General features: G+C 53.0%; 1 protein-coding gene across 1 annotated transcript; it reads left to right on the forward strand.

Annotated features, from left to right (window-relative positions):
- Positions 1 to 16,732: 16,732 nt before the first annotated feature.
- Positions 16,733 to 59,497, forward strand: DMBT1 (deleted in malignant brain tumors 1). Its single transcript, XM_060125775.1, has 36 exons — positions 16,733 to 16,790; positions 17,083 to 17,112; positions 19,683 to 20,006; positions 20,786 to 20,815; positions 21,419 to 21,448; positions 22,508 to 22,867; positions 23,612 to 23,641; positions 24,245 to 24,274; positions 25,334 to 25,657; positions 28,160 to 28,483; positions 29,264 to 29,293; positions 29,860 to 29,881; positions 30,963 to 31,309; positions 32,090 to 32,119; positions 32,723 to 32,752; positions 33,812 to 34,135; positions 34,916 to 34,945; positions 35,549 to 35,578; positions 36,637 to 36,960; positions 37,742 to 37,771; positions 38,372 to 38,401; positions 39,458 to 39,781; positions 40,560 to 40,589; positions 41,193 to 41,222; positions 42,281 to 42,604; positions 43,385 to 43,414; positions 44,016 to 44,045; positions 45,324 to 45,647; positions 46,782 to 46,861; positions 47,643 to 47,784; positions 48,808 to 48,958; positions 50,844 to 51,052; positions 51,921 to 52,105; positions 56,616 to 57,004; positions 57,591 to 57,862; positions 59,331 to 59,497. The coding sequence occupies exons 1-36, from the start codon at positions 16,733 to 16,735 to the stop codon at positions 59,495 to 59,497; spliced, it is 5,454 nt and encodes a 1,817-aa protein (XP_059981758.1).
- The last annotated feature ends 1,451 nt before the right edge of the window (positions 59,498 to 60,948 follow it).

Genomic DNA, 60,948 nt, shown 5'->3' on the forward strand with positions numbered 1-60,948 from the left:
TGAATTGCTGAGATTGAACTTTTACACATCTTGCACAATGGCTTCCACATCCATGCCACCTCACGTGGCCAGAAGAGGTCCTACCAGGGATCCTTCTAAACAGGAGAAGTCCCTGCAGGGACTCAGGGTCCAGAGGAAAGATAGACATTAATCTCTGAGCACACAGTTACAACTACAGCTGTGACGGGTGCTGCAGCAAGAGGTCCAGAGCGAGAGAGACATGCTCAAGCCATCAGAGAGAGCAGCCCCGAGGAAGCCACAGGTGACCTGAGGTCCGGGGCTGATGGTGGCGTTAGCCAGACAGAGGAGGAAGGGTGTTTTCCTGTTACTCATTGGCACTGTTGCCAGGAACTTGAGGGAACAGATACAGACTTAGGTTGACAGTAGCTACCCTCCCCCTGCAGTCAGATACTCCCCCCTCCCCATGCTTAGCCATCCGTCTATCGTGTAGCTAACCAGCATAGTGTGCTGATGGGAGGTTATCTCTAGGTCCCATTCCCCAAACTGTGCCTTTGATACATTTTCTGAAGCTCTAGAAAAAAAAAGCCTTCTGATCAACAAAGTTTGGAAGGGTCACCTGCCATTGGTGGTAGAACACCGTTTGTCTTTTGGGGCAAATGGGTGAAGAGCAGGTGTGTGGGCAGCTGCAGTCAGACTCGGTTCTTGTCTGCTTTCTAAGTCCTCGTCTAAATCTGCGTGGAGATGATGGAGGCAAATCCAGAGATGTACCCATGAGCACATCTCCCGGATGCTCATCCTTGGGCATGTCTCAAACTGACGCGTCAAGCAGTGAGCAGCCTGGCACAGTCTCCACTTTGTGCTATCCTGTCCCTCCGTACCATCCCCTTAGGCCGGACATCCTCCCCTTCGTCCACGGAGAGGGCTCAGACAAGGCTCCCATCCACAAAATCCTTCAACTTCACTGAGGTGGATGCATTCTGTATGGCGGAAAATACAGTACCTGAGAGCATGAAATAAGCTGGGTGCTTCCCGAGCATAGATCACATCCTGGGACTATAACTGGTGTTAGAGGGCCCGGAAAGGAGACACGTACTTTATTACATCTCATATTACTGAACACCCCAGATCCAACCCACTTGTTTTCAAGGTCTATTGCAAAACCCCAAACACTTTCAGCAAGAACACTGCAGACACAGAAACCCAACACTGAACCACAGCACCCCGTGGCATGATCGTGAGGTGAGCGTCAAGCCAGTTTCTGTGTCTGTAGACCATTTACCAACAGCAGAATCGCCTAAGATGAATTTGATTTCTTTCTAGATCCGTGGGTTCTCCACACCACAGATGATGGTAAGATATTTTTTCTTTAATTGTCCTCCCTGGGGTTTTGCTCGCTGGCTGGGTTGGCCAGGGTTACTTGAGGCTGAGTGCAGTCTTGGCCACAGAGCAAGTGCCTGCCCTTTAGAACGCAGGGATGGAGAGGGAGGGGTCAAGGGTTCAGAGGTCCTCTGCGTGTCCCAGACACATGCTCAGCCAGGTTCGTCTGCCATTCTCCTTCCTTCTTCTCTCTGCCTCTCAGTTATTCATTGCATGAGATTACCTTCAGCTTGGTGTCAGGAGAGAGAGGTGAAAAACAAATCAGTGTCTCTTCTCACCATGAATGTCAGTTCTATCAAAGATAGCTAACATCTCCCAAGCATTTGCTTTGTACCCTGCACAAAATTATTTTCATACACCAAATGACTTACTATATAAAAAAGCATTTAAAAGACTGGCTGCGGGCTTCCCTGGTGGCACAGTGGTTGAGAGTCCGCCTGCCGATGCAGGGGACGTGGGTTCGTGCCCCGGTCCGGGAAGATCCCACATGCCGCGGAGCGGCTGGGCCTGAGAGTCATGGCCGCTGAGCCTGTGCGTCCGGAGCCTGTGCTCCGCAATGGGAGAGGCCACAACAGTGAGAGGCCCGCGTACCGAAAAGAAAAAAAAAAAAAAAAAAGACTGGCTGGCACATAATAAGTGCTCACTAATGCACATAGTAAGTGCTATTATCATGAAATCTTCCCAACAACACTGAGGGAAGTAGTATCATCACCTTCCTTGTGCAGATAGGGAAACCGGGGCATTGTTAGGTAACTTGTCAAGTTTGTGTCTAAGGTCACATGGTGGGTCAGTGGCTGGGTAGAGATTTGAACACAGAACAGGTGGCTTTGCCTCTGTCCAGGATTCTTTCTAACTGTATCATCTCTTCTCCTCTGCTCAGTGAGAATACACACACTTTGCACCAAATTTGATCCGTCAGGGTCCTTCATGTGCTCACTTAGGGCAGCTGACCCTGCCATTGGGGCTTAGCTGTTTTGAGGCCAATGCCTGCCCTTTCAGAGCATGCCCTGAGAGTCCAGAAATGTCCTGGGAGGGACTTGAGGGACAGCTTTCTGGTGATTGACCTCCAGCAAGGCACAGGCCGAGGCTGAGATCTCTTCTGCAGGGACCTTTCACAGGAGTGACCAGAAGGGGACAGCAGGAGGGGCTAAGGGAGCCCAGAATGCACCTTGGGAAAACCCAGCAGATAGTCCATTTGGCCTTTCCTCTCTCTTTCCCCGACCCCTACCCTGACAACAACCAGGATAGTGAAATGGTTAAGAGCAAACTGTCTGAGCACAAATCCTGCCCCGTCACTTACTAGTCAGTTGATTTGGGTCACCTGCCCAAGCCTCAGTTTCCCTATGGGGTTGTACGAGGATTAATTAAAATGACACATAAAACTCTTGAATATGACCCCAGGTCCCCAGGTTAGAAAATGTACAGAATCTTCTGCCATGATTAAGCTGTTAAGAATCAGCACCCTTGGGTGCCTGTGAAGGAGGAGAAGAGATGGCACAAGGGTGGACTTTTGAGGCATTTTAGAAGCAAGCCTAGACCTCTCATTGCACTAGAGCCTCAAGAAATCTTTTCAATTTGGATTAAATTTCAAAAACAGATTCCAGATTTGTTGATGTTGAGTTACATGTGGTTGTTACAGCGTTAGTTCAGAGTCAACTATAAGGAAAGCAATGGCTCAAAGGTGGATTTCTTGCTTAGGGTTCCCTGTGCGTGAAGCATGCATGCGTCTGATTTTTCTTTTATTCCTTTATAGTTTCTGAATCAGATCTTCCCAGAACAAGTGGTAAGTACTTTGAAAACAGCATCCTGTATTTGGTTTAAAATTTATTTATCCTTCTATACAGTTATTTATATCTTAAAGAATAAACACTGCCTCACTGGACTTCAATGAATGGTATGAGGGTTGCATAAGAATATGATTTGTGTCCTTTACGGAAATACAAGGGCAATAGAAACTTCCTTCAGCTACAGCATAAATGGACCATGTGGTTATCTAGTTAGGTTCTTCTTCCATTTTAATTTGCCTTTGCCTCAAACTTCAGTGCACATCAGAATCAACTAAGATATGTGGCTGAATGCAGGTCCTTAGAGTTCACCTCCCCACTCCAGACACTCGGATTTGGCTGGCGTGGGGTGGGGCTCAGGAATCTGCATTGTTATATAACCGAAAATAAGGATGGTCTGCAGACCACACTTTGAGCAAGCATGCTGCATGGCCCAGGACTGAATGAAGTTTTCATGTTTACAATGTAATTATGGGACTTGGCTAAACATTTCCAAAGCAAGCAACAGAAGATACGTGTATATAGTTTAAGGGCTACCTTTTTAAACTTATTTTTTCTTAACATCTGTATTTTGCTTAATGTCAAGTAAATGCAGGTTTTTAACATTTTCCCAAATGGTTATTGGCTCCATCCTAAGTCTGACTTGTTGCTGTAAAGACTTTCCCATAAGTGAATTGCTGAGATTGAACTTTTACACATCTTGCACAATGGCTTCCACATCCATGCCACCTCACGTGGCCAGAAGAGGTCCTACCAGGGATCCTTCTAAACAGGAGAAGTCCCTGCAGGGACTCAGGGTCCAGAGGAAAGATAGACATTAATCTCTGAGCACACAGTTACAACTACAGCTGTGACGGGTGCTGCAGCAAGAGGTCCAGAGCGAGAGAGACATGCTCAAGCCATCAGAGAGAGCAGCCCCGAGGAAGCCACAGGTGACCTGAGGTCCGGGGCTGATGGTGGCGTTAGCCAGACAGAGGAGGAAGGGTGTTTTCCTGTTACTCATTGGCACTGTTGCCAGGAACTTGAGGGAACAGATACAGACTTAGGTTGACAGTAGCCACCCTCCCCCTGCAGTCAGATACTCCCCCCTCCCCATGCTTAGCCATCCGTCTATCGTGTAGCTAACCAGCATAGTGTGCTGATGGGAGGTTATCTCTAGGTCCCATTCCCCAAACTGTGCCTTTGATACATTTTCTGAAGCTCTAGAAAAAAAAAGCCTTCTGATCAACAAAGTTTGGAAGGGTCACCTGCCATTGGTGGTAGAACACCGTTTGTCTTTTGGGGCAAATGGGTGAAGAGCAGGTGTGTGGGCAGCTGCAGTCAGACTCGGTTCTTGTCTGCTTTCTAAGTCCTCGTCTAAATCTGCGTGGAGATGATGGAGGCAAATCCAGAGATGTACCCATGAGCACATCTCCCGGATGCTCATCCTTGGGCATGTCTCAAACTGACGCGTCAAGCAGTGAGCAGCCTGGCACAGTCTCCACTTTGTGCTATCCTGTCCCTCCGTACCATCCCCTTAGGCCGGACATCCTCCCCTTCGTCCACGGAGAGGGCTCAGACAAGGCTCCCATCCACAAAATCCTTCAACTTCACTGAGGTGGATGCATTCTGTATGGCGGAAAATACAGTACCTGAGAGCATGAAATAAGCTGGGTGCTTCCCGAGCATAGATCACATCCTGGGACTATAACTGGTGTTAGAGGGCCCGGAAAGGAGACACGTACTTTATTACATCTCATATTACTGAACACCCCAGATCCAACCCACTTGTTTTCAAGGTCTATTGCAAAACCCCAAACACTTTCAGCAAGAACACTGCAGACACAGAAACCCAACACTGAACCACAGCACCCCGTGGCATGATCGTGAGGTGAGCGTCAAGCCAGTTTCTGTGTCTGTAGACCATTTACCAACAGCAGAATCGCCTAAGATGAATTTGATTTCTTTCTAGATCCGTGGGTTCTCCACACCACAGATGATGGTAAGATATTTTTTCTTTAATTGTCCTCCCTGGGGTTTTGCTCGCTGGCTGGGTTGGCCAGGGTTACTTGAGGCTGAGTGCAGTCTTGGCCACAGAGCAAGTGCCTGCCCTTTAGAACGCAGGGATGGAGAGGGAGGGGTCAAGGGTTCAGAGGTCCTCTGCGTGTCCCAGACACATGCTCAGCCAGGTTCGTCTGCCATTCTCCTTCCTTCTTCTCTCTGCCTCTCAGTTATTCATTGCATGAGATTACCTTCAGCTTGGTGTCAGGAGAGAGAGGTGAAAAACAAATCAGTGTCTCTTCTCACCATGAATGTCAGTTCTATCAAAGATAGCTAACATCTCCCAAGCATTTGCTTTGTACCCTGCACAAAATTATTTTCATACACCAAATGACTTACTATATAAAAAAGCATTTAAAAGACTGGCTGCGGGCTTCCCTGGTGGCACAGTGGTTGAGAGTCCGCCTGCCGATGCAGGGGACGTGGGTTCGTGCCCCGGTCCGGGAAGATCCCACATGCCGCGGAGCGGCTGGGCCTGAGAGTCATGGCCGCTGAGCCTGTGCGTCCGGAGCCTGTGCTCCGCAATGGGAGAGGCCACAACAGTGAGAGGCCCGCGTACCGAAAAGAAAAAAAAAAAAAAAAAGACTGGCTGGCACATAATAAGTGCTCACTAATGCACATAGTAAGTGCTATTATCATGAAATCTTCCCAACAACACTGAGGGAAGTAGTATCATCACCTTCCTTGTGCAGATAGGGAAACCGGGGCATTGTTAGGTAACTTGTCAAGTTTGTGTCTAAGGTCACATGGTGGGTCAGTGGCTGGGTAGAGATTTGAACACAGAACAGGTGGCTTTGCCTCTGTCCAGGATTCTTTCTAACTGTATCATCTCTTCTCCTCTGCTCAGTGAGAATACACACACTTTGCACCAAATTTGATCCGTCAGGGTCCTTCATGTGCTCACTTAGGGCAGCTGACCCTGCCATTGGGGCTTAGCTGTTTTGAGGCCAATGCCTGCCCTTTCAGAGCATGCCCTGAGAGTCCAGAAATGTCCTGGGAGGGACTTGAGGGACAGCTTTCTGGTGATTGACCTCCAGCAAGGCACAGGCCGAGGCTGAGATCTCTTCTGCAGGGACCTTTCACAGGAGTGACCAGAAGGGGACAGCAGGAGGGGCTAAGGGAGCCCAGAATGCACCTTGGGAAAACCCAGCAGATAGTCCATTTGGCCTTTCCTCTCTCTTTCCCCGACCCCTACCCTGACAACAACCAGGATAGTGAAATGGTTAAGAGCAAACTGTCTGAGCACAAATCCTGCCCCGTCACTTACTAGTCAGTTGATTTGGGTCACCTGCCCAAGCCTCAGTTTCCCTATGGGGTTGTACGAGGATTAATTAAAATGACACATAAAACTCTTGAATATGACCCCAGGTCCCCAGGTTAGAAAATGTACAGAATCTTCTGCCATGATTAAGCTGTTAAGAATCAGCACCCTTGGGTGCCTGTGAAGGAGGAGAAGAGATGGCACAAGGGTGGACTTTTGAGGCATTTTAGAAGCAAGCCTAGACCTCTCATTGCACTAGAGCCTCAAGAAATCTTTTCAATTTGGATTAAATTTCAAAAACAGATTCCAGATTTGTTGATGTTGAGTTACATGTGGTTGTTACAGCGTTAGTTCAGAGTCAACTATAAGGAAAGCAATGGCTCAAAGGTGGATTTCTTGCTTAGGGTTCCCTGTGCGTGAAGCATGCATGCGTCTGATTTTTCTTTTATTCCTTTATAGTTTCTGAATCAGATCTTCCCAGAACAAGTGGTAAGTACTTTGAAAACAGCATCCTGTATTTGGTTTAAAATTTATTTATCCTTCTATACAGTTATTTATATCTTAAAGAATAAACACTGCCTCACTGGACTTCAATGAATGGTATGAGGGTTGCATAAGAATATGATTTGTGTCCTTTACGGAAATACAAGGGCAATAGAAACTTCCTTCAGCTACAGCATAAATGGACCATGTGGTTATCTAGTTAGGTTCTTCTTCCATTTTAATTTGCCTTTGCCTCAAACTTCAGTGCACATCAGAATCAACTAAGATATGTGGCTGAATGCAGGTCCTTAGAGTTCACCTCCCCACTCCAGACACTCGGATTTGGCTGGCGTGGGGTGGGGCTCAGGAATCTGCATTGTTATATAACCGAAAATAAGGATGGTCTGCAGACCACACTTTGAGCAAGCATGCTGCATGGCCCAGGACTGAATGAAGTTTTCATGTTTACAATGTAATTATGGGACTTGGCTAAACATTTCCAAAGCAAGCAACAGAAGATACGTGTATATAGTTTAAGGGCTACCTTTTTAAACTTATTTTTTCTTAACATCTGTATTTTGCTTAATGTCAAGTAAATGCAGGTTTTTAACATTTTCCCAAATGGTTATTGGCTCCATCCTAAGTCTGACTTGTTGCTGTAAAGACTTTCCCATAAGTGAATTGCTGAGATTGAACTTTTACACATCTTGCACAATGGCTTCCACATCCATGCCACCTCACGTGGCCAGAAGAGGTCCTACCAGGGATCCTTCTAAACAGGAGAAGTCCCTGCAGGGACTCAGGGTCCAGAGGAAAGATAGACATTAATCTCTGAGCACACAGTTACAACTACAGCTGTGACGGGTGCTGCAGCAAGAGGTCCAGAGCGAGAGAGACATGCTCAAGCCATCAGAGAGAGCAGCCCCGAGGAAGCCACAGGTGACCTGAGGTCCGGGGCTGATGGTGGCGTTAGCCAGACAGAGGAGGAAGGGTGTTTTCCTGTTACTCATTGGCACTGTTGCCAGGAACTTGAGGGAACAGATACAGACTTAGGTTGACAGTAGCCACCCTCCCCCTGCAGTCAGATACTCCCCCCTCCCCATGCTTAGCCATCCGTCTATCGTGTAGCTAACCAGCATAGTGTGCTGATGGGAGGTTATCTCTAGGTCCCATTCCCCAAACTGTGCCTTTGATACATTTTCTGAAGCTCTAGAAAAAAAAAGCCTTCTGATCAACAAAGTTTGGAAGGGTCACCTGCCATTGGTGGTAGAACACCGTTTGTCTTTTGGGGCAAATGGGTGAAGAGCAGGTGTGTGGGCAGCTGCAGTCAGACTCGGTTCTTGTCTGCTTTCTAAGTCCTCGTCTAAATCTGCGTGGAGATGATGGAGGCAAATCCAGAGATGTACCCATGAGCACATCTCCCGGATGCTCATCCTTGGGCATGTCTCAAACTGACGCGTCAAGCAGTGAGCAGCCTGGCACAGTCTCCACTTTGTGCTATCCTGTCCCTCCGTACCATCCCCTTAGGCCGGACATCCTCCCCTTCGTCCACGGAGAGGGCTCAGACAAGGCTCCCATCCACAAAATCCTTCAACTTCACTGAGGTGGATGCATTCTGTATGGCGGAAAATACAGTACCTGAGAGCATGAAATAAGCTGGGTGCTTCCCGAGCATAGATCACATCCTGGGACTATAACTGGTGTTAGAGGGCCCGGAAAGGAGACACGTACTTTATTACATCTCATATTACTGAACACCCCAGATCCAACCCACTTGTTTTCAAGGTCTATTGCAAAACCCCAAACACTTTCAGCAAGAACACTGCAGACACAGAAACCCAACACTGAACCACAGCACCCCGTGGCATGATCGTGAGGTGAGCGTCAAGCCAGTTTCTGTGTCTGTAGACCATTTACCAACAGCAGAATCGCCTAAGATGAATTTGATTTCTTTCTAGATCCGTGGGTTCTCCACACCACAGATGATGGTAAGATATTTTTTCTTTAATTGTCCTCCCTGGGGTTTTGCTCGCTGGCTGGGTTGGCCAGGGTTACTTGAGGCTGAGTGCAGTCTTGGCCACAGAGCAAGTGCCTGCCCTTTAGAACGCAGGGATGGAGAGGGAGGGGTCAAGGGTTCAGAGGTCCTCTGCGTGTCCCAGACACATGCTCAGCCAGGTTCGTCTGCCATTCTCCTTCCTTCTTCTCTCTGCCTCTCAGTTATTCATTGCATGAGATTACCTTCAGCTTGGTGTCAGGAGAGAGAGGTGAAAAACAAATCAGTGTCTCTTCTCACCATGAATGTCAGTTCTATCAAAGATAGCTAACATCTCCCAAGCATTTGCTTTGTACCCTGCACAAAATTATTTTCATACACCAAATGACTTACTATATAAAAAAGCATTTAAAAGACTGGCTGCGGGCTTCCCTGGTGGCACAGTGGTTGAGAGTCCGCCTGCCGATGCAGGGGACGTGGGTTCGTGCCCCGGTCCGGGAAGATCCCACATGCCGCGGAGCGGCTGGGCCTGAGAGTCATGGCCGCTGAGCCTGTGCGTCCGGAGCCTGTGCTCCGCAATGGGAGAGGCCACAACAGTGAGAGGCCCGCGTACCGAAAAGAAAAAAAAAAAAAAAAAGACTGGCTGGCACATAATAAGTGCTCACTAATGCACATAGTAAGTGCTATTATCATGAAATCTTCCCAACAACACTGAGGGAAGTAGTATCATCACCTTCCTTGTGCAGATAGGGAAACCGGGGCATTGTTAGGTAACTTGTCAAGTTTGTGTCTAAGGTCACATGGTGGGTCAGTGGCTGGGTAGAGATTTGAACACAGAACAGGTGGCTTTGCCTCTGTCCAGGATTCTTTCTAACTGTATCATCTCTTCTCCTCTGCTCAGTGAGAATACACACACTTTGCACCAAATTTGATCCGTCAGGGTCCTTCATGTGCTCACTTAGGGCAGCTGACCCTGCCATTGGGGCTTAGCTGTTTTGAGGCCAATGCCTGCCCTTTCAGAGCATGCCCTGAGAGTCCAGAAATGTCCTGGGAGGGACTTGAGGGACAGCTTTCTGGTGATTGACCTCCAGCAAGGCACAGGCCGAGGCTGAGATCTCTTCTGCAGGGACCTTTCACAGGAGTGACCAGAAGGGGACAGCAGGAGGGGCTAAGGGAGCCCAGAATGCACCTTGGGAAAACCCAGCAGATAGTCCATTTGGCCTTTCCTCTCTCTTTCCCCGACCCCTACCCTGACAACAACCAGGATAGTGAAATGGTTAAGAGCAAACTGTCTGAGCACAAATCCTGCCCCGTCACTTACTAGTCAGTTGATTTGGGTCACCTGCCCAAGCCTCAGTTTCCCTATGGGGTTGTACGAGGATTAATTAAAATGACACATAAAACTCTTGAATATGACCCCAGGTCCCCAGGTTAGAAAATGTACAGAATCTTCTGCCATGATTAAGCTGTTAAGAATCAGCACCCTTGGGTGCCTGTGAAGGAGGAGAAGAGATGGCACAAGGGTGGACTTTTGAGGCATTTTAGAAGCAAGCCTAGACCTCTCATTGCACTAGAGCCTCAAGAAATCTTTTCAATTTGGATTAAATTTCAAAAACAGATTCCAGATTTGTTGATGTTGAGTTACATGTGGTTGTTACAGCGTTAGTTCAGAGTCAACTATAAGGAAAGCAATGGCTCAAAGGTGGATTTCTTGCTTAGGGTTCCCTGTGCGTGAAGCATGCATGCGTCTGATTTTTCTTTTATTCCTTTATAGTTTCTGAATCAGATCTTCCCAGAACAAGTGGTAAGTACTTTGAAAACAGCATCCTGTATTTGGTTTAAAATTTATTTATCCTTCTATACAGTTATTTATATCTTAAAGAATAAACACTGCCTCACTGGACTTCAATGAATGGTATGAGGGTTGCATAAGAATATGATTTGTGTCCTTTACGGAAATACAAGGGCAATAGAAACTTCCTTCAGCTACAGCATAAATGGACCATGTGGTTATCTAGTTAGGTTCTTCTTCCATTTTAATTTGCCTTTGCCTCAAACTTCAGTGCACATCAGAATCAACTAAGATATGTGGCTGAATGCAGGTCCTTAGAGTTCACCTCCCCACTCCAGACACTCGGATTTGGCTGGCGTGGGGTGGGGCTCAGGAATCTGCATTGTTATATAACCGAAAATAAGGATGGTCTGCAGACCACACTTTGAGCAAGCATGCTGCATGGCCCAGGACTGAATGAAGTTTTCATGTTTACAATGTAATTATGGGACTTGGCTAAACATTTCCAAAGCAAGCAACAGAAGATACGTGTATATAGTTTAAGGGCTACCTTTTTAAACTTATTTTTTCTTAACATCTGTATTTTGCTTAATGTCAAGTAAATGCAGGTTTTTAACATTTTCCCAAATGGTTATTGGCTCCATCCTAAGTCTGACTTGTTGCTGTAAAGACTTTCCCATAAGTGAATTGCTGAGATTGAACTTTTACACATCTTGCACAATGGCTTCCACATCCATGCCACCTCACGTGGCCAGAAGAGGTCCTACCAGGGATCCTTCTAAACAGGAGAAGTCCCTGCAGGGACTCAGGGTCCAGAGGAAAGATAGACATTAATCTCTGAGCACACAGTTACAACTACAGCTGTGACGGGTGCTGCAGCAAGAGGTCCAGAGCGAGAGAGACATGCTCAAGCCATCAGAGAGAGCAGCCCCGAGGAAGCCACAGGTGACCTGAGGTCCGGGGCTGATGGTGGCGTTAGCCAGACAGAGGAGGAAGGGTGTTTTCCTGTTACTCATTGGCACTGTTGCCAGGAACTTGAGGGAACAGATACAGACTTAGGTTGACAGTAGCTACCCTCCCCCTGCAGTCAGATACTCCCCCCTCCCCATGCTTAGCCATCCGTCTATCGTGTAGCTAACCAGCATAGTGTGCTGATGGGAGGTTATCTCTAGGTCCCATTCCCCAAACTGTGCCTTTGATACATTTTCTGAAGCTCTAGAAAAAAAAAGCCTTCTGATCAACAAAGTTTGGAAGGGTCACCTGCCATTGGTGGTAGAACACCGTTTGTCTTTTGGGGCAAATGGGTGAAGAGCAGGTGTGTGGGCAGCTGCAGTCAGACTCGGTTCTTGTCTGCTTTCTAAGTCCTCGTCTAAATCTGCGTGGAGATGATGGAGGCAAATCCAGAGATGTACCCATGAGCACATCTCCCGGATGCTCATCCTTGGGCATGTCTCAAACTGACGCGTCAAGCAGTGAGCAGCCTGGCACAGTCTCCACTTTGTGCTATCCTGTCCCTCCGTACCATCCCCTTAGGCCGGACATCCTCCCCTTCGTCCACGGAGAGGGCTCAGACAAGGCTCCCATCCACAAAATCCTTCAACTTCACTGAGGTGGATGCATTCTGTATGGCGGAAAATACAGTACCTGAGAGCATGAAATAAGCTGGGTGCTTCCCGAGCATAGATCACATCCTGGGACTATAACTGGTGTTAGAGGGCCCGGAAAGGAGACACGTACTTTATTACATCTCATATTACTGAACACCCCAGATCCAACCCACTTGTTTTCAAGGTCTATTGCAAAACCCCAAACACTTTCAGCAAGAACACTGCAGACACAGAAACCCAACACTGAACCACAGCACCCCGTGGCATGATCGTGAGGTGAGCGTCAAGCCAGTTTCTGTGTCTGTAGACCATTTACCAACAGCAGAATCGCCTAAGATGAATTTGATTTCTTTCTAGATCCGTGGGTTCTCCACACCACAGATGATGGTAAGATATTTTTTCTTTAATTGTCCTCCCTGGGGTTTTGCTCGCTGGCTGGGTTGGCCAGGGTTACTTGAGGCTGAGTGCAGTCTTGGCCACAGAGCAAGTGCCTGCCCTTTAGAACGCAGGGATGGAGAGGGAGGGGTCAAGGGTTCAGAGGTCCTCTGCGTGTCCCAGACACATGCTCAGCCAGGTTCGTCTGCCATTCTCCTTCCTTCTTCTCTCTGCCTCTCAGTTATTCATTGCATGAGATTACCTTCAGCTTGGTGTCAGGAGAGAGAGGTGAAAAACAAATCAGTGTCTCTTCTCACCATGAATGTCAGTTCTATCAAAGATAGCTAACATCTCCCAAGCATTTGCTTTGTACCCTGCACAAAATTATTTTCATACACCAAATGACTTACTATATAAAAAAGCATTTAAAAGACTGGCTGCGGGCTTCCCTGGTGGCACAGTGGTTGAGAGTCCGCCTGCCGATGCAGGGGACGTGGGTTCGTGCCCCGGTCCGGGAAGATCCCACATGCCGCGGAGCGGCTGGGCCTGAGAGTCATGGCCGCTGAGCCTGTGCGTCCGGAGCCTGTGCTCCGCAATGGGAGAGGCCACAACAGTGAGAGGCCCGCGTACCGCAAAGAAAAAAAAAAAAAAAAGACTGGCTGGCACATAATAAGTGCTCACTAATGCACATAGTAAGTGCTATTATCATGAAATCTTCCCAACAACACTGAGGGAAGTAGTATCATCACCTTCCTTGTGCAGATAGGGAAACCGGGGCATTGTTAGGTAACTTGTCAAGTTTGTGTCTAAGGTCACATGGTGGGTCAGTGGCTGGGTAGAGATTTGAACACAGAACAGGTGGCTTTGCCTCTGTCCAGGATTCTTTCTAACTGTATCATCTCTTCTCCTCTGCTCAGTGAGAATACACACACTTTGCACCAAATTTGATCCGTCAGGGTCCTTCATGTGCTCACTTAGGGCAGCTGACCCTGCCATTGGGGCTTAGCTGTTTTGAGGCCAATGCCTGCCCTTTCAGAGCATGCCCTGAGAGTCCAGAAATGTCCTGGGAGGGACTTGAGGGACAGCTTTCTGGTGATTGACCTCCAGCAAGGCACAGGCCGAGGCTGAGATCTCTTCTGCAGGGACCTTTCACAGGAGTGACCAGAAGGGGACAGCAGGAGGGGCTAAGGGAGCTCAGAATGCACCTTGGGAAAACCCAGCAGATAGTCCATTTGGCCTTTCCTCTCTCTTTCCCCGACCCCTACCCTGACAACAACCAGGATAGTGAAATGGTTAAGAGCAAACTGTCTGAGCACAAATCCTGCCCCGTCACTTACTAGTCAGTTGATTTGGGTCACCTGCCCAAGCCTCAGTTTCCCTATGGGGTTGTACGAGGATTAATTAAAATGACACATAAAACTCTTGAATATGACCCCAGGTCCCCAGGTTAGAAAATGTACAGAATCTTCTGCCATGATTAAGCTGTTAAGAATCAGCACCCTTGGGTGCCTGTGAAGGAGGAGAAGAGATGGCACAAGGGTGGACTTTTGAGGCATTTTAGAAGCAAGCCTAGACCTCTCATTGCACTAGAGCCTCAAGAAATCTTTTCAATTTGGATTAAATTTCAAAAACAGATTCCAGATTTGTTGATGTTGAGTTACATGTGGTTGTTACAGCGTTAGTTCAGAGTCAACTATAAGGAAAGCAATGGCTCAAAGGTGGATTTCTTGCTTAGGGTTCCCTGTGCGTGAAGCATGCATGCGTCTGATTTTTCTTTTATTCCTTTATAGTTTCTGAATCAGATCTTCCCAGAACAAGTGGTAAGTACTTTGAAAACAGCATCCTGTATTTGGTTTAAAATTTATTTATCCTTCTATACAGTTATTTATATCTTAAAGAATAAACACTGCCTCACTGGACTTCAATGAATGGTATGAGGGTTGCATAAGAATATGATTTGTGTCCTTTACGGAAATACAAGGGCAATAGAAACTTCCTTCAGCTACAGCATAAATGGACCATGTGGTTATCTAGTTAGGTTCTTCTTCCATTTTAATTTGCCTTTGCCTCAAACTTCAGTGCACATCAGAATCAACTAAGATATGTGGCTGAATGCAGGTCCTTAGAGTTCACCTCCCCACTCCAGACACTCGGATTTGGCTGGCGTGGGGTGGGGCTCAGGAATCTGCATTGTTATATAACCGAAAATAAGGATGGTCTGCAGACCACACTTTGAGCAAGCATGCTGCATGGCCCAGGACTGAATGAAGTTTTCATGTTTACAATGTAATTATGGGACTTGGCTAAACATTTCCAAAGCAAGCAACAGAAGATACGTGTATATAGTTTAAGGGCTACCTTTTTAAACTTATTTTTTCTTAACGTCTGTATTTTGCTTAATGTCAAGTAAATGCAGGTTTTTAACATTTTCCCAAATGGTTATTGGCTCCATCCTAAGTCTGACTTGTTGCTGTAAAGACTTTCCCATAAGTGAATTGCTGAGATTGAACTTTTACACATCTTGCACAATGGCTTCCACATCCATGCCACCTCACGTGGCCAGAAGAGGTCCTACCAGGGATTCTTCTAAACAGGAGAACCTATGAACAGCATCACAACCATCCCTGGCCTCGGATGACCAAACACCTTCCTAAGTGGTACCTTCTCATCCTTTTAAATGCGAGGAAGAAGGACTGGGGAGTTTTGGTGTTTAAAACTTAAATCTATATCAAAAGCAAACTAAGCAGTAATGAATATGTTCTCTTTATCGGTGATTAAATGACAAATGAAGGATATGTACAGCCTCTGTGAAGAAGAGAAATGCTCCCTGACTTAACCTAGCAAATCTCAACATTTCTCCTTTATGCTCAGAGTGCTGGTGGGTCTTCTAGCACCCATGGGTCCTTTAATCCACAAAGAAGCCTCTAAGGATGTCACCCGTCTTGTGTGCCCCAAAGGGGAGTTTCTAGTCAAATTATCCATCTTTAGAGAAACCTCTGGCATTTACTATGTGGACTGCTGTGTGTACATACATGTCACTATGCACAGGATGTGACCATGATAACCCAGCTGTCACATGAGAATGTGTTCCCCAGGACAGCATGTCTGTCCAAGCAGTCGCTTTGCAGCACATTATTTTGACATTTGGGGCTGCATCTTTGGAACCTGCCTTTCCTCCTAGCTGGGGCCACATTCAGGCATATCTCAGTGATGGTAGGTATTATCATTTGAGACTACGTTTGAGCCATAGAAATAGGCAGTTGGTATTTGAAGTTTAATCTTGTGGATAGATTTGGGCTGTTCATCAAAGGGTGATATTTGGGATGGACATTGTGGAAGCATAGGAGGTGGTGAATGTCCAGAACCAAGAATGTCCCTGGTGGCCTCCAGCATTGAATGAGGGCCGACAGAGTGACAGAGAGAGAGGTTCTCAGCCTCTGGGCAGTGGGCAGAGCTTCCGGATCTTTGCATCCAGCCCCTTTTCTGAGCCAAGGTGCAGAGGGTCGACCCTCCTGGAGGAGAGCCGACATCGAATGACCTTTCCTTCTCTCCACTCTGCAGCTTTGCTTGTCACGGAGGAACCCTCAACAGCAAGTACAGCAGGAGGTAACGTTTGTTATGTGGGATCCCTGGGGGCTCATTACCTTTCTGCACCCAGAGGTCCATCTCTGATCCAGAAGAGGTGCAGAAGCTGTAAGAGATGGGGATGCTCAGCTTTCAAGGGTGGGGACTTCTGAACAAGCCCTCAGGTCTGAAAAGGTATCTCTTCCATGGACCTTGACTCTGAGAGACGGGAGGAATCAACCTGCAGAGGTATCTCCAGGGAGCTCCAAGATGGAGCTTGGTGTTCTGTCTCCAAGAGAGTCTTATTGCCCATGCTCAGAGCCTACCGTGTGGTCCTCACCAATGCATGTTGACCTCTGGTCAGGCTAGGGTCCTGGGTCTCTGGCTGCACAGCCTGCAGAGGCAGGTGCATACCTGTTGAGGGGGCCACCTTGTCTGTGCCCTTTGCTGAGCCCATATGAGGCCACATTGATTTCTTTGCACTATACAGGAACTATGACCCTTCAGCCTGTGGACATCAGAGGTCCCGTAAACCCCCATGGGGGTGCCCCAAGTAGGAGAGCTGGGAGGTCAGCCAGTAGAGCCTGAGCTTCTGGTAGCCTGGGCTTGGGGAAGGAAAGTCTCTGTTCATTTCCCTGTGATGAAGGTTAACTCATGGCCATGTTCAAAGTGACCCCCTGCCCGGGGAGCTGTGGCCATTAGAAATGGTGTGAGTCTGGAAACTGCCTTAGGCCTGTGACCTCAAGAGAGACATGAGGCGGTGTCCTTGTGCCGTCCTCATCCCCCTTTGCCCCTGTGGTGCCCCTTGTGTGCAAGGTGTCTGATCTGCCTTCTCTCTCTCCCAGCTGCCACGCCCCAGTCCACGCTCCTGCCAGGTGAGTCCTGTGCCTCTTGACTCCGGGCTGTCCCCTCCCTCCCCACCCACCTCCACAGACTCCAGCCAGGAGCCCCAGGCGGGGCGAGTGGACGTTTGCCCCCTCTCAGTACCTGCCCTGGTCACTCTAGAGCGAGCAGAAGTTTCCAGAGGAGCCATAGCACAAGGGTCCTCGGGTCTGACTCAGCGATTTAAGGACATTGTGGCTACACAGTGTCTCCCCAGAGCTTTGGGTGACAGGGAGGCCTGTCCTGGGTCATTTCTGCCTGAAAGCATTGTCTAGACCGAGAGTTCTGTGTGCAGGGAGAACAGGGCTTTTTCATGTCCCACACCCCCGGCGGAGTCTAGGGGATGCTGTTACCAAAAGGGAAAGGTGCCCTTGATGGCTTACAGACTGGGGTTCTCTCAGGGCTGACTCAGTCAACAGAGTTCCAGTGTAAAAGGCGCACGTATGAGTGTGGTGAACACGGTTGAGAAGGCGGAGGGGTACGGGAGCGGGTGGCTGTGTGGACTGGTAACGAACCTGCTAGGACACGGGGGCAGGAGCTGGACCCCAGGCAGAAACTCTGGGGCGCCTGGAGGAGCCTCACCCTCATTGCAGCTGGGCTGGTGGACTTGGGGTCCTACCCTAACCACCGGGGCTCCTCCTTGCTGTTCCCACAGGGAGTTAAGGCGGTAGCTCCGGTGGCTGGTCGCACTGGTGGCCGGTCGCAGGCATGCCAGGGACTTTCATATTCAGGAAAGTAAGCCCTGAGGTCCAGGCGGTCAGGCACAGGAAGTGAGACAGAACGAGGGGCCCCAGTGGACTGAGTCGTTGATGGTGGGCACACACTCCCCACGCGGAGGTCCTAAGAAAAGTGTCAGCAACGTGTGAAGGCTGAGCCTCTTCCCCCTGGGATCCCAGTGGGACCCCTGTGTGCTTTGTGTCTGCCTTTCCGTGTCTTTCTCGCAGCTGCTCGGCCCCAGTCCACTGCCTGGCCCAGTGAGGCTCAGGCGACCTTCCTCCGGATGTCCCTTTCCTCCCTGCCCATGCCCCACTCTTCTCCCCTCTGGGGGAATCGCTGTACTTTGCAGAACCTGGGAGGTTCTGTCCCCTCCCCTGCTCAGTCTCCCAGCTGGCTCTTCTTAACTAGACCTGGGGTTTCCAACACTCCCGTCTTCCCATTGATCCATCTGAGTTGTCACATCCTGTCCTTGATACTGTCTCAGAGATTGTCACCTGCAGGTTCAGAGAACCAGGAATGTGTTCCACCACTCTAGGCCCTGTTACATCCCAGCTGAGGAGAGTTTTGTGGGAGAAGGAAGGTTGATAATCACTGACCTTCTGTTGATGGGACATGAGAACAGGAAGGAGTGCCTGCATCCCTCACTCTGGGCCACGCCTCAGATCCAACAGGGCCACACCTGCATCCGGAAGTGGCAGGGACAGTGCCCAGGAGATGGTGGGTCATAAGGGACTGCAGTGCTCTGGGTGCCAAGGACCATGATTGGCTCCAGCTTCACCCCCTGACTTTTCTGTCCACTTCTGCCTCTGGACAACCCCTCAGAGTGGCTCGTGGAAGGGAGGCGGCCAAGGTTTTCTCACGGGAAGGAGAACACGCCAGGCTTAGAGAGGTGGAGGGAGCCGGCTGACCTCAGACTGGGCCATTGTCCCAGAGGAGCTAGCAGAGCAGGAGGTTTGCTCAGCAAACACAGGTAGCAAGTGGCAGGATCCAGATGTGGAACTGGTGTCATCATGCTGGGTAAACGTTTTGCCACGGCTTCCTTCCTGTGCTGTCTAACTCTGACCTTTCCCTTTGCTGCCACTTCCAGCCTCCTGGCAGACCGTATCCTCACATGCTCCGTCACGCATAGGTAAATATTCCTATCCACCTCCCTGGGGCTTAGTTTCCGCTTCTGGATAAACTGGGGGTTTGGATGTGACAGGAGGAGGTTCAGGGTGTGGCCGTCCATATCCTTGTGCCTGTGAGTGAAGCAAGAGTCTCTGGAGGCCAGGTCTGAGGTCCGATCTTAGTGGGCTGGTGAGCTGTGTCCAGTGGGATCGGGTCCAGATGCTCAGGAAAGATTTTCTTCCAGGCGGTCAGTGTAGGCCCTGCATGCATGTCCATCTTGCTGGTACCTCTACTGGTCTCTCAAGCCATGGATGGCTGTCCAGCCCGAAGGGTTGGGTGTAAAATGCCTGAACCCGGTCCCGTCATCTCCAGGGGTGCGGCCAGAGCCCAGGGAGAACCACCCGGGAGCCAACAAGCTACCAACAGGGGGATGGTCTTGACTTTCCTCCTGCAACCATGGTGCACTAGCCTGGGTATATCTTGGGTGGGTAGGATTACCTTCGTGCTCGCCTCCTCTTGGAGTGATGGGCTGTGCCTCTGCATTTGAGCATCTTCAGACTTGGGCAGAATAGCAATCTCTACTGACTTCCCTGTGATGAAGATTAACTCCTGGGCATAAAAGAAAGGTGATTCCTGCCCAGGGGAGACTCACCGACAGGAAGTCCCCTGAGTCTGGAACGGGCCTTAGGCCTGTCACCTCAGGAGAGATAAGAGGAGGTGTCCTTGTGCTGCCCTCTAGGGACTGAATCAGGATTGGCCCTGAGGCTGGTGAATGGAGGTGACAGGTGTGAGGGCCGGGTCGAGGTCCTGTACCGAGGCTCCTGGGGCACCGTGTGTGATGACAGCTGGGACACCAACGACGCCAACGTGGTCTGCAGGCAGCTGGGCTGTGGCTGGGCCATGTGGGCCCAAGGAAATGCCCAGTATGGTCAGGGCTCAGGGCCGATCGTCCTGGATAACGTGGGCTGCTCGGGGCAGGAGAGCTACCTGTGGAGCTGCCCTCACAATGGCTGGAACACACACAACTGTGGACACAGCGAGGACGCCGGTGTCGTCTGCTCAGGTTGGTCTCACATAAGCTGGGTGTCCCTCTCTAGGGGCGTGGTTTCCTTCTGACACTATGGTCCCCTCTCAAAGCATTTTCTAAACTTCTCGCTTCCTTACATCACCTTGTCTCTCTGCTAAGAATTAGTATGAACTCTTTGACAAGCTGCCAGGCATGTAGCTGGTGATTTGGAACAAAGAACCAAACTGAAAGTGACTTGAAGCCCTTTTTGTCCATATGCCACAGTGCAAGCCAGAGGCAAGAGAGGCTAGTTCTGTCACAGGGTCTCTGAATGGAGGTCATGGCCTAGGACTGCAGGTGGCCCAGGGATTGGTTCCTGTGTCCTGCACGGTAGCCCCTGCAGGGAACTGGGATGCACTGTCTGGGCAGCAGGTCTGCCGTGTGCAGGGCAGTGAACCCTGTGTGGCCTGCCGGGCACAGCCTTGTCATCACTTACGCTCGGGCCTGACAGATCACACATGGGATTTAACTTGAACCTGAACCCCTCAGTGTTGCTGCCTCAGTGGGCCCGTATATGCTGTGAGGCTGATGTCTGGTTTGGGTCCACTCGGTCATCTAGACACAGAGCTAATCACCTTGACATTGGAAATAAGGGATGCTGGGCTGCCTGGGCCTCTCAGGAGAGCCTCTTTGGGGGGTGAGGATGGCAGAGGTCCCACCACACGTGGCAGGGCTCAGGCATGGACGGAGCGCCTCACCTGCTCAGCTCCGTCCCCCATTGCCCCTGTGGTGCCCCTTCTGTGCAAGGTGTCTGATCTGCCTTCTCTCTCTCCCAGCTGCCAGGCCCCAGTCCACGCTCCTGCCAGGTGAGTCCTGTGCCTCTTGACTCTGGGCTGTGCCCTCCGTCCCCAGCCACCTCCACAGACTCCAGCCAGGAGCCCCAGGCGGGGCGAGTGGACGTTTGCTCCCTCTCAGTACCTGCCCTGGTCACTCTAGAGCGAGCAGACGCTTCCAGAGGAGCCATAGCACAAGGGTCTTCGGGTCTGACTCAGCGATTTAAGGAAATTGTGGCTACACAGTGTCTCCCCAGAGCTTTGGGTGACAGGGAGGCCTGTTCTGGGGTCATTTCTGCCTGAAAGCATTGTCTAGACCGAGAGTTATGTGTGCAGGGAGAACTGGGCTGTTTCGGGTCCCACACCCCCCCGCGGAGTCCAAAAGGGATACTTTCCCCCGAGAGCACTCAGTCAGGAGAGCGTGCTAATTGCTCCTGTGGAGCGGGGCGCCTCATCGCCATGCCTTGGACATTGGAGGGCATGGTCCGGCTCACGGCCGGCTCTCAGAAAAGACCTATTCCTCCCCCAGGCAGTGGAGAGTCTCAGACCCCACATTCCCTGATGTGAGTGACAGGTCACTAGAGCAACCCTGACTGTAGACACCTTCTCTCTAATCCTGCTGTGCTTTCCCTTCAGGCTGGTGGACGCCCACAGCTCCTACCGAAGGTAAGCCTCACTTGGGTCCTGCAAAACACTCCACTCATCAGGCCTGGGTGCAATTCCTGACTCTTGGTTTGAGCCTCTGAGCTCACCGCCTCATCTAATGTGGAGGGTTCCTTTCGCGTGCCCCGAGTTGTGGAGAACCTTCACCTCCCAGTTGTGGCATACATTACTCAGAATGCTTTGGTTGCCAAGTGGCAGGATCCCAACTCACACTGTCTTGAGTTGGGGGTGGGACTGGGGGCCGCAATGGCTTCCATAGGTCAGTGGTAGGACGGTCTTGAGGTAGAGCTGGATCCAGAGGTTCCAGTACAGCTTTTCCCCTGCACTTTTCTTACCCCTGTTGTCTCATGTTTACGGACTTCACTGTCAGCTTTCTTCCTGCCAAGGGACAGTTGTCAGCCTCAGGTGTACATCCCGGGAGGGGAGATAGTCTTTTTTTTCTAGCTCTTCAGCTCACAAGCCCTGGAAAGACTCTGAACAGCCTGCTACCTATAGATGCCTTCTTTGTAATGAAGTCCATGGGCTCTGATGATTTTCAGTGGGTGCACGGCTTGGTCAAGAGTCAGCACAATTTTGGGGTTAAAAAATGACATGAGTGAGTGCTCAGCAGAAAAGTAGTCTTCAGAATAACCTTGGGCCTGATGGAGTGGGTTCCCATGTGGGAGTGAACATCCGAAGGTGGTTCCTTGGCGGGGTCTGGGAAGCTGTCTCTGCTGGGCTCCTGCTACAGGGGCTCAAGTTCATCCCAGCGGTCCCTGCGGATTCAGGCTGTGGGCTTCCCCTCTTCCCACCTCCTTCCCAAGCCTGGGATTAGCCACTGAATTGCTGGGCCTTGTGGGGAACCCATCAGAGAACATGCGTTCCTCTGTCCACTGCCAAGGGTTCTATCAAACAGCCCCGTGGGGATAAATGATGATGACCGGGCTCAGTCAGGTCCTCCGGAAGGAAAACATTACCTTGAACTCAGAAGTCTTTCCCTGGAAGGATTCTGAATCGCGTTTGGTCCTCAGGACCTGTTCCTCCGGAAGACACAGGAGAGTGCATTTTCCCGTGTCCTTCCAGGAACTGAATCAGGATTGGCCCTGAGGCTGGTGAATGGAGGTGACAGGTGTGAAGGCCGGGTCGAGGTCCTGTACCGAGGCTCCTGGGGCACAGTGTGTGATGACAGCTGGGACACCAACGACGCCAACGTGGTCTGCAGGCAGCTGGGCTGTGGCTGGGCCACGTCGGCCCCTGGAAGTGCCCGGTACGGTCAGGGCTCAGGGCCGATCGTCCTAGACGATGTTCGCTGCATGGGGCACGAGAGCTACCTGTGGAGCTGCCCTCACAATGGCTGGAACACACACAACTGTGGACACAGCGAGGACGCCGGTGTCGTCTGCTCAGGTTGGTCTCACATACGCTGGGTGTCCCTTTCTGGGGGTGTGGTTTCCTTCTGACACTCTGATCCCCTCTCAAAGCATTTTCTACATTTCTCGCTTCCTTACATCACCTTGTCTCTCTGCTAAGAATTAGTATGAGCTCTTTGACAAGATGCCAGGCATGTAGCTGGTGAATTGGAACAAAGACCCGAACTGAAAGTGACTTGAAGCCCGTTTTCTCCATATGCCACACTGCAAGCCAGAGGCAAGAGAGGCTAGTTCTGTCACGAGGTCTCTGAATGGAGGTCATGGCCTAGGACTGCAGGTGGCCCAGGGATTGGTTCCTGAGTCCTGCACGGTAGCCCCTGCAGGGAACTGGGATGCACTGTCTGGGCAGCAGGTCTGCCGTGCGCAGGGCAGTGGCCCCTGGGTGGCCTGCCGGCCACAGCCTTGTCACCACCTACAGACAAGCCTGACAGATCTCACACGGGTTTTGCACTTTGAACTAGACGCCTCAGTGTTGCTGCCTCAGTGGGCCCATAAATGCTGTGAGGCTGATGACTGGTTTGGGTCCACTCGGCCATCTAGACACAGAGCTAATCACTTTGACGTTGGAAATAAGTGATGTTGGGCTGCCTGGACCTCTCAGGAGAGCCTCTTTGGGGGGTGAGGATGGCAGAGGTCCCACCCCGCGTGGCAGGGCTCAGGCATGGACTGAGCGTGTCACCTGCTCAGCGCCGTCCCCCTTTGCCCCTGTGGTGCCCCTTCTGTGCAAGGTGTCTGATCTGCCTTCTCTCTCTCCTAGCTGCCAGGCCCCAGTCCACGCTCCTGCCAGGTGAGTCCTGTGCCTCTTGACTCCGGGCTGTCCCCTCCGTCCCCACCCACCTCCACAGACTCCAGCCAGGAGCCCCAGGCGGGGCGAGTGGACGTTTGCCCCCTCTCAGTACCTGCCCTCGTCACTCTAGAGCGAGCAGACGCTTCCAGAGGAGCCATAGCACAAGGGTCCTCGGGTCTGACTCAGCGATTTAAGGACATTGTGGCTACACAGTGTCTCCCCAGAGCTTTGGGTGACAGGGGGCCCTGTCCTGGGGTCATTTCTGCCTGAAAGCATTGTCTAGACCGAGAGTTATGTGTGCAGGGAGAACTGGGCTGTTTCGGGTCCCACACCCCCCCGCGGAGTCCAAAAGGGATACTTTCTCCCGAGAGCACTCAGTCAGGAGAGCGTGCTAATTGCTCCTGTGGAGCGGGGCGCCTCATCGCCATGCCTTGGACATTGGAGGGCATGGTCCGGCTCACGGCCGGCTCTCAGAAAAGACCTATTCCTCCCCCAGGCAGTGGAGAGTCTCAGACCCCACATTCCCTGATGTGAGTGACAGGTCACTAGAGCAACCCTGACTGTAGACACCTTCTCTCTAATCCTGCTGTGCTTTCCCTTCAGGCTGGTGGACGCCCACAGCTCCTACCGAAGGTAAGCCTCACTTGGGTCCTGCAAAACACTCCACTCATCAGGCCTGGGTGCAATTCCTGACTCTTGGTTTGAGCCTCTGAGCTCACCGCCTCATCTAATGTGGAGGGTTCCTTTCGCGTGCCCCGAGTTGTGGAGAACCTTCACCTCCCAGTTGTGGCATACATTACTCAGAATGCTTTGGTTGCCAAGTGGCAGGATCCCAACTCACACTGTCTTGAGTTGGGGGTGGGACTGGGGGCCGCAATGGCTTCCATAGGTCAGTGGTAGGACGGTCTTGAGGTAGAGCTGGATCCAGAGGTTCCAGTATAGCTTTTCCCCTGCACTTTTCTTACCCCTGTTGTCTCATGTTTACGGACTTCACTGTCAGCTTTCTTCCTGCCAAGGGACAGTTGTCAGCCTCAGGTGTACATCCCGGGAGGGGAGATAGTCTTTTTTTTCTAGCTCTTCAGCTCACAAGCCCTGGAAAGACTCTGAACAGCCTGCTACCTATAGATGCCTTCTTTGTAATGAAGTCCATGGGCTCTGATGATTTTCAGTGGGTGCACGGCTTGGTCAAGAGTCAGCACAATTTTGGGGTTAAAAAATGACATGAGTGAGTGCTCAGCAGAAAAGTAGTCTTCAGAATAACCTTGGGCCTGATGGAGTGGGTTCCCATGTGGGAGTGAACATCCGAAGGTGGTTCCTTGGCGGGGTCTGGGAAGCTGTCTCTGCTGGGCTCCTGCTACAGGGGCTCAAGTTCATCCCAGCGGTCCCTGCGGATTCAGGCTGTGGGCTTCCCCTCTTCCCACCTCCTTCCCAAGCCTGGGATTAGCCACTGAATTGCTGGGCCTTGTGGGGAACCCATCAGAGAACATGCGTTCCTCTGTCCACTGCCAAGGGTTCTATCAAACAGCCCCGTGGGGATAAATGATGATGACCGGGCTCAGTCAGGTCCTCCGGAAGGAAAACATTACCTTGAACTCAGAAGTCTTTCCCTGGAAGGATTCTGAATCGCGTTTGGTCCTCAGGACCTGTTCCTCCGGAAGACACAGGAGAGTGCATTTTCCCGTGTCCTTCCAGGAACTGAATCAGGATTGGCCCTGAGGCTGGTGAATGGAGGTGACAGGTGTGAAGGCCGGGTCGAGGTCCTGTACCGAGGCTCCTGGGGCACAGTGTGTGATGACAGCTGGGACACCAACGACGCCAACGTGGTCTGCAGGCAGCTGGGCTGTGGCTGGGCCACGTCGGCCCCTGGAAGTGCCCGGTACGGTCAGGGCTCAGGGCCGATCGTCCTAGACGATGTTCGCTGCATGGGGCACGAGAGCTACCTGTGGAGCTGCCCTCACAATGGCTGGAACACACACAACTGTGGACACAGCGAGGACGCCGGTGTCGTCTGCTCAGGTTGGTCTCACATACGCTGGGTGTCCCTTTCTGGGGGTGTGGTTTCCTTCTGACACTCTGATCCCCTCTCAAAGCATTTTCTACATTTCTCGCTTCCTTACATCACCTTGTCTCTCTGCTAAGAATTAGTATGAGCTCTTTGACAAGATGCCAGGCATGTAGCTGGTGAATTGGAACAAAGACCCGAACTGAAAGTGACTTGAAGCCCGTTTTCTCCATATGCCACACTGCAAGCCAGAGGCAAGAGAGGCTAGTTCTGTCACGAGGTCTCTGAATGGAGGTCATGGCCTAGGACTGCAGGTGGCCCAGGGATTGGTTCCTGAGTCCTGCACGGTAGCCCCTGCAGGGAACTGGGATGCACTGTCTGGGCAGCAGGTCTGCCGTGCGCAGGGCAGTGGCCCCTGGGTGGCCTGCCGGCCACAGCCTTGTCACCACCTACAGACAAGCCTGACAGATCTCACACGGGTTTTGCACTTTGAACTAGACGCCTCAGTGTTGCTGCCTCAGTGGGCCCATAAATGCTGTGAGGCTGATGACTGGTTTGGGTCCACTCGGCCATCTAGACACAGAGCTAATCACTTTGACGTTGGAAATAAGTGATGTTGGGCTGCCTGGACCTCTCAGGAGAGCCTCTTTGGGGGGTGAGGATGGCAGAGGTCCCACCCCGCGTGGCAGGGCTCAGGCATGGACTGAGCGTGTCACCTGCTCAGCGCCGTCCCCCTTTGCCCCTGTGGTGCCCCTTCTGTGCAAGGTGTCTGATCTGCCTTCTCTCTCTCCTAGCTGCCAGGCCCCAGTCCACGCTCCTGCCAGGTGAGTCCTGTGCCTCTTGACTCCGGGCTGTCCCCTCCGTCCCCACCCACCTCCACAGACTCCAGCCAGGAGCCCCAGGCGGGGCGAGTGGACGTTTGCCCCCTCTCAGTACCTGCCCTCGTCACTCTAGAGCGAGCAGACGCTTCCAGAGGAGCCATAGCACAAGGGTCCTCGGGTCTGACTCAGCGATTTAAGGACATTGTGGCTACACAGTGTCTCCCCAGAGCTTTGGGTGACAGGGGGCCCTGTCCTGGGGTCATTTCTGCCTGAAAGCATTGTCTAGACCGAGAGTTATGTGTGCAGGGAGAACTGGGCTGTTTCGGGTCCCACACCCCCCCGCGGAGTCCAAAAGGGATACTTTCTCCCGAGAGCACTCAGTCAGGAGAGCGTGCTAATTGCTCCTGTGGAGCGGGGCGCCTCATCGCCATGCCTTGGACATTGGAGGGCATGGTCCGGCTCACGGCCGGCTCTCAGAAAAGACCTATTCCTCCCCCAGGCAGTGGAGAGTCTCAGACCCCACATTCCCTGATGTGAGTGACAGGTCACTAGAGCAACCCTGACTGTAGACACCTTCTCTCTAATCCTGCTGTGCTTTCCCTTCAGGCTGGTGGACGCCCACAGCTCCTACCGAAGGTAAGCCTCACTTGGGTCCTGCAAAACACTCCACTCATCAGGCCTGGGTGCAATTCCTGACTCTTGGTTTGAGCCTCTGAGCTCACCGCCTCATCTAATGTGGAGGGTTCCTTTCGCGTGCCCCGAGTTGTGGAGAACCTTCACCTCCCAGTTGTGGCATACATTACTCAGAATGCTTTGGTTGCCAAGTGGCAGGATCCCAACTCACACTGTCTTGAGTTGGGGGTGGGACTGGGGGCCGCAATGGCTTCCATAGGTCAGTGGTAGGACGGTCTTGAGGTAGAGCTGGATCCAGAGGTTCCAGTATAGCTTTTCCCCTGCACTTTTCTTACCCCTGTTGTCTCATGTTTACGGACTTCACTGTCAGCTTTCTTCCTGCCAAGGGACAGTTGTCAGCCTCAGGTGTACATCCCGGGAGGGGAGATAGTCTTTTTTTTCTAGCTCTTCAGCTCACAAGCCCTGGAAAGACTCTGAACAGCCTGCTACCTATAGATGCCTTCTTTGTAATGAAGTCCATGGGCTCTGATGATTTTCAGTGGGTGCACGGCTTGGTCAAGAGTCAGCACAATTTTGGGGTTAAAAAATGACATGAGTGAGTGCTCAGCAGAAAAGTAGTCTTCAGAATAACCTTGGGCCTGATGGAGTGGGTTCCCATGTGGGAGTGAACATCCGAAGGTGGTTCCTTGGCGGGGTCTGGGAAGCTGTCTCTGCTGGGCTCCTGCTACAGGGGCTCAAGTTCATCCCAGCGGTCCCTGCGGATTCAGGCTGTGGGCTTCCCCTCTTCCCACCTCCTTCCCAAGCCTGGGATTAGCCACTGAATTGCTGGGCCTTGTGGGGAACCCATCAGAGAACATGCGTTCCTCTGTCCACTGCCAAGGGTTCTATCAAACAGCCCCGTGGGGATAAATGATGATGACCGGGCTCAGTCAGGTCCTCCGGAAGGAAAACATTACCTTGAACTCAGAAGTCTTTCCCTGGAAGGATTCTGAATCGCGTTTGGTCCTCAGGACCTGTTCCTCCGGAAGACACAGGAGAGTGCATTTTCCCGTGTCCTTCCAGGAACTGAATCAGGATTGGCCCTGAGGCTGGTGAATGGAGGTGACAGGTGTGAAGGCCGGGTCGAGGTCCTGTACCGAGGCTCCTGGGGCACAGTGTGTGATGACAGCTGGGACACCAACGACGCCAACGTGGTCTGCAGGCAGCTGGGCTGTGGCTGGGCCACGTCGGCCCCTGGAAGTGCCCGGTACGGTCAGGGCTCAGGGCCGATCGTCCTAGACGATGTTCGCTGCATGGGGCACGAGAGCTACCTGTGGAGCTGCCCTCACAATGGCTGGAACACACACAACTGTGGACACAGCGAGGACGCCGGTGTCGTCTGCTCAGGTTGGTCTCACATACGCTGGGTGTCCCTTTCTGGGGGTGTGGTTTCCTTCTGACACTCTGATCCCCTCTCAAAGCATTTTCTACATTTCTCGCTTCCTTACATCACCTTGTCTCTCTGCTAAGAATTAGTATGAGCTCTTTGACCAGATGCCAGGCATGTAGCTGGTGAATTGGAACAAAGACCCGAACTGAAAGTGACCTGAAGCCCGTTTTCTCCATATGCCACACTGCAAGCCAGAGGCAAGAGAGGCTAGTTCTGTCACGAGGTCTCTGAATGGAGGTCATGGCCTAGGACTGCAGGTGGCCCAGGGATTGGTTCCTGAGTCCTGCACGGTAGCCCCTGCAGGGAACTGGGATGCACTGTCTGGGCAGCAGGTCTGCCGTGCGCAGGGCAGTGGCCCCTGGGTGGCCTGCCGGCCACAGCCTTGTCACCACCTACAGACAAGCCTGACAGATCTCACACGGGTTTTGCACTTTGAACTAGACGCCTCAGTGTTGCTGCCTCAGTGGGCCCATAAATGCTGTGAGGCTGATGACTGGTTTGGGTCCACTCGGTCATCTAGACACAGAGCTAATCAGCTTAACACAGAAAATAAGGGATGCTGGGCTGCCTGGACCTCTCAGGAGAGCCTCTTTGGGGGGTGAGGATGGCAGAGGTCCCACCCCGCGTGGCAGGGCTCAGGCATGGACTGAGCGTGTCACCTGCTCAGCGCCGTCCCCCTTTGCCCCTGTGGTGCCCCTTCTGTGCAAGGTGTCTGATCTGCCTTCTCTCTCTCCTAGCTGCCAGGCCCCAGTCCACGCTCCTGCCAGGTGAGTCCTGTGCCTCTTGACTCCGGGCTGTCCCCTCCGTCCCCACCCACCTCCACAGACTCCAGCCAGGAGCCCCAGGCGGGGCGAGTGGACGTTTGCCCCCTCTCAGTACCTGCCCTCGTCACTCTAGAGCGAGCAGACGCTTCCAGAGGAGCCATAGCACAAGGGTCCTCGGGTCTGACTCAGCGATTTAAGGACATTGTGGCTACACAGTGTCTCCCCAGAGCTTTGGGTGACAGGGGGCCCTGTCCTGGGGTCATTTCTGCCTGAAAGCATTGTCTAGACCGAGAGTTATGTGTGCAGGGAGAACTGGACTGTTTCGGGTCCCACACCCCCCCGCGGAGTCCAAAAGGGATACTTTCTCCCGAGAGCACTCAGTCAGGAGAGCGTGCTAATTGCTCCTGTGGAGCGGGGCGCCTCATCGCCATGCCTTGGACATTGGAGGGCATGGTCCGGCTCACGGCCGGCTCTCAGAAAAGACCTATTCCTCCCCCAGGCAGTGGAGAGTCTCAGACCCCACATTCCCTGATGTGAGTGACAGGTCACTAGAGCAACCCTGACTGTAGACACCTTCTCTCTAATCCTGCTGTGCTTTCCCTTCAGGCTGGTGGACGCCCACAGCTCCTACCGAAGGTAAGCCTCACTTGGGTCCTGCAAAACACTCCACTCATCAGGCCTGGGTGCAATTCCTGACTCTTGGTTTGAGCCTCTGAGCTCACCGCCTCATCTAATGTGGAGGGTTCCTTTCGCGTGCCCCGAGTTGTGGAGAACCTTCACCTCCCAGTTGTGGCATACATTACTCAGAATGCTTTGGTTGCCAAGTGGCAGGATCCCAACTCACACTGTCTTGAGTTGGGGGTGGGACTGGGGGCCGCAATGGCTTCCATAGGTCAGTGGTAGGACGGTCTTGAGGTAGAGCTGGATCCAGAGGTTCCAGTATAGCTTTTCCCCTGCACTTTTCTTACCCCTGTTGTCTCATGTTTACGGACTTCACTGTCAGCTTTCTTCCTGCCAAGGGACAGTTGTCAGCCTCAGGTGTACATCCCGGGAGGGGAGATAGTCTTTTTTTTCTAGCTCTTCAGCTCACAAGCCCTGGAAAGACTCTGAACAGCCTGCTACCTATAGATGCCTTCTTTGTAATGAAGTCCATGGGCTCTGATGATTTTCAGTGGGTGCACGGCTTGGTCAAGAGTCAGCACAATTTTGGGGTTAAAAAATGACATGAGTGAGTGCTCAGCAGAAAAGTAGTCTTCAGAATAACCTTGGGCCTGATGGAGTGGGTTCCCATGTGGGAGTGAACATCCGAAGGTGGTTCCTTGGCGGGGTCTGGGAAGCTGTCTCTGCTGGGCTCCTGCTACAGGGGCTCAAGTTCATCCCAGCGGTCCCTGCGGATTCAGGCTGTGGGCTTCCCCTCTTCCCACCTCCTTCCCAAGCCTGGGATTAGCCACTGAATTGCTGGGCCTTGTGGGGAACCCATCAGAGAACATGCGTTCCTCTGTCCACTGCCAAGGGTTCTATCAAACAGCCCCGTGGGGATAAATGATGATGACCGGGCTCAGTCAGGTCCTCCGGAAGGAAAACATTACCTTGAACTCAGAAGTCTTTCCCTGGAAGGATTCTGAATCGCGTTTGGTCCTCAGGACCTGTTCCTCCGGAAGACACAGGAGAGTGCATTTTCCCGTGTCCTTCCAGGAACTGAATCAGGATTGGCCCTGAGGCTGGTGAATGGAGGTGACAGGTGTGAAGGCCGGGTCGAGGTCCTGTACCGAGGCTCCTGGGGCACAGTGTGTGATGACAGCTGGGACACCAACGACGCCAACGTGGTCTGCAGGCAGCTGGGCTGTGGCTGGGCCACGTCGGCCCCTGGAAGTGCCCGGTACGGTCAGGGCTCAGGGCCGATCGTCCTAGACGATGTTCGCTGCATGGGGCACGAGAGCTACCTGTGGAGCTGCCCTCACAATGGCTGGAACACACACAACTGTGGACACAGCGAGGACGCCGGTGTCGTCTGCTCAGGTTGGTCTCACATACGCTGGGTGTCCCTTTCTGGGGGTGTGGTTTCCTTCTGACACTCTGATCCCCTCTCAAAGCATTTTCTACATTTCTCGCTTCCTTACATCACCTTGTCTCTCTGCTAAGAATTAGTATGAGCTCTTTGACAAGATGCCAGGCATGTAGCTGGTGAATTGGAACAAAGACCCGAACTGAAAGTGACTTGAAGCCCGTTTTCTCCATATGCCACACTGCAAGCCAGAGGCAAGAGAGGCTAGTTCTGTCACGAGGTCTCTGAATGGAGGTCATGGCCTAGGACTGCAGGTGGCCCAGGGATTGGTTCCTGAGTCCTGCACGGTAGCCCCTGCAGGGAACTGGGATGCACTGTCTGGGCAGCAGATCTGCCGTGCGCAGGGCAGTGGCCCCTGGGTGGCCTGCCGGCCACAGCCTTGTCACCACCTACAGACAAGCCTGACAGATCTCACACGGGTTTTGCACTTTGAACTAGACGCCTCAGTGTTGCTGCCTCAGTGGGCCCATAAATGCTGTGAGGCTGATGACTGGTTTGGGTCCACTCGGCCATCTAGACACAGAGCTAATCACTTTGACGTTGGAAATAAGTGATGTTGGGCTGCCTGGACCTCTCAGGAGAGCCTCTTTGGGGGGTGAGGATGGCAGAGGTCCCACCCCGCGTGGCAGGGCTCAGGCATGGACTGAGCGTGTCACCTGCTCAGCGCCGTCCCCCTTTGCCCCTGTGGTGCCCCTTCTGTGCAAGGTGTCTGATCTGCCTTCTCTCTCTCCTAGCTGCCAGGCCCCAGTCCACGCTCCTGCCAGGTGAGTCCTGTGCCTCTTGACTCCGGGCTGTCCCCTCCGTCCCCACCCACCTCCACAGACTCCAGCCAGGAGCCCCAGGCGGGGCGAGTGGACGTTTGCCCCCTCTCAGTACCTGCCCTCGTCACTCTAGAGCGAGCAGACGCTTCCAGAGGAGCCATAGCACAAGGGTCCTCGGGTCTGACTCAGCGATTTAAGGACATTGTGGCTACACAGTGTCTCCCCAGAGCTTTGGGTGACAGGGGGCCCTGTCCTGGGGTCATTTCTGCCTGAAAGCATTGTCTAGACCGAGAGTTATGTGTGCAGGGAGAACTGGGCTGTTTCGGGTCCCACACCCCCCCGCGGAGTCCAAAAGGGATACTTTCTCCCGAGAGCACTCAGTCAGGAGAGCGTGCTAATTGCTCCTGTGGAGCGGGGCACCTCATCGCCATGCCTTGGACATTGGAGGGCATGGTCCGGCTCACGGCCGGCTCTCAGAAAAGACCTATTCCTCCCCCAGGCAGTGGAGAGTCTCAGACCCCACATTCCCTGATGTGAGTGACAGGTCACTAGAGCAACCCTGACTGTAGACACCTTCTCTCTAATCCTGCTGTGCTTTCCCTTCAGGCTGGTGGACGCCCACAGCTCCTACCGAAGGTAAGCCTCACTTGGGTCCTGCAAAACACTCCACTCATCAGGCCTGGGTGCAATTCCTGACTCTTGGTTTGAGCCTCTGAGCTCACCGCCTCATCTAATGTGGAGGGTTCCTTTCGCGTGCCCCGAGTTGTGGAGAACCTTCACCTCCCAGTTGTGGCATACATTACTCAGAATGCTTTGGTTGCCAAGTGGCAGGATCCCAACTCACACTGTCTTGAGTTGGGGGTGGGACTGGGGGCCGCAATGGCTTCCATAGGTCAGTGGTAGGACGGTCTTGAGGTAGAGCTGGATCCAGAGGTTCCAGTATAGCTTTTCCCCTGCACTTTTCTTACCCCTGTTGTCTCATGTTTACGGACTTCACTGTCAGCTTTCTTCCTGCCAAGGGACAGTTGTCAGCCTCAGGTGTACATCCCGGGAGGGGAGATAGTCTTTTTTTTCTAGCTCTTCAGCTCACAAGCCCTGGAAAGACTCTGAACAGCCTGCTACCTATAGATGCCTTCTTTGTAATGAAGTCCATGGGCTCTGATGATTTTCAGTGGGTGCACGGCTTGGTCAAGAGTCAGCACAATTTTGGGGTTAAAAAATGACATGAGTGAGTGCTCAGCAGAAAAGTAGTCTTCAGAATAACCTTGGGCCTGATGGAGTGGGTTCCCATGTGGGAGTGAACATCCGAAGGTGGTTCCTTGGCGGGGTCTGGGAAGCTGTCTCTGCTGGGCTCCTGCTACAGGGGCTCAAGTTCATCCCAGCGGTCCCTGCGGATTCAGGCTGTGGGCTTCCCCTCTTCCCACCTCCTTCCCAAGCCTGGGATTAGCCACTGAATTGCTGGGCCTTGTGGGGAACCCATCAGAGAACATGCGTTCCTCTGTCCACTGCCAAGGGTTCTATCAAACAGCCCCGTGGGGATAAATGATGATGACCGGGCTCAGTCAGGTCCTCCGGAAGGAAAACATTACCTTGAACTCAGAAGTCTTTCCCTGGAAGGATTCTGAATCGCGTTTGGTCCTCAGGACCTGTTCCTCCGGAAGACACAGGAGAGTGCATTTTCCCGTGTCCTTCCAGGAACTGAATCAGGATTGGCCCTGAGGCTGGTGAATGGAGGTGACAGGTGTGAAGGCCGGGTCGAGGTCCTGTACCGAGGCTCCTGGGGCACAGTGTGTGATGACAGCTGGGACACCAACGACGCCAACGTGGTCTGCAGGCAGCTGGGCTGTGGCTGGGCCACGTCGGCCCCTGGAAGTGCCCGGTACGGTCAGGGCTCAGGGCCGATCGTCCTAGACGATGTTCGCTGCATGGGGCACGAGAGCTACCTGTGGAGCTGCCCTCACAATGGCTGGAACACACACAACTGTGGACACAGCGAGGACGCCGGTGTCGTCTGCTCAGGTTGGTCTCACATACGCTGGGTGTCCCTTTCTGGGGGTGTGGTTTCCTTCTGACACTCTGATCCCCTCTCAAAGCATTTTCTACATTTCTCGCTTCCTTACATCACCTTATCTCTCTGCTAAGAATTAGTATGAGCTCTTTGACCAGATGCCAGGCATGTAGCTGGTGAATTGGAACAAAGACCCGAACTGAAAGTGACCTGAAGCCCGTTTTCTCCATATGCCACACTGCAAGCCAGAGGCAAGAGAGGCTAGTTCTGTCACGAGGTCTCTGAATGGAGGTCATGGCCTAGGACTGCAGGTGGCCCAGGGATTGGTTCCTGAGTCCTGCACGGTAGCCCCTGCAGGGAACTGGGATGCACTGTCTGGGCAGCAGGTCTGCCGTGCGCAGGGCAGTGGCCCCTGGGTGGCCTGCCGGCCACAGCCTTGTCACCACCTACAGACAAGCCTGACAGATCTCACACGGGTTTTGCACTTTGAACTAGACGCCTCAGTGTTGCTGCCTCAGTGGGCCCATAAATGCTGTGAGGCTGATGACTGGTTTGGGTCCACTCGGTCATCTAGACACAGAGCTAATCAGCTTAACACAGAAAATAAGGGATGCTGGGCTGCCTGGACCTCTCAGGAGAGCCTCTTTGGGGGGTGAGGATGGCAGAGGTCCCACCCCGCGTGGCAGGGCTCAGGCATGGACTGAGCGTGTCACCTGCTCAGCGCCGTCCCCCTTTGCCCCTGTGGTGCCCCTTCTGTGCAAGGTGTCTGATCTGCCTTCTCTCTCTCCTAGCTGCCAGGCCCCAGTCCACGCTCCTGCCAGGTGAGTCCTGTGCCTCTTGACTCCGGGCTGTCCCCTCCGTCCCCACCCACCTCCACAGACTCCAGCCAGGAGCCCCAGGCGGGGCGAGTGGACGTTTGCCCCCTCTCAGTACCTGCCCTCGTCACTCTAGAGCGAGCAGACGCTTCCAGAGGAGCCATAGCACAAGGGTCCTCGGGTCTGACTCAGCGATTTAAGGACATTGTGGCTACACAGTGTCTCCCCAGAGCTTTGGGTGACAGGGGGCCCTGTCCTGGGGTCATTTCTGCCTGAAAGCATTGTCTAGACCGAGAGTTATGTGTGCAGGGAGAACTGGGCTGTTTCGGGTCCCACACCCCCCCGCGGAGTCCAAAAGGGATACTTTCTCCCGAGAGCACTCAGTCAGGAGAGCGTGCTAATTGCTCCTGTGGAGCGGGGCGCCTCATCGCCATGCCTTGGACATTGGAGGGCATGGTCCGGCTCACGGCCGGCTCTCAGAAAAGACCTATTCCTCCCCCAGGCAGTGGAGAGTCTCAGACCCCACATTCCCTGATGTGAGTGACAGGTCACTAGAGCAACCCTGACTGTAGACACCTTCTCTCTAATCCTGCTGTGCTTTCCCTTCAGGCTGGTGGACGCCCACAGCTCCTACCGAAGGTAAGCCTCACTTGGGTCCTGCAAAACACTCCACTCATGAGGCCTGGGTGCAATTCCTGACTCTTGGTTTGAGCCTCTGAGCTCACCGCCTCATCTAATGTGGAGGGTTCCTTTCGCGTGCCCGAGTTGTGGAGAACCTTCACCTCCCAGTTGTGGCATACATTACTCAGAATGCTTTGGTTGCCAAGTGGCAGGATCCCAACTCACACTGTCTTGAGTTGGGGGTGGGACTGGGGGCCGCAATGGCTTCCATAGGTCAGTGGTAGGACGGTCTTGAGGTAGAGCTGGATCCAGAGGTTCCAGTACAGCTTTTCCCCTGCACTTTTCTTACCCCTGTTGTCTCATGTTTACGGACTTCACTGTCAGCTTTCTTCCTGCCAAGGGACAGTTGTCAGCCTCAGGTGTACATCCCGGGAGGGGAGATAGTCTTTTTTTTCTAGCTCTTCAGCTCACAAGCCCTGGAAAGACTCTGAACAGCCTGCTACCTATAGATGCCTTCTTCGTAATGAAGTCCATGGGCTCTGATGATTTTCAGTGGGTGCACGGCTTGGTCAAGAGTCAGCACAATTTTGGGGTTAAAAAATGACATGAGTGAGTGCTCAGCAGAAAAGTAGTCTTCAGAATAACCTTGGGCCTGATGGAGTGGGTTCCCATGTGGGAGTGAACATCCGAAGGTGGTTCCTTGGCGGGGTCTGGGAAGCTGTCTCTGCTGGGCTCCTGCTACAGGGGCTCAAGTTCATCCCAGTGGTCCCTGGGGATTCAGGCTGTGGGCTTCCCCTCTTCCCACCTCCTTCCCAAGGCTAGGATCAGCCACTGAATTGCTGGGCCTTGTGGGGAACCCATCAGAGAACATGCGTTCCTCTGTCCACTGCCAAGGGTTCTATCAAACAGCCCCGTGGGGATAAATGATGATGACCGGGCTCAGTCAGGTCCTCCGGAAGGAAGACATTACCGTGAACTCAGAAGTCTTTCCCTGGAAGGATTCTGAATCGCGTTTGGTCCTCAGGACCTGTTCCTCCGGAAGACACAGGAGAGTGCATTTTCCCGTGTCCTTCCAGGAACTGAATCAGGATTGGCCCTGAGGCTGGTGAATGGAGGTGACAGGTGTGCAGGCCGAGTCGAGGTCCTGTACCGAGGCTCCTGGGGCACAGTGTGTGATGACAGCTGGGACACCAACGACGCCAACGTGGTCTGCAGGCAGCTGGGCTGTGGCTGGGCCACGTCGGCCCCTGGAAGTGCCCGGTACGGTCAGGGCTCAGGGCCGATCGTCCTGGACGACGTGGGCTGCTCAGGGCATGAGAGCTACCTGTGGAGCTGCCCTCACAACCCCTGGAACACACACAACTGTGGACACAGCGAGGACGCCGGTGTCGTCTGCTCAGGTTGGTCTCACATAAGCTGGGTGTCCCTTTCTGGGGGTGTGGTTTCCTTCTGACACTCTGATCCCCTCTCAAAGCATTTTCTACACTTCTCGCTTCCTTACATCACCTTATCTCTCTGCTAAGAATTAGTATGAGCTCTTTGACAAGATGCCAGGCATGTAGCTGGTGAATTGGAACAAAGACCCGAACTGAAAGTGACTTGAAGCCCGTTTTCTCCATATGCCACACTGCAAGCCAGAGGCAAGAGAGGCTAGTTCTGTCACAAGGTGTCTGAATGGAGGTCATGGCCTAGGACTGCAGGTGGCCCAGGGATTTGTTCCTGAGTCCTGCACGGTAGCCCCTGCAGGGAACTGGGATGCACTGTCTGGGCAGCAGGTCTGCCGTGCGCAGGGCAGTGGCCCCTGGGTGGCCTGCCGGCCACAGCCTTGTCACCACCTACAGACAAGCCTGACAGATCTCACACGGGTTTTGCACTTTGAACTAGACGCCTCAGTGTTGCTGCCTCAGTGGGCCCATAAATGCTGTGAGGCTGATGACTGGTTTGGGTCCACTCGGTCATCTAGACACAGAGCTAATCAGCTTAACACAGGAAATAAGGGATGCTGGGCTGCCTGGACCTCTCAGGAGGAGCCTCTTTGGGGGGTGAGGATGGCAGAGGTCCCACCCCGCGTGGCAGGGCTCAGGCATGGACTGAGCATGTCACCCGGTCAGCACCGTCCCCCTTTGCCCCTGTGGTGCCCCTTGTGTGCAAGGTGTCTGATCTGCCTTCTCTCTCTCCCAGCTGCCAGGCCCCAGTCCACGCTCCTGCCAGGTGAGTCCTGTGCCTCTTGACTCCGGGCTGTCCCCTCCGTCCCCACCCACCTCCACAGACTCCAGCCAGGAGCCCCAGGCGGGGCGAGTGGACGTTTGCCCCCTCTCAGTACCTGCCCTGGTCACTCTAGAGCGAGCAGACGCTTCCAGAGGAGCCATAGCACAAGGGTCCTCGGGGCTGGCTCAGCGATTTAAGGACATTGTGGCTACACAGTGTCTCCCCAGAGCTTTGGGTGACAGGGAGGCCTGTCCTGGGGTCATTTCTGCCTGAAAGCATTGTCTAGACCGAGGGTTATGTGTGCAGGGAGAACGGGGGCTGTTTCGGGTCCCCCCCCCCGCGGAGTCCAAAACGGAACTTTCTCCCGAGAGCACTCAGTCAGGAGAGCGTGCTAATTGCTCCTGTGGAGCGGGGCGCCTCATCGCCATGCCTTGGACATTGGAGGGCATGGTCCGGCTCACGGCTGGCTCTCAGAAAAGACCTATTCCTCCCCCAGGCAGTGGAGAGTCTCAGACCCCACATTCCCTGATGTGAGTGACAGGTCACTAGAGCAACCCTGACTGTAGACACCTTCTCTCTAATCCTGCTGTGCTTTCCCTTCAGGCTGGTGGACGCCCACAGCTCCTACCGAAGGTAAGCCTCACTTGGGTCCTGCAAAACACTCCACTCATGAGGCCTGGGTGCAATTCCTGACTCTTGGTTTGAGCCTCTGAGCTCACCGCCTCATCTAATGTGGAGGGTTCCTTTCGCGTGCCCGAGTTGTGGAGAACCTTCACCTCCCAGTTGTGGCATACATTACTCAGAATGCTTTGGTTGCCAAGTGGCAGGATCCCAACTCACACTGTCTTGAGTTGGGGGTGGGACTGGGGGCCGCAATGGCTTCCATAGGTCAGTGGTAGGACGGTCTTGAGGTAGAGCTGGATCCAGAGGTTCCAGTACAGCTTTTCCCCTGCACTTTTCTTACCCCTGTTGTCTCATGTTTACGGACTTCACTGTCAGCTTTCTTCCTGCCAGGGACAGTTGTCAGCCTCAGGTGTACATCCCAGGAGGGGAGATAGTCTTTTTTTTCTAGCTCTTCAGCTCACAAGCCCTGGAAAGACTCTGAACAGCCTGCTACCTATAGATGCCTTCTTCGTAATGAAGTCCATGGGCTCTGATGATTTTCAGTGGGTGCACGGCTTGGTCAAGAGTCAGCACAATTTTGGGGTTAAAAAATGACATGAGTGAGTGCTCAGCAGAAAAGTAGTCTTCAGAATAACCTTGGGCCTGATGGAGTGGGTTCCCATGTGGGAGTGAACATCTGAAGGTGGTCCTTGGCGGGGTCTGGGAAGCTGTCTCTGCTGTGCTCCTGCTACAGGGGCTCAAGTTCATCCCAGTGGTCCCTGGGGATTCAGGCTGTGGGCTTCCCCTCTTCCCACCTCCTTCCCAAGGCTGGGATCAGCCACTGAATTGCTGGGCCTTGTGGGGAACCCATCAGAGAACATGCATTCCTCTGTCCACTGCCAAGGGTTCTATCAAACAGCCCCGTGGGGATAAATGATGATGACCGGGCTCAGTCAGGTCCTCCGGAAGGAAAACATTACCTTGAACTCAGAAGTCTTTCCCTGGAAGCATTCTGAATCACGTTCGGTCCTCAGGACCTGTTCCTCCAGAAGACACAGGAGAGTGCATTTTCCTGTCTCCTTCCAGGAACTGAATCAGGATTAGCCCTGAGGCTAGTGAATGGAAGCGACAGGTGTGAGGGCCGGGTGGAGGTCCTGTACCAAGGCTCCTGGGGCACCGTGTGTGACGACAGCTGGGACACCAACGACGCCAACGTGGTCTGCAGGCAGCTGGGCTGTGGCTGGGCCATGTCGGCCCCAGGAAATGCCCGTTATGGTCAGGGCTCAGGGCCGATCGTCCTGGATGACGTGGGCTGCTCGGGGCATGAGAACTACCTGTGGAGCTGCCCTCACAACCCCTGGAACACACACAACTGTAGACACAGTGAGGATGCCAGTGTCGTCTGCGCAGGTTGGTCTCAAATAACCTAGGTGTCCCTCTCTGGCGGAGTCGTTTCTTTCTGACATTCTGAATCCCTTTTACAGCATTTTTACATTTCTTGCTTCCTTAAATCACCTTATCTCTCTGCTAAGAATTAGTATGAGCTCTTTGACAACTGCCAGGCATGTTGCTGGTGAATTGGAACAAAGACCCGAACTGAAAGTGACTTGAAGCCCGTTTTCTCCATATGCCACAGTGCAAGCCAGAGGCAAGAGAGGCTAGTTCTGTCACGAGGTTTCTGAATGGAGGTCATGGCCTAGGAATGCAGGTGGCCCAGGGATTGGTTCCTGTGTCCTGCACGGTAGCCCCTGCAGGGAACTGGGATGCACTGTCTGGGCAGCAGGTCTGCCGTGCGCAGGGCAGTGGCCCCTGTGTGGCCTGCCGGCCACAGCCTTGCCACCACCTACAGACAAGCCTGACAGATCTCACACGGGTTTTGCACTTTGAACTAGACGCCTCAGTGTGGCTGCCTCAGTGGGCCCATAAATGCTGTGTGGCTGATGACTGGTTTGGGTCCACTCGGTCATCTAGACACAGAGCTAATCAGCTTAACACAGAAAATAAGGGATGCTGGGCTGCCTGGACCTCTCAGGAGAGCCTCTTTGGGGGGTGAGGATGGCAGAGGTCCCACCCCGCGTGGCAGGGCTCAGGCATGGACTGAGCGTGTCACCTGCTCAGCGCCGTCCCCCTTTGCCCCTGTGGTGCCCCTTCTGTGCAAGGAGTCTGATCTGCCTTCTCTCTCTCCCAGCTGCCAGGCCCCAGTCCACGCTCCTGCCAGGTGAGTCCTGTGCCTCTTGACTCCGGGCTGTCCCCTCCGTCCCCACCCACCTCCACAGACTCCAGCCAGGAGCCCCAGGCGGGGCGAGTGGACGTTTGCCCCCTCTCAGTACCTGCCCTGGTCACTCTAGAGCGAGCAGATGCTTCCAGAGGAGCCATAGCACAAGGGTCCTCGGGTCTGACTCAGCGATTTAAGAACATTGTGGCGACACAGTGTCTCCCCAGAGCTTTGGGTGACAGGGAGGCCTGTCCTGGGGTCATTTCTGCCTGAAAGCATTGTCTAGACCGAGAGTTATGTGTGCAGGGAGAACTGGGCTGTTTCGGGTCCCACACCCCCCCGCGGAGTCCAAAAGGGATACTTTCTCCCGAGAGCACTCAGTCAGGAGAGCGTGCTAATTGCTCCTGTGGAGCGGGGCGCCTCATCGCCATGCCTTGGACATTGGAGGGCATGGTCCGGCTCACGGCCGGCTCTCAGAAAAGACCTATTCCTCCCCCAGGCAGTGGAGAGTCTCAGACCCCACATTCCCTGATGTGAGTGACAGGTCACTAGAGCAACCCTGACTGTAGACACCTTCTCTCTAATCCTGCTGTGCTTTCCCTTCAGGCTGGTGGACGCCCACAGCTCCTACCGAAGGTAAGCCTCACTTGGGTCCTGCAAAACACTCCACTCATGAGGCCTGGGTGCAATTCCTGACTCTTGGTTTGAGCCTCTGAGCTCACCGCCTCATCTAATGTGGAGGGTTCCTTTCGCGTGCCCGAGTTGTGGAGAACCTTCACCTCCCAGTTGTGGCATACATTACTCAGAATGCTTTGGTTGCCAAGTGGCAGGATCCCAACTCACACTGTCTTGAGTTGGGGGTGGGACTGGGGGCCGCAATGGCTTCCATAGGTCAGTGGTAGGACGGTCTTGAGGTAGAGCTGGATCCAGAGGTTCCAGTACAGCTTTTCCCCTGCACTTTTCTTACCCCTGTTGTCTCATGTTTACGGACTTCACTGTCAGCTTTCTTCCTGCCAAGGGACAGTTGTCAGCCTCAGGTGTACATCCCGGGAGGGGAGATAGTCTTTTTTTTCTAGCTCTTCAGCTCACAAGCCCTGGAAAGACTCTGAACAGCCTGCTACCTATAGATACCTTCTTCGTAATGAAGTCCATGGGCTCTGATGATTTTCAGTGGGTGCACGGCTTGGTCAAGAGTCAGCACAATTTTGGGGTTAAAAAATGACATGAGTGAGTGCTCAGCAGAAAAGTAGTCTTCAGAATAACCTTGGGCCTGATGGAGTGGGTTCCCATGTGGGAGTGAACATCCGAAGGTGGTTCCTTGGCGGGGTCTGGGAAGCTGTCTCTGCTGGGCTCCTGCTACAGGGGCTCAAGTTCATCCCAGTGGTCCCTGGGGATTCAGGCTGTGGGCTTCCCCTCTTCCCACCTCCTTCCCAAGGCTAGGATCAGCCACTGAATTGCTGGGCCTTGTGGGGAACCCATCAGAGAACATGCGTTCCTCTGTCCACTGCCAAGGGTTCTATCAAACAGCCCCATGGGCATAAATGATGATGACCGGGCTCAGTCAGGTCCTCCGGAAGGAAGACATTACCGTGAACTCAGAAGTCTTTCCCTGGAAGGATTCTGAATCGCGTTTGGTCCTCAGGACCTGTTCCTCCGGAAGACACAGGAGAGTGCATTTTCCCGTGTCCTTCCAGGAACTGAATCAGGATTGGCCCTGAGGCTGGTGAATGGAGGTGACAGGTGTGAGGGCCGAGTCGAGGTCCTGTACCGAGGCTCCTGGGGCACAGTGTGTGATGACAGCTGGGACACCAACGACGCCAACGTGGTCTGCAGGCAGCTGGGCTGTGGTTGGGCCACGTCGGCCCCTGGAAGTGCCCGGTACGGTCAGGGCTCAGGGCCGATCGTCCTAGACGATGTTCGCTGCATGGGGCACGAGAGCTACCTGTGGAGCTGCCCTCACAATGGCTGGAACACACACAACTGTGGACACAGCGAGGACGCCGGTGTCGTCTGCTCAGGTTGGTCTCACATACGCTGGGTGTCCCTTTCTGGGGGTGTGGTTTCCTTCTGACACTCTGATCCCCTCTCAAAGCATTTTCTACATTTCTCGCTTCCTTACATCACCTTATCTCTCTGCTAAGAATTAGTATGAGCTCTTTGACCAGATGCCAGGCAAGTAGCTGGTGAATTGGAACAAAGACCCGAACTGAAAGTGACCTGAAGCCCTTTTTCTCCATATGCCACAGTGCAAGCCAGAGGCAAGAGAGGCTAGTTCTGTCACGAGGTTTCTGAATGGAGGTCATGGCCTAGGAATGCAGGTGGCCCAGGGATTGGTTCCTGTGTCCTGCACGGTAGCCCCTGCAGGGAACTGGGATGCACTGTCTGGGCAGCAGGTCTGCCGTGCGCAGGGCAGTGGCCCCTGTGTGGCCTGCCGGCCACAGCCTTGCCACCACCTACAGACAAGCCTGACAGATCTCACACGGGTTTTGCACTTTGAACTAGACTCCTCAGTGTGGCTGCCTCAGTGGGCCCATAAATGCTGTGTGGCTGATGACTGGTTTGGGTCCACTCGGTCATCTAGACACAGAGCTAATCAGCTTAACACAGAAAATAAGGGATGCTGGGCTGCCTGGACCTCTCAGGAGAGCCTCTTTGGGGGGTGAGGATGGCAGAGGTCCCACCCCGCGTGGCAGGGCTCAGGCATGGACTGAGCGCCTCACCTGCTCAGCGCCGTCCCCCTTTGCCCCTGTGGTGCCCCTTCTGTGCAAGGTGTCTGATCTGCCTTCTCTCTCTCCTAGCTGCCAGGCCCCAGTCCACGCTCCTGCCAGGTGAGTCCTGTGCCTCTTGACTCCGGGCTGTCCCCTCCCTCCCCACTTACCTCCACAGACTCCAGCCAGGAGCCCCAGGCGGGGCGAGTGGACGTTTGCCCCCTCTCAGTACCTGCCCTGGTCACTCTAGAGCGAGCAGATGCTTCCAGAGGAGCCATAGCACAAGGGTCCTCGGGGCTGACTCAGCGATTTAAGGACATTGTGGCTACACAGTGTCTCCCCAGAGCTTTGGGTGACAGGGAGGCCTGTCCTGGGGTCATTTCTGCCTGAAAGCATTGTCTAGACCGAGAGTTATGTGTGCAGGGAGAACGGGGGCTGTTTCGGGTCCCCCCCCCTGCGGAGTCCAAAAGGGATACTATCTCCAGAGAGCACTCAGTCAGGAGAGCGTGCTAATTGCTCCTGTGGAGCGGGGCGCCTCATCGCCATGCCTTGGACATTGAAGGGCATGGTCCGGCTCACGGCCGGCTCTCAGAAAAGACCTATTCCTCCCCCAGGCAGTGGAGAGTCTCAGACCCCACGTTCCCTGATGTGAGTGACAGGTCACTAGAGCAACCCTGACTGTAGACACCTTCTCTCTAATCCTGCTGTGCTTTCCCTTCAGGCTGGTGGACGCCCACAGCTCCTACCGAAGGTAAGCCTCACTTGGATCCTGCAAAACACTCCACTCATGAGGCCTGGGTGCAATTCCTGACTCTTGGTTTGAGCCTCTGAGCTCACCGCCTCATCTAATGTGGAGGGTTCCTTTCGCGTGCCCGAGTTGTGGAGAGCCTTCACCTCCCAGTTGTGGCATACATTACTCAGAATGCTTTGGTTGCCAAGTGGCAGGATCCCAACTCACACTGTCTTGAGTTGGGGGTGGGACTGGGGGCTGCAATGGCTTCCATAGGTCAGTGGTAGGACGGTCTTGAGGTAGAGCTGGATCCAGAGGTTCCAGTACAGCTTTTCCCCTGCACTTTTCTTACCCCTGTTGTCTCATGTTTATGGACTTCACTGTCGGCTTGCTTCCTGCCAGAGACAGGTGTTAGCCACAGGTCTACAGCCCAGGAGGGGATAGAGTACGTGTTTTTCTAGCTCTTGCGCTCACAAGCCCTGGAAGGACTCTGAACAGCCTGCTACCAATAGATGCCTTCTCCGTAGTGATGTGCATGTGCTTTGATGATTTTCAGCGGGTGCACGGCTTGTTCAAGAGTCAACATAAGTTTGGGGTTTAAAAATGGTATGAGTGGGCTTCCCTGGTGGCGCAGTGGTTGAGAGCCCGCCTGCCGCTACTGGGGACGCGGGTTCGTGCCCCGGTCCGGGAGGATCCCACATGCTGTGGAGCGGCTAGGACCGTGAGCCATGGCCGCTGAGCCTGCGCGTCCGGAGCCTGTGCTCCGCAATGGGAGAGGCCACAACAGTGAGAGGCCCGCTTAACGCAATAAAAAAAAAAAAAATGACATGAGTGAGTGCTCAGCAGAAAAAGTAGTCTTCAGAATAACCTTGGGCCTGATGGAGTGGGTTCCCATGTGGGAGTGAACATCCGAAGGTGGTTCCTTGGCGGGGTCTGGGAAGCTGTCTCTGCTGGGCTCCTGCTACAGGGGCTCAAGTTCATCCCAGTGGTCCCTGGGGATTCAGGCTGTGGGCTTCCCCTCTTCCCACTTCCTTCCCAAGGCTGGGATCAGCCTCTGAATTGCTGGGCTTTGTGGGGAACCCATCAGAAAATGTGCGTTCCTCTGTCCACAGCCAAGGGTTCTATCAAACAGCCCCGTGGGGATAAATGATGATGACCGGGCTCAGTCAGGTCCTCCGTAAGGAAAACATTACCTTGAACTCAGAAGTCTTTCCCTGGAAGGATTCTGAATCGCGTTCGGTCCTCAGGACCTCTTCTTCCGGAAGACACAGGAGAGTGCATTTTCCCGTGTCCTTCCAGAAACTGAATCAGGATTGGCCCTGAGGCTGGTGAATGGAGGTAACAGGTGTGAGGGCCGGGTCGAGGTCCTGTACCGAGGCTCCTGGGGCACCGTGTGTGATGACAGCTGGGACACCAACGACGCCAACGTGGTCTGCAGGCAGCTGGGCTGTGGCTGGGCCATGTCGGCCCCAGGAAATGCCCGGTACGGTCAGGGCTCAGGGCCGATCGTCCTGGATAACGTGGGCTGCTCGGGGCATGAGAGCTACCTGTGGAGCTGCCCTCACAATGGCTGGAACACACACAACTGTGGACACAGTGAGGACGCCGGTGTCGTCTGCTCAGGTTGGTCTCACATAAGCTGGGTGTCCCTCTCTGGGGGTGTGGTTTCCTTCTGACACTCTGATCCCCTCTCAAAGCATTTTCTACATTTCTCACTTCCTTACATCACCTTGTCTCTCTGCTAAGAGTTAGTATGAGCTCTTTGACAAGATGCCAGGCATGTAGCTGGTGAATTGGAACAAAGACCCGAACTGAAAGTGACTTGAAGCCCTTTTTGTCCATATGCCACAGTGCAAGCCAGAGGCAAGAGAGGCTAGTTCTGTCACGAGGTCTCTGAATGGAGGTCATGGCCTAGGACTGCAGGTGGCCCAGGGATTGGTTCCTGAGTCCTGCACGGTAGCCCCTGCAGGGAACTGGGATGCACTGTCTGGGCAGCAGGTCTGCCGTGTGCAGCGCAGTGAACCCTGGGTGGCCTCCCGGCCACAGCCTTGTCATCACCTACGGTCGGGCCTGACAGATCACACATGGGATTTGGACTTTGAACTGGACCCGTCAGTCTTGCTGCCTCAGGGGGCCCATAAATGCTGTGAGGCTGATGACTGGTTTGGGTCCACTCGGCCATCTAGACACAGAGCTAATCACTTTGACGTTGGAAATAAGTGATGTTGGGCTTCCTGGTACCCTCTGTCTGGGCGCCTGTAGAGCAGTTCCCACAGCAGTTGGAACTCCCACAACTGTGGGCACCACGTGGCCGCCAGTTTCATCTGCTCAGCTTGGCTTCCAAGTCATTGAGCTTCAATTTTAGTGTGGTTTTCTCCAGAAAAGCGCTCTTTGTGCTGGGCTCCTCTCACCCTGAACTTCCCTGAAAGATGGGCAGTTTCCCTGAATGCATCACCCATATTCCTTGGTCCCTGAATTTCTTGGGTCTGGTGTAGTACCTTTCTTAGTGGGCCACCAGGGCAGAGAAGGGTGAATACAGGTTGCAACAACAAATTCCCCCCAAACCGTTTTTATTGTGGAGACTGATATATGAGTTTGAGGTTTGCTATTCAGCTCTCCTGGACAACTCCCAGGCCGCTCTTCTCACGCCCTGGAGGGTAGGGGCCAGGCACTCAGCGTCTCTCTCTCAGGAACCTGCTAGGTGTGTTTCAGCACGTACTGGGTGCTGAGGCTGATCGTGTTTCCTCTTTCTTGCAGGCCCAGAAATCTACTCTACTACCACAGGTGAGTCACTGCAGCGCAACCCAAGACTCCTCTCCGGAATTCTACCCTCTCGGGTTTCCAGAAATAGAAGGAGAAGAGCAGCCTCCTCCTATGGAGTGCTTTCCCTCTGAGGACTCTGGAATCTGTTTTAGTGATAAGCTGAGTCCCCCAAACTATGGCTGTTACTCATCTCTGGCTGGAGGGCCCCTCTGGTCTCCTGCCACCGCTTGCTGCCAGCGCTCCTTCAGAGACGCTGTGGGGGAAGAGGTTTGGTTTTCTGGTTGTTTCCAATGAAAATAACTCGTAGTCATTCCATAGAGAACTGTGACCATGCTAGAAACATGGCCGAGGAACACTGCTACAAACGTTTGTCTGTTAAAGAATGCTTCACATTGAGAGCAATCCCTCAAATGATTTTTATGATACAGAGAAAATATCTGGTGCTAAATATGTTGGGAAGTGCTATATACTCCGACCCTTTTTGGCCAGTCACAGTGTTAAATTGGAATGGTCAAGGCTCTGAGAAGTCCTGCAGTAAGGAAAAGGATTTATTTTCTCCATCAAACTGATGACCATGGAATTAAAGAATGATGCAGCAATATCCTAAAATCACTTCATTTTCTTTCTAGAAACTGCAACCACTCAGAGTAACTATCATATTTCTCCACCTGACCGAGAGGGCACAGGTTCCTTCTCCCCAGCTTTGCCTGCTGGTCCCCGAGCTGCAGTCACGGTGCTCGCTCTCCAAAGCGTTTGCCTCTCCTGCCTTTCCTGGCACGTGGCAACGCCTGCAGCTGATGTCCCAGCCCCAGGAGGGCTGGGCCTCTCTTTAGACTCCTCTTTGCCCTTTAGTAGCCTGGCCAGCCTAAGATTCGGATCTCTGGTCAGTCCCTAGGCGAGGCTGCCCCCCCTCCCCCGTGTAGATCCCACCCCTCCCCTTGGACACTACACCCCGGTCAGCGCTGGCTGGCTGGAGCCCGCTTCATCTCGGAGCTCGGTGTGTGATCAGCAAGAGCTCCTGACCGGCTGCTCTCGAGCTGCTGCTGAGCTCCCCCTCTCCCCCCACCCCTGAGACCTTTCCTCTCCGTCCCCACCCTCCCCTCCTCCCCACCTGGCTTCCTGAAGCCGCAGCAGCTTCAGGCTGCCCCTCCCCTCTGATCCATTCTCTGCAGTGCAGCTAGGGGCATCTTCACAAGATGCCAAGGTCAGTCCCAGTCTCGGGGACTGATTCTTCAGGGCCTTCTGGTCACAGATCCTCACTGCTCAGGACAACCTCTAGGGCTCTGCACAGTTCTCTCCTAGTTCCCGCCATCCCTCCCGTCCCTGCTGCATGCACACTGAGGTTCCCCAAATGTGCCACGTACACCTAGGTTCCTTGGCACACACTGTTCTCTCTGCCTGGAACACCCTTTCTCCCTTTCTGCCTTGCCTCCCTGATTATCCAACCCCCTTTCCCTGCTCAGTCTGGGTCAGGAGCCAAAGCTCCAAGCTCCCACCACCTCCTGGGCTTTGCTCCATCGCAGTCCCAGCCCACGACGCTGGGATTTGCTCTTTTCCATCCTCTCCTCCAGGCTGTGTGGTCCCCGAGGGCAAGGCCTGTATCCAGCATTCACTGTGAACCCAGGGTTGGCACATTTCCAGGCACAGAGCCAGCAAGGACTGAACAGTGTGTCAAGGGTACCAGGGAACTGATCATTATGTTTTCTCTTTGTCAACAGATCCTGTTTCCACCCCCACCCGCCCAGCCAGTAAGTTCTGAGCTCCCTGACAAGTCCCCTTTCCCTTCTCCTCAGTGACAGGGACACCGGGGAGGGATGAGGAGAATGGTGAGGAGATGTTTTCCCTAAGGACAGTCTCTGTGGAGGGGCGCCCCACTGACCATCAGTGTGTAGCTGGGGTCTCGGCACCGCCTGGTGGGTTTCTGTCTTGGGAATTGTTTAAAAAATCTCCCCCAGGTGACTGTGCAGTGTGCATTGTGGGTCATCAGTATATCCATTTTATATCCATTTTATCCCAACAGCAAATTATTCCTGTGGAGGCTTCCTGTCCCAACCTTCAGGGAGCTTTTCCAGCCCATTCTACCCTGGCAAGTATCCGAACAATGCCAAGTGCGTGTGGGACATCGAAGTTCAGAACAACTACCGTGTGACTCTGGTCTTCAGAGACGTCCAGTAAGTGTGTGCGAGGGACCTTGCAGACATGTAGAAGGGGATAAATGGTACCTAGCACTTCAGGAGAGATGTTTGCCCCGTTGACATTTTTTCTTATGGGTTCCATTTTCGACCGAGCACAGAGGTGGCACCAGGACCAGAGCAACTGGTTTCAAGTTGCACCTATGTCACTAATTTCCTGTGTGACCACGGGAAATCACTTAATTCACCTTAGCCTCAAGAGAGGAGAATAAAATAACTGCTTTCCTACCCTTGCTGGTTACTGGGAAGGTCACGAGAAATATATGAAAATACTTGGACAATGTTATCCAGTGGGATTATTGTTAGGAGTAATAATAATTATTATTATTACAGTATTTATTATAATAGTAATAATAATAATTGTTAGCAGTAATAATAACAAGAATCCTATTAACAACCACACCAGTTTTTCTGAACCCTTTTCGCTCTACTCCCTCCTTTTTTTGGGTGAGTTTCGGGCAGAGGAGGAGAAATCCCTGCAGCAGAGGTTAGGTTATCTGTTCCTCATCCAATGAAGAGTGGGAATCCTTGTTTTAAGTGGAGGAGGCTTCATCAGAATGACAGTGGTACATGATTGGTTCAAGGAGGGGTGACCACAGCGAGTCACCAGTAGTTTCTAGAGTCCTGGGAAGGGGCGTCCATAATTCCTCCTCTAACAGCCACCACTGAACAAAGTAGTTTTCTCTCTTGGTTGCAGTGGCCTTGGGAGTCTCTGCCTTAGAAATTTGTGTGGGGTTTTGAGAAAGGTACAATATTATTTTAATCTCTTCATCATTACAATTCATACTGGATTGTGGGGACCGTATGAAATCCTTTGGAGGAAGGTTGACCGTGACTGGCTCTGAGTCAGCATCTTAATAACAATGACCACCATTTGTGACATTTTATGAAGCACTTCTCCATATATTACATCGTTTGAGCCTCACGACGGCTTTCTTCAGTATACATGGGTAGGGAGATTTCACCTTCGTAAATAAGAAACCTGAGCTGCAGAGAGGCTATTTGACTTGCCCAGTATTTTTTTGTTCAATTATTTGTTTCTATCACTATGAATTCATGGATTTTAAAAAATTCTATGGGAAACTGGGGTCTCTTTGATCAAAGAAAAAGTCTAAGGTAGGATGTGATCCTTTCTCATGTGATGCAAAAGGCTGTCAGGAGAGGGGCTGTAGATCTCATATGTGTGACCCCAAAAGGCAGGACTAGAACCATGTATGGAGGTCATGGGAAGATGAATCTCCGCCCGATTTAAGAAAGTCTCACAAACTGGTGGTGACCAGTGAGGAGAGGGATTGGAGGAGGGACGGTACAGGGGTAGGGGATTAAGAGGTAGAAACTATTATGTATAAAATAAGCTGCAAGGATACATTGTATCAATACAGTGCAGGGAATATAGCCAATATTTTATAATAACTATAAATGGAGTATAACCTTTAAACATTGTGAATCACTATATTGTACACCCGTAACTTGTATAATATTGTACATCAACTATACTTCAATAAAAAAGGAAATCCATTACTTTCAATTATTAATTTTGTCACAGTTTCTGGCTTAGAGGTGTGATGCCTCTCACGGAGATCAGACCCCCTGCAACAAATCCTGGTTAAAAGTGAAGCCAGATCCCTGGTGGCGCAGTGTTTGGGAGTCCGCCTGCCGATGCAGGGGACGCGGGTTCGTGCCCCGGTCCGGGAAGATCCCACGTGCCGCGGAGCGGCTGGGCCCGTGAGCCATAGCCGCTGAGCCTGCGCGTCCGGAGCCTGTGCTCCGCAACGGGAGAGGCCACAGCAGTGAGAGGCCCGCGTACTGCAAAAAAAAAAAAAAAAAAAAAGTGAAGCCAGAACTGTGTGCTGTGTCTCCGCAGGCTTGAAGGCGGCTGTAACTACGATTATATTGAAGTGTTTGACGGCCCTTACCACAGCTCCCCTCTGCTCGCCCGGGTTTGTGATGTGGCAAGGGGCTCCTTCACCTCGTCATCCAACTTCATGTCCATTCGCTTCATCAGCGACGGCAGCGTCAAGATGAGAGGGTTCCAGGCTGAATACTACTCCAGCCTTTCCCCTGGGAGCACAAGTAAGTCCCCGTCTGTCTGGGTGGGGCCCCTCGGAGTGACTTCTGCTGCTCAGCCATCCCATGGCTGTGAGATGAGAAGTGATGGCCGCCTTTTCAGGTCACCAAGGCTCGATCCGGTGCAGAAAGGGGCCAAGGGCAGTGGGTCTTGGGACTCTGCCTCCCAGACATGGCCGATGGGTGGCGCGTTGGCCTTTCTGTGGTCAGCAGAGATGAAGTAGAAGGGCAAGGTGTTGCTTTCAACAGATAGTGAGATGTCAGTGTCAAGGGCAGAGGGGATCACCTGGCTTGAGGCCTTGTGGCCTTCCCAGAGTGTGGGACACTGTGACCTTGTCCTGAGACCTAGCACATTCGGCTGCTGCCTGAAGACAGTCTGAGCTGGCCGCTCAGCCTCGTCCAGCAGAGGCTGATGGCCACGGTTTGAGCTGTTAAGTGGACTGATGTACAGATTGGCCAGGGGCCGGGCAAGGTGAGGTACTGGCTCTCTTTAAAATCCTGAGGTCAGGATTTTAAGCACCGACCTGCCCCTTAGCTAAAGGACCTATGTTTACGTCCATAGCTAAGGATGTTGATTTTCCGACATCCCCTCAATTCAACCCGAGCGTTACTTTACTATTTGGATAAACGGCAACTTAGCAAAACATTTTGCTTTTTTCACACCCTGCCTTCACTTCTCCATCAGAGAAATCCTAGTCCCTGGGCCCTCAAGGGGTCTCATGAGAGTGAAACTGACTTGAGCCCCAGGGCACCTGGCGCGGTGGTGAGCTGTGTCCGCAGGCAGACCATCTGCCAGCCATCTCAATCTCTGCACCTTCCTGTGGGCTTGGGGGGGGCGCTGACACTGACCGCACTGTCTGCCCTTGGCCCCCAGAGCTGCTTTGCCTGCAGAATCACATGCGAGCCAGTGTGAGCGTGGGCTACCTCCAGTCCCTGGGCTACTCTGCCAGGGACCTTGTCATTCCCGGCTGGAACAGGAACTACCGGTGTCGGCCCCAGATTACTTCGAGCCAGGTGACCTTCACAGTTCCCTACTCTGGCTGTGGCACCATCGAGCAGGTAAGCCTGGAGCTTCTTCCTCTCCCTCCTGCTGAGCCAGCTTTCTTACAGTGCCCTGCGCTGTGCTTTTTGAATTCTGGGGACCCAGAAAACACGATTATGGTATAACCAGAACATAATCGGGCTGAAGATACAAATCCGTCCCTTGGTGCCGTGACGCAGCTGCAGCCGTGTCCAAATAGAAGGAAGGAAAGTCAGTGGGGAGGTTTTCCCACACTGTCCACTAGAGAGGGTGCCTGGCAGGCTGCTATCACTTCGGCAAGAGCGATAGCAGCTCCCAGGGCCAGCTCCAGGTTCTGAAGGGCCTGGAGCTGATACAGGTTGGTGTTGGGGTGGGCAAGAGAGGCAGGTGCCTCGTTCATGGAAAGAATGCAAGCATATCTTAGTTTTAGAAATCTTACAAAAGCACATGGCTGAGCCAGTGCATTGCTGAGCCCCGGAAGAGCCTGTGCAGGGGGGCCCTGAAGCTTAACCTCCATTAGCTTCACAGTAAATTGGCCTCTGCAGCTATCGTTTGTTGAGCTGTCACCACCTGGGGTGACCAGTTGTCTTGGTTGACCTGGGACTTTGCAGATTTTAGCATGGAGAAATCTCATGTCCCAGGAAACTCCTTAATCCTGTCCCCCTACAAGTGGCAGACACTGAGATTAGTCTGTGTCAAACTCCCCCAAATCCCCACCAAGATGAGGCAAGTCTCCCCTCATTGTCATCCTGCTTGAAAAAAGGGAGACTGGGCTTTGAGGGGTCAAGCAGGTTGCTGAAAGCTACTTAGCCAGGAAGCGGTAGGGCCAACGCCAGACTCTGAGAATCTCAAAAATGTGGCACTGAGTGAAAGAAGCCAGGCGCTACCCACCCTGTGATGTCATTTCTATGAAATCTGTGTACATAGTGAGCCGACCTGGTGGGAGGGGACTGCCTGCAAAGGGGCAGGATGGAGCTGTTTGAATTAATGGGAGTGTTGAGTCTTTTACTGTCAAACCCCACCGAATGGTAAACTTAGAGTTGTTGCATTTCATTGTATGTAAATTCATTTAAAACTCTGCACTCTAAGTTCTGAATTTTTGGCTGACACCTAAGTAATCACTTCAAGATTTTGTCTGTCAGGGAACAGACACAGTGCAAATACTTTTATTAGGTTTAGGACCTCAGTATAAATGTACAGCACAAAAGGCTCAAATACGTACAATGTGTGTGACACACGCGATCAGAGGGTCTGCCCGTCACCAAAGACGTACCGTACATTTGCCGCGTGCCCGGCTAGGTGCTATGAGCGTGTGTTCATTACCTGGCAAGGTCACAAGGAACCGTGAGAGAGGGAGGGGACACTCGTTTAGCTAACCAGATGGGCCTGTCAGCCACAGGTGGGTGCCTGGGCCCGAGGGTCTGCCGTTGCCACTGTGGCCCCCCAGCTCCCATTGGACAGTCCCTACAGACACCAGATCTCCTTCTGATAGAAGCTGAGTGGGTCAGGGAGGCTTACATGCAGAGGAGGGTACAGATGGGTCACGCCCTGCAAACGTTCTAGTCGACCTGGCTTTTACATTTCGCACTGTCAGTCAATCGTGTTGGATTCTGGTTTGTCCTGAGTTTAGTCAGTGGGAATCAGTCTGCCAAAGGTGACCCACCCCTCCCAGTTCCAAATATGCAGCCTGGAGCCTCTGACATCGAGCCCTCCTATCTGTGTTCCTTCATCTCCAATAGGAGCTGCCCAAGCCACGGGCCAGCCCTGATCTTCTAACCTGGCTGGTCATGGGCAGCACAGGCTACATTCTGATTCCTCTGCTTACTTAAATACCTGTATCCCCTAGTAAACCGTGCCTCCAGGGCAGGCCAATGTTTCATTCATCTATGCAACTGCGAGTGCCCCTGGTGTGGAGCCTAAGCCTTTATAATCATATTATTAGGGACTAGTATGCGTGCCAGGCACTGAACTAAGAGTTCCACGGGACTTTCAAAATTCCCGAGACAACTTTTATTCCCATTTAATTGTGAGGAAACGGAAGTTTGCAGAGGTTAAGCCACTTGCCCTAGGCCACATGATCATGAACTGTGGAGCTGGCATTCAAAGGCAGGACGGTATGATCCGTAGCTGGGACTTTCTGCATCTCCTCCAGGTGCCCCGTTTAGTGGGTGTCTGACAAACGTTGGCTCGTGTGTCTGAATAGGCAAGGTCTCCCCACCACAGGAGTGGGATGCCAGGCGGAAGAGGCCGGGTCTCTATGGGATAGCCGTTGACGTGTCTGCCGGAATCCCACTCCATCCCAAGTGCCTTGTACGCTGAGCAGACGTCTAATAATGAATTTTAATTTAAAATCAGAACAGCTTCTGATGATCAAGAAATACACCGGCACCCCACTTTCATTGTTTGGCGTGCATTCAGAATCTAGCTTGACCGCGGAAACCACAGGCAGATGTGGATTCAAGAACACTGTCATGTGAATATACAGAGTTCAACTGAAGGCACCTCAGCTTGTCTTTGAAGGAGTAACAAGGTGGCAACATTTATATGGTTTATTGCGATAACCACTGGCACTCCAATATAAAGCTCCCCCCGCTTTTTTAAAGAAAATATAAAGGCGGAAAATACAGTGTACTTCCCATGAAGGAATGGAAGGCATAGAGCCCATCCTAGGCCCTTTGCCAGACCTGAGTCCAAAGTGCGGGCTCTGGCGCCCCCTGCAGGCCAGAGCCTCCCTCTGACGGGAGAAAAGGGAAACCCACGGTCAGAGAGTAGGCAAGGGTCCCAGGGTGGCAAGACCACTTTAGATAGTTGTTAAACTTGTCTCTTTTCACATGTCTTCCTGGAAGGGACAAACTCAGAGCTGAATTTTGCAACTTTAGACATGAAGTTAAAGCCTCTCCGACACATGCTGCTCTAAAGAATAATTATATTTAGTTGTACAAGTGCTGGCTTCAGAAGGGAACTTGTCTGATTTCCCAAATGGCCAGGAATGAACTTTTGCTCCTGACAGGGTATATAACTAAATGTCATATGACATTTAGTGACAGTGACAAACTTGCTTTTTTTTTTTTTTTTTTTTGCGGTACGTGGGCCTCTCACTGTTGTGGCCCCTCCCGTTGCGGAGCACAGGCTCCGGACGTGCAGGCTCAGCGGCCATGGCTCACGGGCCCAGCCGCTCCGCAGCATGTGGGATCTTCCCGGACCGGGGCACGAACCCGTGTCCCCTGCATCGGCAGGCGGACGCTCAACCACTGCGCCACCAGGGAAGCCCCTATATATTTTTTTAAGAGTAAGGTTGTCTTGCATTTTAGGGCTTCTGTTTAGGCCGCTATGGTGTTATTTCTGCACCTGTTCTTGCAGAGGCACCCACGGCTGGTGGGAACTCGTACCAGGCAAGGACAAGTTTGCTTAGGACCATCACAGCATTTGGGAGGGAAAGAGGGCACCACCCCCAGTCTCCACCTGGGGATGCTGCTCTTGTGCTCACCTCCCCTGCGGCCAGATGATCATGACCATGGGGCCTGCAGGGGCACTTGCTCACCTGTGTCCTCTTGGCCATTTGGGCTGGTTGCTCCTGGCACCATCCTTCTTTCATCACAAGTACTTTTGCTGGACTTCCGTCCCCTGGACCTTTCCTCCATTCCACGGATCTTTATTGATGCTACTGATGCTATAGTTAACACCAAGCCCTGGGAAAAGAGAGATGCTTAGACATCACCCTTTCCTTGAAATGCTTACAGACCACCAGGTGTGAGACTCTTGTCTCTGGAAAGGTCACTCTTACGAGACGGTAGGCACATCAAACAGCGTGAGAGACCAACGTTCTTATGAATTTGCTGCTTCATGAAAGGCACAGCAGGAAATGGTCCTGTGGTTTGGGGAGTGGAGAAGCAAAGCGTGACAGGAAGTGCTCCAGCATTGCCATGGCCTCCACTCCAACCCCCACACACACCACCACCACCTTGTTGTCCATATGAGCCTCTGGGGAATTTCCTGCCCCAGAGGTCAGAGACCTGCCGCAGCCATAACTCTGGATCTCTGTTGCTTCAGGCTCCAGCAGCTTCAGACACCAAACTGCAGTAACTACTGACCCATCCAAACAGCACAGTGAAAACGAATCCTACTAGCCCCTCCCATGACTGCCTCCCCTGATTTCTCCCAGCAAGAGTGAGAATGAAATAGAACAAGCCAGAAGGGTCCTGAGCCATGGAGACCAAACTCAGCTTAGTCATACAGCAGGGGTAGGGGGTCATCCAGACACCCCCATCTTTCCATAAGCAGCAGCTCCTGGGAGGCACCAGCACACTGTGGTCCCCATCACGTGGCAGAGGAAAGGGGATGTGTGAAAGGAGGGAGTCTAGCTGGTGAAGTGTATCCATCCCAGGGAACGGTAGCCATGGTGATAGGCATGTGCCGTCTCTGTGTGGTTCTGGGAAGGTTTTGAAATCTTGCAGCATCATTTCAGTCTCATTCTCACCCAAAGCAGCAACGAGATTCCCTTAGTAGGTGACGTTTGCCTGACTCTGCTCGCCTGCCTGTCTCTCCCAGGTGGATAATGATACCATCACCTACTCCAACTCCCTCAAAGCAGCTGTTTCACGTGGCATCATCAAGAGGAGGAAGGACCTCAACATTTACGTCAGCTGCAAAATGCTCCAGAACACCTGGGTTAACACGATGTACATTGCTAATGACACCCTCGAGGTCAAGAACATACAATACAGCAATTTTGACATGAACATTTCCTTTTATACATCCTCTTCGTTCTTATATCCCGTGACCAGCAGCCCATACTATGTGGACCTGAACCAGGATTTGTACCTTCAGGCTGAAATCCTCCATTCTAACGCCTCCCTGGCCTTATTTGTGGACACCTGTGTGGCGTCACCATCTCGCGATGACTTTACATCTTTGACTTATGATCTCATCCGGAGTGGGTAAGGAGTGTCTTCATGGGGTGGACTTCAGCCTCTACCTGATAACTCACACACAACCAGCCCAGAGCTCAAGGAAGGCAGACTGGGCTCCCGGTAGCTCCAGCTTAACTAGCCAGGCTGTCACCTCTGGGCACCTGGAGAACTGAGTGGCCATCAAGCAGGTTAGCTATAAAGTAAAATTAGACTGAGTGACTAAATTCCAGGCAAGCCTTAATATGAAAAAAGACATGCCTGTAGTGGGAAAACGTTGATTTTGAAGCAGATGGAGGTTGGGATGCCTGCTCTGCCCCGTCCCAGCTGCATCATTCTGGACAGGCAATAGCACCTCTCTGAGCCAGTTTCTGCAGGCATCAAATGAGCGTAGTGGAGCCCATATCACAGCCTGTTGGAAGGATTAAACAAGAAGGAGGAGATGGGGTGCCGCACAAAGAGCATGCCAAGCAGGTGGTCCACAAGGAAGGCTGTGAAGGCAGCAGGTGGTCCCCTGACCGCCACCCTCTGAGGAGGGTGCACAGCCCACGGGGTGGGTGGCATGAGGAGTGCAGTGCCTTGTTGAGAGCTGACGGTGACTCCTCTCCTCCTCCAGGTGTGTGAAGGATGAAACCTACCGATCCTACCACCAGCCCTCACCCAACGTCCTCCGCTTCAAGTTCAATTCCTTCCACTTCCTGAGCCGCTTCCCCTCCGTGTACCTGAAGTGCAAGATGGTCGTGTGCAGGGCATACGATGCCTCATCCCGCTGCAGCAGAGGCTGCATCGTGAGGGCCAAGAGGGGCGTGGGCTCCTACCAGGAGAAGGTGGATGTCGCCCTGGGACCCATCCAGCTGCAGGTCCCGCATGCTGAGAAGAGGAGCCTGGGTAGGTGGCCATCTCCCCACCCCACCATCTGCCGGGGCCCAGGCCCGTGCACCATGGGGACTTGGGTTGCTTCCGTGGGTGTCCCGTTTCCCCTCGAATAGGGCTCCTGTGCTACTCTGGGCGATATGAAGTGGAGCTAGACCTGGTTCTCACCTTCCTCCAAGAGCTTCTGGTCTATGGGGGATGCACGTGTAGGGTTTGGTCAAGACAGTTCTAATGTGGGACACAGAACACCTGACAGTTTTACCCTCTGGGTTCTGAATACCCAACCTCACACTCATCTGTAAAACAAAAACGTTAATACTTACCTCTTAGGACTGTTGAGGGGGTTACACAAAATACTGTTAGTTGCACTGCTCTGGCCCTTGCCTGGTATAAGCCACTGGCTGCAAAGAACGGTGATGTTGTTACTATCGTTATTGTCACCAATGTTAACGTTAATCATCACATTATTACTTATAATGATGATGACAAACTGTAGCCCTGGAGTAGCGCATGCAATCAGGGTCTGGGCAGGGCCGTGTAGGTCCAGGCAGGACTGGTTTATTCTCACGGCTCCCAGGGGTTGATCCTGGAAAAGCCATTTCATTTTCCCCATCTAGAACGGGGAGCAGATTTCCCACTGTGCTGTTCCGTTGTGCATGTGGGTGAGGAAATGTTTGCCGAGGGAGTCCCATGATTTCTGGTCCAGGCCGGGCCAGGTCAACAAATGTGGTGGCCTTGGTGACAGGGGCAGATGTGGGGCGGCGCTAGAGTCATAAATCCTCCCGCAGTCACAGGCTTCACCCTACAAGGATCTTTGACAGCTCTCTCCCCTCAGGGCCCAGATCCAGGCCCTCCCCTGGAAGTCTGGCTTGCTTCCAGGCTCTTTCCTCCCATCTGCAACATTCCAGGCACCTTTGGAAGACCTATTATGTGCCAGGAGACAGAGAACTAAATACATCAAAATCCTTGCCCGGAGGAGCTTCCATTCCAGTGGGAGGGGACACAGTGCGGTACCACCTGCATGGTACCCGGGGGCTGGAGCTACAAGAGAGAAGGAAGGCAGGGCAGGGGGAGGGGCAAAGGCGGCCGATGGGTACTCTGCTCATGTCTCTCCTTTCCCTTCTCTTCCCACCGGCACTGCAGTAGCTTAAGTCCAGTGTCCCTCCTGCTGGGACCTTTGTGCCCATCTCCCAAATGGACTCAAATGCCCCAACTCACTCTCCTCCCGTCCATCGGGAGCCTTCAGCCAGATCTTATGCCAAAGGCCAGCTCTGACTTCCTGTTCACAAACCTTTGCTCCTGTTGGCTGACAAGACACTGGGAAATCTGCCAGGGCTGACACTCAGCTGCTCCTTGGGGTCTGACCTCAGTTTCCTGAAAGGCACTCTTTTCTCCCTTCTTTTCCCCGCCCACCAAACAGTTCTGATTGCCATCACCCTGCCCTCGGACCCCCGTCCTTACTTCTCTCCCCTCTCCTTCCCAGACCGGACAGAGGTTGACCTGGAAGAGGAGGCCAGCGCCCAGGGGAGCTACCACAGCACCACCATCCTTGCTGGGGTCTTCCTGGTCGTGCTCTTGGCTGTAGCAGCCTTCACATTGGGGAGGAGTACCCGTGCTGCCCATGGCCAGCGTCTGAGCTCTAGGATGTGAAGCAGGAGATAACGCGCGATGCTCAGACACAGGCCCCCATGCTCTGGAGCCTGTGAGAGGAGGGAAGAAACCAGTGTCCAGAGCTTGGCACATAGAGCACCCAACTCTGGCCCAGGTGCACAGTGGTGGGTGGTGGAGGAGGGGGTGAGAAAGATGGGAGCAGGTTTTCCCAGAAACACAGACTTGGTGCTGGGACAAAATGTCAGTCAAGCGGGTGCTGGAACCTGAAATCCCACGTGAGGCAGTGAGCCACACGCTAGAAGCAGCAGCGCTTTTTCTAGATAGAATTTCTTTTCTGACTTTTTATGAACCAGCTTCTTTGGCCTGTGGTGTATATCTTAGTGTATATCTTAGCCTTTTCTTATTATAGGACAAGCCAAATAAAGAACTTTTTCAAAGCAAGTGTCGGTTTGGTCACTGTTTCCAGCGTCACATCTAAGCACTAATCCCTTCATGTTAGGTAGGTAACGTGGGCTCCCACAAGGAGTGAGAAAGGCCACGGGGCCCTGCCCTGTCGTGCCCCTGAGGCAGAGGAGAGTGCGGAGTGAGCAGTGGACAGATGGGGCTGAGACAGCTTCACCGCATCCTCCACGCGCAGCCCCTGGGGGTCTTCACGGGCAAGGCGGCTGTGATGGGCAGACAGCCATGCCCACATCAACCTGCCTCCCCTCCCTGGACCCATTACAGCCTCCATACACAGGGCATGGGAGGCAAAGTTGGGCACATTCCCTTCTTGTACGTGTCCTCAATGGAGCAGGTAGTTGTAGGAGGGCTGAGGTTGGCCCGAGGGGCCTGGGGTGGTGTCAAGCTTGGGGTGTTGGCTGAGAGGGTGAAATGTCAGGAGCTCATGGGGGAAACAGGACAGAAAACTCTCGACCGAGACCCGCAATGACCCATGACATGTCTGCTACCTCCCACATGGCCTCCCGTGAGGTGTGAAGTGTGGAGTAGACTTGGTGGCGGGTCAGGAAGTACAGGAAGTTGGAGCCTTTAACATCTGTGTGAAAGCATCTCCCACTAGGTTGACAGGAGACCTGCTTGACACCACTGCATGCGGTTGGCCATCTGACCACTAAAACCTCTGTCCCCTGTCCTTTGGCCACTGGAGCCTCATTTATATCACCCTGGTTTGGGAGGGGACCACTCACCCTTATTTTCCTGGGACCTTCTTGGTTTGGCACTGCTGCCCCTTGTCCTGAGAACCCCCTCTGTTCCCCGACTAACCAGGAGGGTTGGTCAGCCTAAACTTTGGGCAGCAGGGCTAGCGGGGAGCTGGGGTCTAGGTTCCCATGACAACCATGCAATGTAGCAGACAGGATGGAGAAGCAGGCAGGAGACCAGGCCAAAGTGCAGCAGCCGAGGTGGCTGCTACCTGCCTTGATGCCCCGGACACAGGATCTGGGAGACGGCCCTTAGCTCAGGTGAGTGTCTGGTCTTTTTTTTTTTGGTCT

This window comes from Lagenorhynchus albirostris, chromosome 16 (assembly GCF_949774975.1).
Source record: "Lagenorhynchus albirostris chromosome 16, mLagAlb1.1, whole genome shotgun sequence".
NCBI classification, from domain to species: domain Eukaryota; kingdom Metazoa; phylum Chordata; class Mammalia; order Artiodactyla; family Delphinidae; genus Lagenorhynchus; species Lagenorhynchus albirostris.

Excerpts from the sequence above, each read along its gene's own strand:
- DMBT1 (XM_060125775.1), top strand. The coding sequence starts at position 16,733 with ATGACCCTTCAGCCTGTGGACATCAGAGGTCCCGTAAACCCCCATGGG. Across the intron at positions 17,113-19,682 it reads CCAGTCCACGCTCCTGCCAG|GGACTGAATCAGGATTGGCC; the intron begins GTGAGTCCTGTG and ends GCTGCCCTCTAG. Across the intron at positions 29,294-29,859 it reads CCAGTCCACGCTCCTGCCAG|ACACCTTCTCTCTAATCCTG; the intron begins GTGAGTCCTGTG and ends CCCTGACTGTAG.